This window comes from Gallinula chloropus, assembly GCF_964237585.1.
Source record: "Gallinula chloropus genome assembly, chromosome: 1".
Lineage (NCBI taxonomy): Eukaryota > Metazoa > Chordata > Aves > Gruiformes > Rallidae > Gallinula > Gallinula chloropus.
Genome location: NC_140085.1, coordinates 88,127,135 through 88,192,310, shown reverse-complemented (window position 1 = coordinate 88,192,310; position 65,176 = coordinate 88,127,135). Strand labels below are relative to the sequence as shown.

General features: G+C 49.5%; 1 protein-coding gene across 1 annotated transcript; it reads right to left on the bottom strand.

Moving 5' to 3' along the window:
* Positions 1 to 5,280: 5,280 nt before the first annotated feature.
* Positions 5,281 to 38,816, bottom strand: CASQ2 (calsequestrin 2). The gene is made up of 11 exons (XM_084276184.1): positions 38,414 to 38,816; positions 23,731 to 23,815; positions 22,234 to 22,334; positions 20,021 to 20,132; positions 19,288 to 19,361; positions 18,695 to 18,825; positions 13,367 to 13,412; positions 10,880 to 10,934; positions 10,048 to 10,148; positions 9,602 to 9,676; positions 5,281 to 7,327 (listed from the first exon to the last, which is right to left on the bottom strand). Exons 1-11 carry the CDS (start codon positions 38,645 to 38,647, stop codon positions 7,118 to 7,120), a joined length of 1,224 nt encoding a protein of 407 aa, XP_084132310.1. The 5' UTR covers positions 38,648 to 38,816; the 3' UTR covers positions 5,281 to 7,117.
* Between the last annotated feature and the right edge of the window lie 26,360 nt (positions 38,817 to 65,176).

The following is a 65,176-nucleotide window of genomic DNA, read 5'->3' as shown; positions in this document are numbered from 1 at the left end:
CTCATGCCGTGCTACGGGTGCTGGCTGGCCTCCCAAAGCCTGTGGGTCCTGCCCATGGGAGGAGAAGGGTTGTTTGCTGGTGGGGCCACGGCCAAGATGAAGGGAACAAGGAGTCTTTGGGCTCTGCGTGGGCAGCACTAAATACAATTTAGAAGAGAAAGACAGGAGATAACGTTTACCTTGTGGATGTGTATTGGGGATAGCTCAGTGCATCCACCTCCCTTACATACCACAATATGGAGCAGGTAATGAAACCTCAAGAGAGGTGGTAAGACAAGGAGGGAGTCAGTGTGGAGTCAGCAAAGAGACCTGGGAGAATAGGGTGTGGTTTTCCCCTCCAGCATCCTTAGAAACGTGAAGGTGCAAAGATTTTTAAAAACAGACACCCCAAACTGCTCTAGGCATGAAGCTACTCTGGAAATTGAAACATTTTAAGTCTCTTCGAAAGGCTTCCAAATGCTTCAGACATCTGCAGGTTTGGCTGTTTTTTGGTGGGGGGAGGGGATCAGTTGTTCTTTTCTTTTTTTTTTATTTATTTCCTTGCTACTTGAAAAGGTAGCATGAACAAAAAGTGGGTGGATGCGTGGAGAGAGGAAAGTTCTTAACAAAACACCTTTTATTCAGCCTCTCTGGAAGTTTTAAGATACTCAGCACTTTTTAGCTCTTTGGACCTCTCTTCAGCACGTGTCAGATGCTGTGGGGATGCTTTAAAAGGGGGAATGAGGAGTCACTGATTTTATCTGGGCTGCAGATGTGAAACAGATCTGCAAACCTTTTCGCTTCTATTCTGTAAAAGCTCGTTCTTGAGCACTCATAATATCAGATCCTACAGTTGATTATGATTTAGCTTTGTAAGTCGTCATTGGAAGAAACTTGTTTAGTAATTCAGTAACTAGGCTGTGGGAAGCTGTGCGAATTCCTTCAGCGATTTCATGTCGTGAGGACTAGAATGTTCTTCAAACATTCAGTTACTCCTGTGGTTCAATAGTCTCTCTCTTTGTCACTAGTGGGAGCAGGGCTTTGACACATTGGAATGCACTTTAAAGCAAAAGTCTAACACCAGGCAAGCTTCAGGGCTGCTCTCTGGGTGAAGGTAATTTTTATTGTCATCTGCTTTCCTGAGGGAGGGACCTGGTTCAAGCTGGGCTTCTTCCACATTAAAAAAGCAGAGGACAAGGTTGCCTGTGGCTGTCATTTATCCTCCCCCCCCACCCCTGCAAAACCAAAGGTGGCTTGGTCAGGGCAGGTAGGTGGCTTTTAGGCTTAACCCCTGTGGCAAACCCAGTTCATTTAACCCTGGAGAATTCTCTCTCTTGTGTGAAGTGAGGGCACTTGTCCCGGGCAGGGTAGCAGTGTGACTGCCAGTGGTTACCAACCTCCTCCTGCAGCAGCAGCCAAGATGGCCCAACCTCTCCTTGTGAAGTCGGGGCTTGGTCAAAGGGTGATGGTTCCTCCTCTGGATTTTGGGTAAAAAGTACCCACCCCAGAAAATCCTGGTATTTCTGCGGTGCCTAGGCTGGTGCCCCCTGCAAAAGGAAAGCCTGTCTCAGCCTTGTGTGTTCACAGCCACAGCTCATGGCATGAGGTCCCACCACAGCCCACTCCTGGCAGGGGTGTGAGGGAGGCAGATTTCTCTCGGGGCTTAAGCAGTACGGGCAGGGGAGAGCCTGAAGTGACCCTCAATACCATGTGGTGTGGGAGCAGGCTGAGAAGAAGAGAAAGACTGTCTAGGTAGAAATGGAGAGAGAGAAACCCCAAACAGATAGGGGAGCCAGTGAAGGTGAAAAAGCAATGTGTTCTCTCATTTTCCATGGCATTAAGGACAATACCAGAAGACCTTTGAGTGCTTTGCTGATCTCCTTCATCACAGCAGCTTGACAAAAGGCACAAGGGGGAGAGGGAGGAGTGGAAGCAAAGAGTGAGGCACTGGAAGGACTTGCTTCTATCCCTTAATCTGACTCCAGAAAGGGGTTTCATGGCTGCAAGGAAGCTCTGTAGCTTCCCCCCTCCCCTATGCCACTTTAAGTAGTTTAACACTTCTTAAACCTGGCAGAGGGCTTTCTGGGAGCTGGTCCAAGAGGACTGGCTCTTCCCAGGACCCTGCCCCATAGTCCATATCATCATTGGACATCATCTTCTGCCAAACAGGTGTGAAAGCCATCCCATGACTGGGCCCAAGGGCTATCAACTGCTGACAGGCTGCTTTGCCCATGTGTCTGTGATACAAGGGAGCAGGGAAGAGGCAAGGGATGCTGCAGCATGGTAGGGTGATGTAGAGTCTTGGGTCTCAGATGTGGCACAGTCTCAGTACCAAGGTTAATTATCCCTCCTGATGTGCTCCACTGCTTCCAGTTTCTAACAAATGGTGTTCTGCTGCATGGCATAGATGTACCTGGGGCATAAAAGTAGCCAGGAGGCAGTTTGTTTGCCCTGGATGGCCTTGGTGCTTGGTGCCAGTTCACCTAGTCCCCCTCTTTGCATCCCCCAGTCCAGCCATCGCTGCACAACTGGCTGGGGGTGGGGGCTTCCCCAAAGCCAAAGCTTTGCTGGGGTAGAGATGAATCCAGATGCAATCCCAGCCTGTTTTCACAGGACTGCAAGACAGTAGCAGCTGGGACATGATATATTCCTGTCTAATGAATTACTTCCTTGGGAATAAAAGGCAATGGGTTTTGTTTGGTCTCTGTAATGAATCAATCATTTCTGAGGTAGGATGTGCAGACAGACACCGAGAAGCAGCCGGTGTTCTCAGCTGCTTGTTGGTGTCTGGCTGAGCAGCTTCATTCTGGGACGGGAAGCAACTGACATCTCTGGTTTCACTACAAGGCCATTCCTCTCCCAAGTGTGGCACAGGAGACCCTTGGCACTCCTGGGAAACATCATGAAAACTGCTGACCCTGAAAATAATGGACTAATCTGTGACTTCCAGAGTGCCTCCTCTGTCCTCTCCTTCTGGAGCTGTTGCTCAAATGGTTGACACTAGCTCAGAGCAGTTTTGGGTTCATAGAGCCTCTCCACTAGTGTCATTAGGTCTGCTGCAAAGGCAGAAGCTTTCTCCTTTGTGCTTCTGTGTGATAGCTGCACTCCATGGCTCTTGATGGGATTCCCTCTCCCTTGATTGCTGTCTGTGAGCAGCAGGGGGTGGCCTGGTGTACAGCACACCAAGACAATCCCTCTTCTGTGGTCTCTGGCACCATGTCTGGGGACAGGGAGAAAGTGGTTTATGACTTCATTCTTGCCACACACCACTTGTGAGGTGGGGGGTGGGGGTGGGGGGTGAGGGCCCATGTCCTCACTCTGATAAGATTAGGTTTTTGGGTACTCTGACGTGACTGATCAGCCTCTTGATTGGATGAAGACAAAATACCATTCTTTGCCTTTCTGTGCATTAAGACACAATTAATATGAATGTCTAAGTAATGCTTTGGAGAAAAAGAGCTATTTGTTAAGAGAGGGACAGACTTGCCTGCAGAAACACTAAGAACAACCCACATGCACAACTATGACAGACTTGCCTGCAGAAACACTAAGAACAACCCACATGCACAACTATTATATTTTTTTAAATAAAGAATGGGGGGGTTATTGGGTTTTGGGTGGTTTTTTTTTTTTTTTTTTTCTGTTTCCTCATCCAAACATACTGACCTTTTGCTTTTGAGTGTGTTGTGAGCAGGGTTAGGCTGGCTTTGCTCCTCAGGGTTGCCACTGCCTTTCAAACACCAGTTGTACCTGCTTCTGGCAGAGAAGCCCAGAAGCGCCTACACGTGATACCTCCCCATACCACTATCTTACCTGTCCTTCCAAGCAGGACACTCAAGTTCAAGCTGCCATCCCCTTCAGGGGTATTGCCCCGTTCAGACGTTTGATCACTCTGAAAACAGGGCAGACTGAGGTGTTACAGGTGAATGGGAGAGACTTTGCTGCCTGCTCATCTTCATTGCCACATTCCTTCTTCCCATGCAATGTTTTCTTAAATGTTTTATGTGGTTATCCCCAAACCTGACAATAAAAACTTCCCCTTTGTGGACAACGGACACGATGAAAACTGTAATGGGGGATGAGGTAAGAGATAAAGGATGGCCCCTTCAAGAACTGTGCTGGCATCCTGAAGGAGCGGCAGCCATAGGGATTAGCCCTTTCTCCCATAACACCACGGAAACTTTCCATAAACTACTGCTGACACCAGCCCACCAGCTCCAGATGAGCTCGGCCTCACTGGCCTCTGTATAAGCCTAAGAATTAATTGCTTTTTCTCCCCAGTGCTCTGTTGCTTGATGCATTGGTGTGTACACGCCTGTGAAACACACGTGCACTTGAACATGGTCCATAGTGCTGTTTGCAGGGCCTGCCTGCTCTACCTACATAAGCTCTGCCTCTTGGAGCAGCTAAAGAGGGGCATGTCCACACAGATGGGCATCCACAGCAGGAAGGGAGGTACACAGAAAGTACCCAGGCAATGGGGATGTCCAGAGGTGGTGCCTGCTAAGAAAGGCAGTAGAGCAGCTCTGCGTTTAGCCTTCGTGTTTATAGGAAATTCACGGTGCCTTTCAGTGGCTGAGCTGGAGCGGCGGGGCCTGTGCAGGCCGCTACCTTATGCAGGGTCAAATTATGCTTGTTTTGCTCCTGGGAACAGCCCCCAAGGTAAAGATGAACACAGTGCTTTTCTGGGGTGAGTATTTGTCCCTTAGTCACAGACTAAGAGACTCCTAAATGGGTAGTTTTGCCCGTTCTTGCTCCTTACGGCAGTGTGTCAACACAACCTTCAGTCCACTTGCTCCCTCTCTCTCTGAGACGGGGTCCTCCAGCAAACCTCTTGGAAAAAACAACTGAAAGGGAAGAGCAGCAGGAGGGTGCTGGGCACCCCTCTGGCCAGGAGAGAGGGCTGTGCGAACAGGAGGACCTCCAGGCTGGGAGCACTCTGCATTTTGATCCTTCTGAACGTGTCCACCAGGCCTTCTGGGATGGGGCTGAGTTGTTCATGATCCCAGTGCAACCAGGTGGATGGTCTCCCAAAAAACACTTAGTTCAAGTCTTCCAGGCAGCACTTATGCATTGTAAAGAAACAAGAAAGGGCAAATAGCTGACCTGGGGGTTCTGCTGTCCTGTCAATTCTTCTAATAAGCTGTGTCTGCCAAGCCCGTGTTGAGTGTTTGATGTTCAACGGGGAGCACAGTATTCATTCATATACATAGAGGTACAGAGATTTCCAGCTGCGTGCTGCTCATGCTGGCACTTACCACCAAAGGGGTATGGCACACGTTGGAAGGAATACATCAGAACTTCAGCTTTTTTATACCAGTAGTTTCAATTTTCTATTTCAGCAAATGAGAGAGAGAGAGTCAGAGACTGATCAACAGGCAGGAAAAAAAATCTATAAAATCTTGCTTTGCAGTTTGTCTGATCAAGGAAATATATCATGTGTAAACCTTGTTTCTCACCAGGCTGATTTGCATTCGTAAAGTGAACTCTGATTCTTCTGTCCCTCACAAAGTTTTGCCCCTAACATCACTTATTCCAGACGTAAACCACTATAAGAAAGGTCAGAGCAATATTTTTTTTCTCTGTAGCAAGAGAGGACATCTATACCCTACCTATGCTAACAAGTCTGAATGACCAGAGGACATATGTATAAATGTATTTATAAAGATAAAGCTACCTCCAGACTCTCCATTCATTGCACTATTGTCAAACCTAATAAGCTAAGACAATTGAAATCTGCCGGCATGGGAAAGCAGGGAGACCTAACGCCATTGCAGTGACCTGCACGTGGATGATGCTACACTCACCAGGACTGAGTTGCTGGCCCTTTGCTTTTTTGTGCGCCCCCCCTTGATTGGTGCCCTGAGCTTCTTCTCAGTCTGCAGTCAAAAGATGCTTCTCAGAGGCCACCATGGGACATCCAAGTCTCTAAGCAGGGAGTAACTGTGCAACTGGATACTTTAAGTCAAATAGCTTGAATCCTTTCACTGCTCATTGCCCAATACACATTGTCCAGCATCTAATACAGCTGGATGGATGTGTTCTCACCCAACACCTTGGTCATGGGAAAAGATGATACACAGTTTGGGTTAACATTCAGCTAAAGATGGAAGGTTATGGAGACTAAGAAGGCTTCAGGGTGGGCCTCTGTAAATGTTTCCACTGGCAGAAGTATGCTACCTCATGTGTACCACCTTTAATCCAGCTGAGGTTCACCTGAAAGGGAACGTAGGCCCAGCCCAGACCTGGCTGCAGATGTTTGGAACTGGCCTGGGGTCTGCTCTAGTGTATCTCTGGGGTTAAGACCAACTGTTCGGTTCAGTGCCATGATCTTCAGCCTCAGGAGTTTGGGCTTAGACTGGATCAGCCTTTCCAGCAGTTCAGGAACTTGCAAGCTTTGATGTCTAATATCAGACCACCTGTACTTACCCTATCTTTTGCCTGAGCTTTCAAGATGAAATAGGGTTGGACAGGGCCCACAGTGTTTGGTTTTGCATTGCTCCACCAGACAAGAATATCCTGATGTTACATGGAATCACTGAGAACTGAAAAGTGCATCCCTAAAACCTTCCTCCCCTCCCAATACTTTTTGCTGCCCCTGGCATGTTAATGAGTAGCTACAGACGCCCACAGCAGACCCTGCAGGATTGAGTGATCTCGGCTGAGTAGCTGCAAAGGGCATCGTGTTTAATAAAGGGACTAATCTGCATAGTGGCCTTCCCTATGTCTTGAAGTGATGTTTGGTCTTTGGATGTAAGTGCTGGGCTGATGAGCGTGGAAAATACAAATTAGCTCCCTGTGTCCCTCTGGCAGCAAGCAGGCAGGCACCTTCCTCCTGCCCTGGGTCACCGGGGGCAGATTCCCTGCAGATTCCTATTGTCCTTCCTAAGGAGGCATGATTTACAGCGGTGCTGGGTGCCTGCAGGGGCAGGCTGCAGGGGCAGGCCTGGTGGCTCAGCACCGCTGAGAATCAGGCCAGGGAGTCCCAGCAAGGGCAGGGGCAGGGGCAGCGGGGCAAGGGGGAGAATGAGGAGCAGCGGTGCTTGCTGACGCTCACAGGTCTGCAGATGGAAGGACCTGCCGTGGGGGAGGAGGGTGTCCTCTCAGTCCCCGTAATTCGAACTGCACAGAGTCACAATTAGTCATCGTCGTCATCATCATCGTCATCGTCGTCATCATCATCATCGTCATCATCATCGTCGTCATCATCATCGTCGTCGTCGTCATCATCGTCATCATCATCTTCAGTATTTATCTTCCCAGAAAGCACATCCTCTATCCAGTCCTCCAGCTCCTCAGCTGTTGGCAGGTCATCGTCATCTCTGATCTCCATCCAGATGCTGTCAGCCTGAGGGGACAAGTGATGGGGGATCAACCACCCTCAGAGACACAGGGAAGAGACCAGGATCGCTGCTATAGTCGGGACAAAGTAGGATGGGGGCTGGCATTAGCTCCCACTCTACCACAGCTCGTGGGCAGACTCAAGCTACAGCATCTCTCTGCCCACACGCTGGGATTAGTGCTTCCCTGAAGTGCTGTTGCTTCTGACTGGAGGCAGTGGGACAGGTCAGTGGGTTTACATGAGTGTGGCACAGTTTGCCCTGGGTTAAACATCTGCCTGCTCCTCTCCTGCACCCCTTACACCTGTGAGCAAGAGCATCATCCCCCTGATGCATTGTCCTCACCTTGTCTTGCCAGTTCTGTAGTTTCTAACTCTACATTAAGAGAGCATGAAGAGAGCTATACCGGCTTCCTCCTGTGTTGCCCCGCTTCACAGGACATCAGAGCATCTCCCTACTTCCTTACAGAGACCTTCTAGGACCTCTTCCTTTCAGCCTTTACACCCTGCTGTCAGCATCCCTTCTCTCCAGCCTTTTCTCCCATCACCTCTGCTCTGGACTCTCCATATGCAACAGCAGTTCCTCAGATTGTCTCAACCATGCTCCAGCTAAAGAATGGTGAAAAACACTGATGTCCTGGTCTACAGGTGCCCTCCTGCACATTTTCTTAGAGATGTCTGCATTACATCCATAAACTGGAGGGGATGGGGGGGATTTAGTGAGCAAATGCTGTCTGTAGTGCAGTGAGAAGATGCTGCCTAAATTGTGGCTGTTACCCAGGGACAGCCTGGGTGGCTGTTACCCTGAGACACCCGACACCTAACTCTGCTGTATGGCTTGCTGAAAGGGCAGACCCATTCCTGTCTAGGGAAGGTGTTTCTCCCTCACAGTATTTTCCTCCTAAGACACCAAAACCGTAAGAAGAAAGAGCCACGGGGGGAGCAGGCAGCTCTTGCTTCGTGGTCCCTGTTGTCAGGCCAATGTTGAGGCAGCAAGAAGTGACACCTTCAAATGAGGGGAACGGGAGTGGGCCAGCTGCACCTGGAGAAGGTGCTGTGCAAATAGAGCTGCGATAGTTTGCAGTGCGCTGAGGCCCTAGTCCTGAGCTGCTATGATGTGATGGGCCAGTGGGGGCTGCTGGGAGCTCGGTTGTTTGTACTGGCAAGTTTTTAGAGAAGCGATGGGGTCACAGGGGTTATGTCCACCAAAGCCAACAGCAGTGTTTATTTTTACTCCATTGTGTAAACCCCACTTTGTACCTGTGTAACTTGGCTGAATGCGGTGATGTAACACTAAAATAATGAAATGAGCTCAGTGTTTGTTTTAGATATCACCTGCCAACCTAGAACTTTCTTAAATCTCTCCCTTGAGGAATAGAAAACAGACTTAAGAGGAATGAAATAAAACCTGCAAATACTATAATCAACGACCTGAAACATTTACAATATCAAAGCCAGGTAATGTATGAGTTTTTACAGGTCTCTGAGTGACTGCTGGGTAATAAGGCATATGCTCCTGCCTAACACTGCTTTCTATATGATTCTCCTGCCACCAGCAATCCTACTTCCATGAATTTCCATGGGTAGCTGTTTAATGTAGCTTTGACACGACTTAAACACGGCCAACTGCTGTAAATACAGTGAAGGGAGATACTGTGGACTAGTAATAAGGGCAAAAGACTGGAAGACTCAGGCTCTATTTCTGGCTTGTCTGTTCAATTCTCTCATGATCTGAGGTGACAGATGCTATCTTGGCCCTCTTCCCTTTTGTCTCGCTCCTAACAATTCTGCTAATAAGCCTTAACCCACTGGGTCCCCACTCTCTAGGTGTCTGTCCTCCAGTCTGGCAGATGCTGCTCTAATACAGGAAAAGCCCCACTCACATCCAGCCAGTGCCACATCTACCCCATAACTCCCAAGCCAGCCCATGCACTTCCATCTCACCCCCCTCAGTGGGACGGGCAAGACCCAGAGTCTCCACTTATTTCGTAACACCATCACTTTGCCTCCCCTATTGCATCTCCCATCTTATGGTCTTGCAGCATTTGTTGTAATAGGAGAGACAGTTACCTCCCTTTTTGTCCCTTTTTTTCTAGGGAGGTACAGGAGAAAGAGGTTGTGGGACCTGAGGAGCAAGGTCAGGACCAGTGTCCAGCTCCATCCAGTTGTCCCAACTGTATTTAATAGCAGAAATCCCACTGATTCCAGTGGACCCCAGGTCCCCTCCTTTCTAGCACCCTAATCTTGGGATCAATGGATTTTTTCTGGGCACATGCTACTCACATCTGTGACGTTCACCACCCCAATCTGTGGTCTGAACAGGTCAATCTTGAAGGTCTTCTCCCAGTAAGTGATCAGCTGCAGGAGAGAGAAACAAAGCTCAGGCAAGGATGTTGGCTGTACCCCCCTGCATTAATTCAGCCAGATGGACTGTGGTGTGAAGAGTGTGCATCAATGAGCGTAAGGGAGGGAAATGAAGCTGAACATGAGCTTGGACCACCACACACCTGATAAAGGAAAGTGCCAGCTCTGGGGATGTTCCCGAGACACTGCTTTCATGGAAGGCAAACCCCAATGAACAGCTCTCAGGGATCACCCATGGTCCAGTTTCACATTTTTCCCTGTCCAAATTCACACCCTCCCCACCCCCCACCCCCCCATACATACCCCCACACATCCACACACCCCTGAATTAAACCAAAGAAAGGCAAGGAGCTCCTGCCACTCACCAGAGGAAAATCATCGGGGTCAATCCAGACAATGCTCAGGTCAGGATTTTCGGTGTTGTCCCTGGCAACCTGCTTCAGGATTTCCAGGAACTCAAAACCGTCTGAAATGATATAAGAACCACTGCAGCCCTCTTCTGCAAGCACGCAGGCAGTCTTTGCTTGCAGGGTTTTCAACCTCCCCCACCCCCCTGTGCACACAGGAGTTGTTTATAGTTCTCATTAAAATGCTGTCTCCCAGCTCTTTCTTCTGATAATAAGGCTTTTAATTTCGAGCATCCTCCCCGGGTATTGAAATTAGTTACACATGAATTAAGTCTCATAATCCTTCCGTGGAGTGGAACAATGTCACTATTTTCTTGTGGCGAGGGAGGAACTGAGCCCCTGAGAGGCTGGAGCTTTTTGGCACGCTGATGGCACTGAGATGCATTGAAGCCATAGCTTTTCAGGAGCTGATGCCCACGGGTTTCCCACATGCACATCGCACGCCCAGCCCTTAGGCCCCTGCCAAAGCCACATAGCAAGCAGCTGCAAAGTTAGGGAGCAAATCCTGGTGCTGGGGTGGAAGAGATGACTTTTTATCATCCATCCATCCATCCATCCATCCATCCATCCATCCATCCATCCGTCTATTCGTATCCAGAGCCCATGAATTTGACTCCTGGCTGGGGCACCTGCTAGCATTAACACCCAGAAGTATCCCAGGTCCCCATCCTGGCAGGCTGGGGCTTCCTGCCCTGGCTGGGGTGCGGGGCTCCGCAATATAAACAAAGCACATGAAACTACCCCATCTTGAGTGATGGAGAGTCATGCAAGGAGAAAAACGGCCTCCTACCTGGGTCATCTTCTTCAGCAAAGGCTACGATGTGGATTCCCTCCATGTCGTCTTCCTGGAAACAACAAAACTATTACTGGTGCCCAGGGTGGGAGGACAGGCAGCTGCTGGAGACAGGGAGCGGTGGGATGCCTTCAGGCGAAGAAGATTGCAAAGGGAGGCTTGACTGGAACTCCACTGAGACACCAGAAATGGGAGCTGAGGCTGAGTTGTGGAGGTATTAGGCACTGAAGCAGGTAATTTGGGTAGTGTTGCCAAAACCCTTCAGCTAAAAATGAGGTAGACACCATGACAGCAAAGGCAAAGGAGCTTCTGATGGTATGGGGCAAAACCTCACCTGCAGGGAAGGGCAGGGTCTCTCTTGTGTGGGAATATGGGCTCACCCTCCACGCTCGAGGTCACCTACCCTTATAAACGGGCAGCTGCCAGGGGATGGTTGGCAGGCAAACGAATATCTGCCACCATGCTCAGAGCCCAAACCTGCTGCCTCATGGCCAGCAAAGGAGGTTCCCCTCACAATATGAGAGTTCAAGGTGGCTCAGTTGGACACCTTTTGAGAAGTGAAGGGTCTCTGCTCTAGGTGAGGGTCTCCATAAGTAGCAAAGGGAATAGAGCAAGAGGCTCATTTTGGGGCTTCAGTGACTGAAGAACAGGAATGACGGCCTGGTGGACTGCTTTTCTCCATGAGACGGGTAACGATAGTGGCAAAGGCCAGTGTATCTGCTGGACAGTTCATCATCTGCCCGCTATGAATGTCATCTCTGAATTATCCCGCGGATCAGCTTTGCCTTCCTCACCCCTCACCCGCTGCCCGTCGCCGTTTCCATTTGAATTGGTTTTAATGCGAGAAAAAAATTCCCATCTAAATGCTAATTTCTTTTCCCTTCTGAGCCCGGAGGTGACAAAGCCATCAAAAACTGAAAGGAAAAGAAGCCCTGAAAGATTAAGTGGAAAACATTATCTTTAAAAACAATAGCGGATGCTGGGCCTTTGCTGGTCTCTTCAGGGAATACCTTTTCACTGGGGCATTCTAGGCAGATTTACTTGGGATTCAGACCACTTACAGCTGGCAAAATCTACACTTTTGCTTTTCCTCTGTATTTGCCAGCAGCACTGTCAGACAGCAAAATAAAATAAAATATATATGTCTATGAGATATGTAATTATACCTGTAGCTATATAATATAGCTCCATTCTGACCAAACAAAGTTGGAGTAATGCCAGTGAAGGCACTGGGGATGTTCTGAACTTGCAGAGAGATCTGGATCCAGCCTGTTGTTGCCTGTAGGTATGAGTCCCCTGCTCATAGCAGAGACAAGGCCTGTATCCCCAGGCTCCTGGTGAAGTGGACATCCCACCACTGACAAGTCATGCTTTCCCAGATGTTGTTTTATAAAATGTCCAGTCTAGAAGCTAAACCACTGCATGTGAAATTTGGGTCCCACTGAAGACCCCATGAAAAAAACTTCAGGGGGCTTCGGTGGAACCGGGAAGCTGCCTTCCACACAGGATCTGTACTTCAAAACAAAATTAAAAGCTGCCATGCCTCAGTGACTCATAACTCCTGGTTCAGCTTTATTACCTCTCTCTTTGTTGTAGTAAAGGCTCCCAAGGTTTTTGGTCCTTTGGAGTCCTGCAGCGTTTCATGTTACACAGCCAAGCAAGGAGGCAACCAAATGCTGTTACTAACGTGTGGAGCCTTTTGGAGGAATGACTCTATCCTCCTTAGCATCTGTAAGGCACCTGTTCAGCTTTGTTTTTCAGCAGTCAGCTGGCACTTGAAGGTCCCTGACTAGCTATTAACACCGTACTCATTCACAGTGAAGGGATAATTTGTTATACACAATTTTTCTTTCATTTTCACCCTTTCCCTGTTCCCCTCTCACTTGCAGACCAGGAGAGTCCTCTGCGTGTGCCAAACCCCTGATTAGCCCTACACAATCACCGACTTGCAGCTTGCTCACGCTGTGAGAAGTGCAATCAACGCGCTATTCGCTCCGTAATCTCCATTATTTAAGTGAGCTGCCTGCCCCAGCTCGCCTTCCGAATTGTGCGATCACCCCAGTACGATTTCCGTGAGTCATCCATTCCGTAGGACTCCACAGCTTTCCCAGTGGGCAGGTCACTGAAGTCACCCTGCCACCAGCACGGATGCCCATTAGATAAGGGGCTCTAAGGGCACTCTCCATAGCTATCTCATGGCTGCTGCAAAGGTTCAGCACCTGCCAGGCACACTTGCTTAGCTCTCCTCCCTGTTCTCTTTGTGGAGCAAATGGGACCCAACTCAGCAGTCTGCTGCTGTTGAGCAAAGCCTATGAGCACAACATTTGAGGCACTGGGCAGCGTTCCCTTCTTCTCAGAGGAGGGAAAGTGGCTTGGCAAGGAAGGAAATACAACGTTTTGCCCAGCAGAGGACAGAACTCTTGAGCAGTGGTTTCTTGTTGGGAGCCAGGAGGGAACGTGAGGCTTCCCATCACGTGTGCTTACCCATGTCTCAAACATGTCCTCTGGGCGCAGCTTCCTCAAGGTGGCCCTGAAAAGAAGACAGAAATGCTCTTTGAGAAGATGATCAACACCGTCACACACGACGCTACCAGCATCATGGAAAAGGTCACTGTGGTGCGTTTGGTTGGTGGCTGGAGTCAGCAGTGTCGGCCACCACCTTTTGAACGCAAGCACAAGGGCACAGTAGGTCAACTTATGCCTTTATTTATGGTGATAAAGCCCTGCCCTTGCCCTCACTGGAGTCACTGAAGCTGCTATTTGTGCTTGGGAAGATGAGACGCCCCACTGTGTTGGGATACACTGGTGAATTAGTCCCACACATGGCAGATTGTTCTGTCCATGCTGAGAACACAAGGTGACTCATTCACTTCTGTCTTGCTGTCCCTGGGACTTTCCTACTGGGCTTTGTTCCCCTTTTCTCCTGGTTTTACCCCAGCATAATTCCACCACAAATATTCTTCCAAGCTCTGCTGAAGCAAAGAAGACAGAATAACCTCTGGGAAGAAAATTTAAATCATGAAAATTTAAATCATATGACTGGCCAAAGCAATCATTAATTTTTTTTTTTTTTTTTAGAGTAGTAGTTCAAAAAGGAAAATAGAAAACAAGAATAGTAAATGTTTTCAGGCGCATCCATAGCAGGAAGCGTGTCAGAGAGCCTGGAAGGCTGAGAGGGGACTGAGGTGTTAAAGTGTCACTCAAGGAACACAAGGCCACAGCAGACAAGCACAAGTAATCCTTTGCACCTCTGCTCGGGTGTTCAGGAAGGCCTCCCCAGCAGAGCAGGTCTCTCTGGCAGACCAACCCCAAGAGCTGTTGCAAAGAGACATGTCAATCGATGAAGTCCTAGAACAAACTGGCAAAGGGAGCAGCTCCACATTGACAGGACCAGGAGGCATCAATGCTGCTTCGGTTTGCCTTGCTACCAGGACAGTGGAAAGAAGGAATGTTTTTTAGAAGTTCCTAAAGGACCTGAGGAGCCACAGGCCTGGAAGGGTGACTTCTTATGGGCAAGATGCTACCAGCAAAAGTAGAGTTAACAGATATTTGAAGGAAGATGATGTGATAGCACAAGGGACGTGGATTTTGAGAGGAAAGTCACAGCCATGGGTATGCTGGAGTTCCTCTAGCAAGTCAACGAATGGGCGAAGGTATGCTGGTCAATGTGGCAAGCTGCCTGCAGAGGACAATTGGACAAGGTCCCTTACTAAAGGTTCTCAGAGAAACTGAGCTACTGTTAGATGAAAAGATAGGTCCTATTGTGATTTAATGACATTAGAGGATGAAGGGTGGCCGTGAATGGTCACTTTTCACAACAGAGAGAACTGGCCAATTGTGCTGATTTTGTCTGGAGTAAACCTGATTTTCTTCACAGTAGCCAGTATGGGACTATGGTTTGGATTTGTGCTGAAAACAGAGTTGATAATATAGAGGTGCTTCTGTTATTGCTGAGCAGTGCTCACACAGAGCCAAGGCCTACTCTGCTCCTCACACCACCCACCAGTGAGTTGCTAGCATGTGTGGCTTTTGCTTTACCTATTAAACTGCCTTTATCTCAACGAGTTTCCTCACTTTCACTCTTCCAATCCTCTCCCCCATCCCACCATGGGGTGGGCGTGTGTGTGGCTATGTGGTGCTTAGCTCCTGACAGGGGTTAAACCATGATGCCAATTAAGATTCACAGCACATGCTTTGGCATGATCACAGGCATACCTTTCTCACATAAACTGAAAAAGGTGGGAAATGAGAGTATGGTAGTGTTTGCTCAGCATATCCAACTCTTCAATGACCAACATAGGCCTGACTATGAGGAGATACAGAGGGATATCTTGAGACTTGAGTGTCTGCATGACAGACGTACAAAGTGACACATTTGCCAAAAAAGAACCCTGGTTATACAGGTGCAACAATGGGTTCTAAATTAGTTATAATTAGTTATTGCCTCTCAGAAAGAAGTCCAGGTGTCACAAATGGCAGAGAATGAGCTTCAAAAGCAAAAGGCAAAAAGAAGGTTACCAACAGTTGGGAAATGACTAAGGAGTTGTCCTGCTTCTGGCCAGGCCAGAGCCAACCTCCCCAAGCAGCTAGCCCAGGTGAGCTGAGTCAGCGCAGGCTGTTTCCACACCAGCTGACATCAGTCCCCTATAAAAGGGGCTGGTTGAGGAGGGCTGCTCCTGGTGCCTCTGGGTTAGTCTGAGTGTGGCTGGGGTATTGGGCTGGTTGGCCCTTGTTTTGGGCAGCACTCTGTAATTGTGTGGTCAGTAAGTTATCACTGGATGTGAGTGTAATTGGCTGTTGTTGTTCCCCTTTCTGGTCATCCCATCACAGAAATGGTATGGAATGACTGAAAAAGGAAGATGGGAACATGGCTGTGGTGAATGAAGGTATGGAAACAGAAGGTATCTGTTTGGTGGTGATTAAATAGGTAAGATCTCTTTATCTTGTAAAAGAGGTAACTGAAGAGGGACTTGGCAGGGGATCTAAAAAGTTTGGAACAGTAAAAAAGAAAAACAGTGGACTAGGGAATGGCTAGTTCTTGTTCCTCTTAACACAGAGGCCAGTAGGTGCACTGGGAAATTATTAGGTAGCAGGTATAAACTGATCAAATAGGAATGATCTTTTGGTGCAATGCATACTTCAATCGCCAAACTCATTACAGCTGGATACTTTCAGCATTGAAATAGAAATGAGGTAAAAAATTACTCTAGAAATGGAAGAAATAGCCACTAAGCACAAGATCAGGAATACAATTTTTGACCCAGCAAGCCTCCTTATTGCTGGTTGTCAGAAACTGGAAATTATATCAGGTGAATGTGTATTATGTGCACATGCATACTTGTACCTGGCTTTCAAGACGCTTTCCCTAACTGTTTGCTGGGCGCAGCTCTTGGAGAAAGGAAAGTTGGGGGAAGGATTGTGATTAACACACCTACCTGTACTGATTGCTGTGGAGTTACTCAAGATTTACTCTGTTATTGTTGTCTGCTGGAGGGAGTGGAGTAAGTGGGGTTTGGGTGGGTAGGATGGAGCAGAATTCAGCCCCTATATCCCTACACCACAATGACAAAGAAGGGGGTGGAGCAGTGAGGCATGCAACCCCAGCACTTTGTATTGTGAAACAGGTATAAATCCAGAGGCCACTTGCTGTCAGCAAAGAAACTACCATGTCATTTGTAATGGTGCAACTGAGAGCAAAAGCTGGGCTGAGACTTTGGATTTGTGGTGCCTGGACACCATCCCCAGCTGGACACCCACCTGCTGTGCAACCTTGGATGAGTGACCCCACCACACTGACTCCCTGACCTGCTCTGGGGAAGATGAAGTTTCCCAGCACTGCCTGCAGCTGCTCAGGGAAGCCATCAGCAGAAGTGATGTGTACAGGCTTCTCCTGGACATCTGCTTCAGCTCCTGTCTTCAGGCTGCAGCGAAAGCTCAGCCAGTCCCAATTTCTGTCCAGGGCTGGAGGAAGAAGTGGTGAAGCCTGCCTGGGCACAGCAGAGGGGAAGGGCAGTTTAAAGCATGCCAAAGAGTACTGGGTACTGCTGAGCATGGGGAGCTTTCCTCAGTGGTGTGACAGGAGTCCTTCTGGGGAATGGAGAGGTGGCAGCAGGGCTTTGCTCCTCAGCAGAGGGACAGCCCATGACTGCTGCCTGGGATAAAGTGAGAAAGACTGTTGTGTGAGGTGGAGGAGCAGCCAAGTGTTCCTCCACACCTTCCTGCAGAGGAGATGATCCTGCTGAGTTGTCTACAGGGAACCAGCACGTGGCAGCTGCTGAGGTCGCTTTGTGTTTCTCTATGGGCCTGATCATCTCCATGTCTGGCTAATTCCACTTACAGCCTTTGGTTTTGGGTCCTTTACTGGTGGCAAGGCAGTAGGAAGCACTTCTCAAAGACACTCAGCATTAACTGCTGGGAACATACCACTGTCAGCCCTGGGGTTTTCCCCCACCATGGCAGCACCTTGTCAGGTTTGGGATTTCAGGCATCTGACTTAGTGAGACTCCTTTTAATTCCCTTCTGAACCTTGGCACTCACAAAATACGTGACCCACCCCCTCACTCCTACCAAGCACCACATAGCATCTTGAAATATGTAAGACTTGGGGGGTTTCCACTGCAATTTTGTGCTGGTGGAGAGCTTGCCTTATTAGGCTAGTGTTTAGCTGTTTTTAACCAGGCTCCTGATGCTGTTGCCTGACAGAAAGAGCTTGTGAAGAAAGATGGGAAGGACTGAGGTCAGGAGGTCAGCAAAGTGACCTGTGAGGACATGGGAGATAGAGGACCCCTTCTTTTTTCAGAAAAAGCAAAGATCTGTTTCCAAGTCTGGTGACTTGCAGACTCTGGAAATGATCTCTTGTCTCTGAGCCGTCTGTGTGTGAACACCAACCTCCACATCAGCCCAAATTGGGCTTTCCTAACAGTATCAATGGTTCTGCTTTTCTTGAACTCTTTTCTGGTCCCTTAAAGTGCTGGGAAGTGCAATTGCAGGAGCAGCAGATAACCTGCATGACTATCCCATGCTGAATTTTTAAGGGTGTAAAAAAATACATCATCTCATGGGTACTTGTGCCCTTATACTTAACCCTCTGCTTTTACACAGGATTGACCTTTCCAAACACTTCCACACTCTTGGTGGCCAAGACCCTCAGCAATTCTGCAATAAACCTGATCACAAAAAGCATTAAGTGTCCAGAGATCCTGCTGACTTGATTGGACAGTGTAGGGTGCTCAGCACCTTTGCAGATGAAGACTAAGACAGCCATAACAGCAGTGGCTTCCTCAATGCTCCTGAAGTCAGAAGGAGCCTCTTAGTCCATCCCAGTTCCTCTGAACTTGGACTGAGCTCAGGACCTGCCTGCAGACATATCTGACATCAGGAGAGGGATATGCCCACTAGGGAAACTGTTCTGGGGAAGGATGGGGCTGGACAGAATTTGGTTTGGGCTTGTGAGGCCTTGGAGACGATAATCTTTTGTACAAACCTAAATTAAAAATGTGGGCATGTAGGCCAAGGTTTCTGCTCTCCAGTGGCTGCAAGCCTCTGTGCTCTAAGAGGGACAACTAAGCAGGGAGGAGGAGGAGGGAAGCTGTGTTGCCACAGCCCCATGGTGGTGGTCTCTGATTGCAGCACAGATACTCGCACCTCTGGGTGTAGGAAAAGAGCAGCCAAAATCTCAAACCTGGGTCACCAAATCACCCAAAGGTTGCTGTTATCCCAATTTTTACTGAGAGAGGGGCCCTAGAGGAGCAAGCCTGTGATGACAGGTACCTTCTGCTTCCCATGGCCAGGAGTGTTCTGTACACTACATACCTTTTGTGCTCCTTCACAAATTCAACCAGCTCCTCTTCTGTGTAAGGCTTATCAGGGATGTGAACAGGCTCATCCATAAACGGTTCATAGAAGTCCACCTCGTTCATCTTCAGACCTAGTTTCTTGGCAACCTGTTGCAGTGCAGGTGTCAGAGGTGAGTGAGCTTGATGTGCCTCTTTGTCCACCTCAAGTCTCTCTCAGTGGCAGAGGTGAGGCCAAGGGCTTACTCTCTTCCAGAGCATACGCTCTTAGGGGTGACCAACAAAATGTGGATGGATCTTCCCTTGGTTAAAAAAGTGCTGATGTTCTCTACACTACTGGTCTCAAGCACTGGTGGCAGAGCAAGGCCAGAATCAAGGTCTAGCAAACCTAATGGGGCTGGTTTCTGAACCCAGACCAGGACCTGCCTCCACACTGCAGAAATGGCCTGTCTTAAGACAGGGCCAAATCCAGATGTGGACCCCAGTACCATAAACTACAAGAACGCTGAAAATGAGAAGCTGGAGCTAAATACAAGATCTGGGAGCATTGTGAGCTTCTGGGAAACAGGTGGTGGTGTCTGTGAGCTCCCACAGAGGTCTGTGCGTGCTTACCCCTTTGTCGAAGGTGGCAAAGAACTTGATGTATGGCTGGAAGTGTTCAGCAGCTTCTTCAAATGCCTTGTAATCTGGAAGGAGAAAAGAATGAAGAAAAGATTTCACAGACATCTGGCCACTCTCTAATCAGCACAGAAGGTGCCAGGGAAGAACAAATATAAATTATTGCAAAATGCAGTAGATGATGGCACTATGTTTCTTCTGGGGTTTACAAACAAGGGCTATTTCACATGGAGGGCACATGTTGTGCAGCCCCACAACACTCAGGAAAACTACAAATCCCAGCATGCCAGGCTTAACTGGGGCTGAAGCCAGCTTCACCTGTGAGCCAGGCCTAGGGGTTACAATGCCAGCCTGTCCATAAGGGTGATTGCAGCTGCCCTCTTGCACAAGCAGTGGTTCATCTTGGGAAACACATGGAGTAGCTCCAGTATTAATGATCACTGCCATTCACCAAGCATGATTAGATATGCTCCTCCTGCTGCAGGATTATCGCCCCCCTCTCCTGCCAGCGGACACCTTGCAGAAAGGTCACTACTGTTGGCGTAGGAATGGGTTCATGCATAGCAAGAGCAGAAACTTGCCTGCAACCTCACCTCATCCTCCAGCGACTTTGGCACTGTCACCACCTGCCATATACCACTAACATTCTTAATGTTCATGCAGAAGAACCAATGCCTGACCTCAGTGCCCCAGCCAGGCTCCAAGCCCAAGGACATAGTAATCTTACGTTCAGAGTCTTCTCCTTTGAAGTAGCCGATGAGTTTGATTTCATCATCAATTTGGTCAAAGGCCTGAAGCTCCAGCTTGCTGTTTATGATCTCCACGGGGTCTTCTAGCAGCTGTCATGACAAATGCATTTGATAACACAATGAGTTGCAGCACCAACCTATGCCTGGCATGGTGTGTCACTAGCAGCCTAAGTGGGGAGAAAGAGGTCACCCAATTTCTCTGCTACAGGAAACCCTACCTAGTATCTTCTGCCTTAACGTGGTGAACTGAGAGATGCAGGTCACCTTCAGAGAGAGCTATTAGTAGGCTTGCTGCATAGGCCAAAGCTTTGAGACGGAAGCTGAGAGAGGTCTGAGTTACCCAAATGGATGCTGAGGGACCTGGTGGGATGTGAGATAAGGGATAGCGATTGCAGCTGGCTTTAGAGATGCTGAGAAGAAGGGAGAGCAGTTGAAAGGGGCTGGTATGGGGACTGAACTTCTACGAGTGATGCATATATTTGTTTTCAAGTGTCATTTGCTGGAAGACATCATTGCAAAGAACTTGCTTTTGGAAAACATTAAATCCAGCATGCTAGAGGGTGGCCAAACAATGTTTTGGAGCAATAAAAAGTCTGGATGTAAATTCTCCTGGCCAATCCTCCAATGCATAATGGACTAAACCCATGCTTTGGCGCCATCACATCGCAATGCTGATGAGAAAGTTGGAAGACCTATCTACCACTTCAGCCTGTCATTGATCCAAACGTTGTTTCTGTTTTCTTTACCAACCACTGCAGGCAAAAAGATTTGGTCTGATTATTTTGCCCAGCAATACCGGTGTGAATCAGGTGCGGTTTCGCCAGAAAAAACAATGCACGCAGGCCCCTGCAGAGCCTACAGAGGAGCAGAGGACCTTTGGGTTTGTTTTCCTTTGAGATCAGGCTGCTGAGACGCCACACATTTGTTTGCTTTTATATCCCTGAGCAGCAAACACACAAAGAGAAGGCCTTGCTCTCTTCCTTTGTTCAGTGAACACGGTGTTTTCAGCCTCACGCCATGAGGCCCAGCAAGCAAAACCTCACAAAGGGCCTTTCGCCGCACCCCTTGTGAGCAGCGCTCTGGCACGCAGCGGTGTCCCTGCTGCTTCCAGAGCAGTGCAGGCCGCTCCTTGCTGCCATAGGGGCCTGAGCCACAGGAACCATGGATCCCACCACTGCCAGGGGCACAGCAAAGCTCTGCCCTATCTGTAGTCCTCCTGTGGGGGGGGGGCAGATGCGTGCTCCTGTCCCTGAAGCCAACTGCATGCATTTTGGCTGAGGTCCTAAGGACCTGTTTCTGTCCCCCAGCAGTGCCTTTCTCCACTGGCATTCCTACACCACAGGAGACTGTTTAGGCAACCTGCCACCCTGTGATGCTAACCCCGCTGGCCCCGCTGCTCGCCTCGACTCCCTTACCTGCACCATTGCACGGCTGCTCGTAAGGGGATCCTCGCTTCGGAGGAAAGCAGGGTCACTGCAAAATGTTTTCACTACAAAAGAGTGACCACGTTTTGGGCCTCGTGGAATAAAATGTAAAAAGAAGTGCCACACACATTTAGGTGCTCGCGCACAAAACAGCCCAGGAGCATGTAGTCCTCGGCTCTTCCCTAACTCACAGCAGTGCGTTCAGCAGCCTCACTGGAGGGGCAGTAGGAAGCCTCAGCACTTGTGTCTAGAAATGGGCAAACAGTTTGCAGCACGTACCTTTTTCAGTGAATCGAGCTCTTCTAAGTTGCTCTATGAGAATCCTACTTCTTGGATTTTATTTTTTAATACCTTTTTAAAAAAATAATAGTAACTGTTCTTTTAAAAACAAACAAAAAAAAAGAATGAAAGATATTGCAAATGGCAGTGTGTTTGCACACCAGCTTCCTAACCAAGGTGGGTGACTAGCAGCTAGGTATCCCATAGAAATTTAATTGTGGCTTGCTTCCAATCAAAGGCTCCATAAACAGGAAAGAGTGAAATGTCTTTAAGATATAAGTGGTCAGCAGCATATAAAGGTACCAGATTTCCTGGGAACTCATGGTCAGACAAGTATTTGGGAAGTTGGCAAACAACATCATCTCTTCCCAGTGTGCAGCAAACAGGAGTGGAATTTCAAATAAAGATAACCCTGTGTTTTTTAACAAAGTGAGTGTTAGCAAGGTCTCTCAGAGGCTTTATCTAGCTGTGAGATTATCTGTGCTTACATCCAAGAGGAATTCCACCAAGACATCCGTGGCCAGTTCTCCATCAAATTCAATCAACCGCTCCTCCTTAAAGACATAAAGACTTCCCTCTTCAACCAAGCCTGCAAAAAGGAGACAATAAACACAATGTAGTCAACATGGCCACTAAATGCATTTTTACTGCAGAGTATCTTGCTGGTTATTCTAGCAATGCCTCCTTGGAAAATGCAACTGCCAATTCACTGGCTTGTTCCAGTTAGAAACAACCTGAGTAATCTCCTGACTGAAGCTTCATGGCATGAGGGACAGACCCCGGACAGAACTCGTGCTAGCTTCTTCCCAAATGTTGAACCTCTGCGTTCAGGTTATAGTTTGGTCTCAGTTGGAAAAATTCCATACCGGGGGCTTGTTTTATCTTGGCTACCTATGTTGCATTAAATAGTACCTGTCTCTCACTGACATCCCAAATTTCAACAACCTGACACTAGATGAAAAATGGATTTTGATGTGTGTTGTGCTCTCTGCCCAGAGATGGCTAGGCTATGTGAACATAAACAGTGAGCTTGAAGCCAAAGGGAGCTTCAGTCTTGGTGCAGCTGAGTGAGCCTTGCAAAAGGGTTAGGAGCCTGGGGTAGGCTGGCAGATTGGAAGGGTATATCACTGGACTGAGGAATCGTTGCCACAGCATCTCGGTGGAGGCTCCAAAATCATCAGTACTAAGCTCCTGCAATGCATGGTGGCAGGGTAACATGCGTCAAGGTGGTTGGTAGTTCATTCCATTCTTGAAGGGGCAGAAGCTCTCAGTTGCAGTTTAGCTTCCACCAGCACACTTAACCTCTAATCCAGGAAAGAAAATTACAGTGCAGTATGATGAAACAGTCTCTGACCTTAAGTCTAGTGGTATATTTATGTGCCATCATATTTCCGTATTGCTTTATGGACTAAAACTATGGAGGGACTGCCAGACCCTGGAAGGGGGCAATTCACCTTTACAGGAGGTTTCCTCTTCCACTCTGCAGACCAAGTCAGCAGGGCTGGCACCTGGCTGCCAAACCATCTGGTGGGTCCATCTGCCATGGGGCTGGTGACATTTGGGGGCCTATGCAATGCCCCTGTATGTTTTGGTTCTGCATTGCTGTGTCAGACATGTCTCTGTGCAGGAAGAGCATGAAGTTACTCCATGACACCTACCTACAGTTTCTGCTCAGCAGTATCTTCCACCCTGTCATCACTATGGCATGACTTGGCTCTTTTTCACTTGGTTTGGTTTTGTTTTGGCACCCTCAGCCAGGAAGCTTTTTGCTAGAAGTGTGTTGGCTCACCCCTCTCATCTTCACTCCCCCCTCCCCTGACTTGACCCTGCCCATGTTGGGGTGGGCAGGTGGTCAGTGTGTACTTGCCAACATCACCTTCCCCATCCCAGTGACAAAGATTTGGCTGTCTTTATGGGACTGGCTGTTGGACATCACTCCAACACCCTCTTCAAGCTATTCCAGAGATATCAGACATGGGACGCACCTAGCTTTTTAGCAAGTTTGGCATCCTTCTTGGAGTCCACCATCCCGAAGCCAATGCTCCTGGGCTCCAGGACCTGAGCCGCCAGCTGTGGGAGGAACCAGAGAGCCCAACGTTAGTGGCATTAACACCACGGCACAGCTAAAGGGCATCATGCCCTGCTAGCATGGCACGACAGACACAAGTGACCCATATTCTGCTTTCAAGCAGCACCAATGGGTGGGATGCGTCACATGCTCTGCCTCCCTGCTGAGATAACGCTGCCCAGAGGTCACAAGGGTTGGATTTCTTCCCACTGTGTCGCAGCACCGAGATATTGCTGGTGGTACCACATGCTGCTAACTGTTGTTTGACACCGGGGCACCGGGAGAGGGCTCCTGGCTGGACTGGGGACACCAAAAAAGCAGTGTCTGGAAGAAAGACCTCTCCCATGGACATCAAGCAAAAGCTGTTCCTCCTTCATGCCTTGGTGGTCTCCTGCCAGGGAGCATGAGATGTGGACACAGCAGATATTTTAACTCTGGAAGCGTTTGGTGCCAGGCAGTGATGGCTCCTAACTAGAGGGGATGCCAGGCACTGCAGCATCCTGTTTCCTTCATACATGGGATGGGATGGCCAAATCAGCAGAGGGACTCCTGGCTTTGTGAAAGCTGTCCCTTCACCTGGGAAATGCTTTAAGTCATGTCTCCTGTTCAGGCTTGAGTACACCCTCAGTTCCTGCTCCCCTCTTCTTCCTTCAGAAATTAATCTCAGACATACTTGTCCCCTCACAGCTTCATAAACCACTGCACCCTGTTCCCACCATTTCTGATGAAGGGGCCTCTTGAAGATATCAAGTTCCTGCCCGTTTTGTGAAAATAGATATGTGAGGAAAGGAGAGACGCTCTGCAAGTGCCACATGGTGCAGAGACTGCAAGTGCTGTGTGGTGGGAACGGCCCTGGGTGAGACCCTGAGAATTCCAGGCAAGCTCCATAGAGATGGGGTGATGCTGGGAAACAAACCCCTCTGGTGGGGGGGGGGGCAACTTAGATGACAAACTTAGCCCCACCACAAGCATGCTGGAGACCCTACATGGCAATAACGATGCTCTGAGACCACTGTAAGAGCTCTCTTCTCCTCCCTCTCCCTTCCCTGCTCCACGTATGCCTCTGATGCTGATGGCTGTCTTGCTGTCCCCCCTCCCAACCCTACCGGATGGGGGGGGGATGATGATGACAAGGGGTCAGGGGCCTCTGGGATAGGAATGTCCCTATTAGGGCACAGCTGCCTGTGCTTGGCAGCAGGAGGCTGGAGCAGGGCAGAAGAAAGCTATGGCCAGAGGGATGACAGGGTGATATATGAGGAACACCCTCCCCCAGGACCCATTTTAGCACCCTCCCCCAGCCTCAAAGCCAGTTTGAATGTCACCCAGCGGCACTGCCCCCACGACAGCATGGCCCCTTGGCTCCCTGCTATAAATAGCCTCTGCCTGCGCCCGGCTACTGCAAGAGCGAGTGGCAATTAAAGGTATCAAGGAGCAAAAGTAGTAGGACAGGGCCATCACCTGCACCCCAGGGTCTCATGGGGCTGGCCAGCTCCCCATACTGGTGGCACTCAGCCTTGCTCTGAAATCCTGGGGAATGATGGTGGACACCCTAAAAATCAGGGCTCAGGGACCTTGCTTGGACAAAAGGCAGTGATGGAGAACATGGTTGCCTTCTCCCTTACACCAAATACGTGTCCCTAGGCCTGTCCTGAAGCCCTCCAGAAGGATGTGTTCTCCACAGCACCACTGCAATCCTGCTGTGGCAACTGGCCTGGTGTCTCTGGGTGGAAACGCTGGTGTGTGAGGCAGAAGGGGTACTCGTGTTATGTGGGAAACAGGCTGTCTCATTGCTCCTTCCTCACTCTCTGCCAGTGCTTTGAAATAAAGGGAAGGCTGCGCATTCTGGACTCATGCTTACAGGAGATACTGCCTGAATGGGGCAGAGCACTGGTCTGTATTTGCAGAGCCACTGATAAGGCATCTGAGAACCTGTCTGACTCATCTGGCATCTCATCTCCTGGGTCAGGCAACAGCCGTCCGTGTTAGAGCACCTGGTATGCAACAGTGCTCTGGCATCTAGATATCTCCAGAGGTCCCTTCCAACCCCTGTTATTCTGTGATTCTGTAATGCAGGGAGAGTCGGACAGCTCTGTGAGCTCCCTAGACATCTGCAAGCAGGTGGTAGTGAGAGACAGAGTTTTCTGCTCCCCATTATGGGGATTTGCCTTTACTGGATGAAGGGATGGAGACTGTGGGATCGTTATGTTTACGGATGGACCATTGTCAGCATGTCCCCAGCTGTGTAGACCTGCAAGAGGTTCCTCAGGGTCAATGCTCGAGGCTCTGGCTGCAGTGTGACCAGAGGCAAAATGCAGAAAGCCTGAGGGAAGAAGACTGTCCAGTCATGTCCGGTCCAGTCCACACTTAATCTGGCCACTTATCTACACCTCTGTTACCATGTGCCAGGCAAAGTCAAAACAATTTAAGCCCAACAGTTCTTGCCACCTGCACACAGGAGAAGGTTAGGGTTTCTTGGGGGTGTTTGAAGAAGCTCCAAAATGTGCAGAAAAGCTGCAACACCTGCTATGGACAAATACTTGGGCGTGAGCGGGGATGCTTGCAAGGGAAGGGGCACTGATCAGGAATAATATATGTCAGCTTGCAGTGTGCAGAAGGTAGCTCTTCACAGCAGTGTGGGTGCAGCCGTGTAGCTGTGAGCATGGGAGCTTGCTGAGAAGGAGTAAACATGTCCCGAAAACGTGGGTGAGGGGATGAAAGCCTCTTTGTGTGAGCCTGTGGGAGTGTACACTTTGCTAGGGCTCAGAAGGCAAAAAAGGTCACAGAAAAGCTGGAGGTGTGCCTGTTGGTGTGTCAGGGCTTGTGTGACTGTGTCTAGCAAGACTGTCTCGAGGAGGGGTATGTACCATAGGGACCAGTGTTTGACAATGTTCCCCTGAAGAGGCTCGCCCTAAGAGAAGATGTGCCACAGCGTGTGTCTGTAGGAGAGTGCCTACACACAGCGTGTGTGCCTGCAGGGATGGAGCGGAGAGCTCTGTGGGCAGCTTGCCTCCTCGCCAGGCCTTTCACAGTAATGAGATAATGAGGTGAGCGGTACAGCCTGTGCCCATCCACGGGGCTCTGGAGCCCTACACCAGGGAGATCTTTCTGCAACATGAGCCTCGCAGGAGCTCTTTCCACTGTGGCAGCGCCCAGAGGCAGGAGACCTTTGTCAGTACCTCTGGTGGCTTTTTCAGCTGCCAGCTATGCAGGGGCTTGGCAGTGCTCCTGCTTGTGCCTCCCCTGCTTTCCACCGCAGCAGATGAGGCTGACCAGTGCATAGGTGAAGATATATTCCCTCCCACACCTACACTTGAACCCCATAATTGCAAAATACAAAGTATGCCAGAAGCACAGCAGCTTGGCTAGTTGCCCCCTGCTCATTACAGTATCAAGCATTTATATATCCCCTTACAGTATTTTCTGATTCCATAATGCTGGTGGGATTTGAATGCAGATAATGTTTCTAATCTTGACAATCCTCTTGGCTCAGGACCTTGGAACTGAGGCATCTGTAACGTAAGAACATGGTCCCTCCTCCTCCTCCCTTAAAACTCGTATTGCTTGAAGTCTTGGCCAGCCAGAGCCCTTGCCTTTGTGTCAGCTTCAATAGTAAGTAATTTAGCTTCAACAGCTGCCTGGAGAGAACCTGCCCTGGAAGAACTGGACCTAGCTGGTCTTGCAATCCCTGAGGTCTTGCAGGAGCTTTGGGCAGAATGAGTTGACTGAGAGCATGAAAGATGATCCCAGTAGCTTGTACGCTCAATCCCAGGCACATTTTGCAGCCTTCCTCTCACGTTCAGGAAGACTTTGCAATGCAGATTTTCTAGGCACAGGATCACAAACCATGTCCTGTGCAGCTTTGGGAAAAGGAGGTGTGAGTTTGGGAGCACTCCTCCTTTCCCCCACTTCCCTTAGGTAATAACCACACTTGAATTTGGGTGAACATGGCCCTCTGGGATATGTGAGAAGTGCCAGCTCAAAGTGAAGTTTGAGTACCACCAAGCAAGATAGCACCACCTCAACTTGGATGGTGTCAACAGTTACTGCAGTCTGAATAAAGGGGATGAAAAGAAACAACTCCCTGCCAGAACATCTCAGTTTCACATCTAACATACCTATCTGAACCTAGATGTGATTTTGGGAAGTTTGGGGAGATTTAAGACCCACGATGTCATTCTGTAATCCCAGGTCATAGAGCAGCAGAAGTGTCATGGGTTGCCTTACCACTGTCTTATTCTGGCTGCAGACAACACTAATTATGACAAACTTTGCAATTGGGGTCAGTTTTGCTGCTAAATTGCAGACAAAATTCAGTTTTTCATCGTGGAATGACATCATGGCTTCGTGGCCAGGATTTTCTTCCCACTTCTCTAACATTTGCCTGGAGCTCCCACAAGCAGTAAGGTTCATCTTCCCCAGCCTGTCAGGCTGGGAAACAGGGCACTGAGGACATCTGGGTCTCTGTCAGAGTAAAGTTCTCTTAAGTATGGAGACCTTTCTGTTTCCAGCAGCAGAAGAACAAAACTCAAGCAATGTAACCAGACTGACAGGAGATGTGGAGGGAGCATCCCTCAAGCAATCTACACTTCTCTACTGTTTCCTTCTCTCTTTCAATCTTCAGTTTATGATGCTGTTCAAAACCTGGTTGACGTAGTAATGACAATTTTATATCCCAAAATGCTAGGTTTTTATTTTCATAAACAGCAGGAGGAGGTGGCAAAACTCTAGAGTATTTCCTCAAAAGCTTTGAATCTTTATGCAGGACTCATGCCATCACACAATGTTTGGCTTCTCTGTAGTTTAAACTGGTGAGCAGTTTGTTGGAGAGCAGAGGGGGATATCTCTCCTTCCTAATGCTGAATGCCTGTCCTCTAGCATCTCCTTACATGCACAACCAGGAACATTTTGTGTCCTTGAATAATTCAGGCTGGTGAATTACAGGTCCTGAAGCATCGTGGTGGTCAAAGGGAAGGGGCAGAAGCCTGCTGATCAGCTGCCACTAGAGGAGCCACTCTTTGGCAGTGGGACACAGGGAGAGCTTGTTGGTCCTACCTTCCTGCCCTTTTCCATCACCTGAGCTGCCCAGAGAAGTTGTTTATTGCTGAACCTGCCCTCCCAGGGGTTGCTGCTCGGTGGACTAAATGGCAAGTCCCCAAATATGGAACACCCAAAGGTCACTCCCGCAGAGGTGGTTTTCACAGGTAATGCTCCCAGAGCACTGCCCCGGGGGCTTTAATTGCTGAGCAGCCGCTCAGCCTGGTCAGACATGCGATGTGCTCGTTGGCTGCCTCTGTAAAGGTTCTGCATAGCTAGTATTTTTATCCACACCAGGCATCCCTAATTTTAGCAAGCTGTAAGCTAAAGCACAACCCCCCCCCCCCCACCCCCAGCTATGAGATAAGCAGGGCTGATGCCCATGCCACTGAGCACCCATGGGTGCTGGGGCCACCTGCTGCTGCTCCTGGACAGTCCTTGCTGGCACTGGATCACAGATGTTTTGCCGACTCAGCTGGGCATGGCAAGGACAGCCCGGGGCATGCGTGCGTGCGTGCGTGCATGTGCTGACCCAGGTTTTGGGGTCTGGGATGGTGCCCAGGGGCCACTCTGCTAAGCTCCCCTTTCACAAAGCAGAGACCAGAGGCACAGTCTGGGGACTGTCCTTGACAAAAGTGAGGCCATTGCCGCCTTTTTGTCTTTCTGGCCTCAGAGAGGCTGCTTTGAAACTGAAGACTGGACGCCAGAGTGCACCCTGAGCAGGGCACAAGCTGGATCCTTTTAGTAGGTACTGGAGGAGGGGAACGTAGAACTAGAGAGTCACAGACTGATTTGGGTTAGAAGGGACATCAAAGCCCATCTAGCTCCAACCCCTGCCATGGGCAGGGACACCCTCCACTAGCCCAGGTTGCCCAAAGGCCCATCCAGCCTGGCCTTGAGCACTGCCAGGGAGGGGGCAGCCACAGCTTCTTCGGGCAACCTGTGCCAGGGCCTCACCACCCTCACAGGGAAGGATTTCTCCCTAATATTTAATCTAAATCTACTCTCTTTTAGTTTAACCACATTACCCTTTGGCCTACCACTCCATGCCCTTGCAACCAGCCCCTCCCCCAGCTTTCCTGTAGGCCACTATAGGCACTGGCAGGCTGCAATAAGGTCTTCCTGGCGCCTTCTCTTCTCCAGGCTCTCTCAGCCTGTTTTCATAACAGAGGTGCTCCAGCCCCCTGATCATCTTGCTATGCTCAATATCATGCTTGATATTCACTCTCTGCACCTCCGCAGAACCCACGTCATTCCTATGCCTCCAGATCCCTGGAACAAGCCAGATTTCTCAAGTTTCTGGGCAAGTGGGTGTCAGCCAGCGCCTCTGAAAGCTCAGAGAGCCTGGGATGCTGCAGGGGCGAGCCAGGAGCTCCCACCATGTATCCACGGGAAAGATCAGCGAGAGGGGTTCCTGGAGGAATGGAGGGATCCTTGAGAAAAGAAAAGCCTTTGACCCAAGGAGCAAGCAGAGAGAAACAAGAACTGAGGAAAGGTTTAAAAACACGTAGCGCCCTTTGCGCAGGGTTTGAGGTGTCAGAGCTCTGCTAGCTGTCAGCAGTCCTTCTCCTGCTAGTGCCAGGCAGGGTTCCCAGAAAAAGGACGTCTCATGTACGGCAGCTGGCTTTCACCAGAGCTGTGCCAGGGAGCACACAGGAATGAGCACCATCAGCAATGCTTAGGAGGGGGCACTGGCCATCCAGGAGCACCGGGGAGGGGAGGAGCAACCGCCTACCCGGCGTCCCCCTCCAGAATTGAGTTTGTTCTATTTCCTCGGGCAAGGTTTTGTCTCATGTATGTAGGTAAATCCCAGTGTGGAAAGGAGAAAAAAAAAGGAGAGCTTGGACCTTGCTAAGCCATGGATTCTTTGCCTGGGTGCCTGTTATTTAGGGACAGAGGCTGCAAAAGGACATCAAACCTGGGATGGTGTCATTCAATCTCTGTCACAACCTGGTCAATGTCCATTTAAAACTTGTTGGGCTGTTCTCCCCTTGATGTCTTCCTCCTCTGGTGATTAGGGACTTCCCAGTTTCCAGACTTGGTTTATTCATAGCCCATTTGTCCTTAGGCTTAGTGCTTAAATAGCTCTTCTCCCTCTTGGGTGTTTAAAGAGAATTACTGTATCCCCTTCCCACTCTCCCCACAAATGAAGCTCAGGCACGAAGGAAGGGCTTTGATTAGTTAGGTTTTAGATGAAGGGCACTGGCAGACCAAGCTCTGGAGTAAGGTCACAGTGGGCGAGGATGGCATGGTCCACCATACCCAGTCTGCCCAGCAGAGGAACAGCTGCTCCAGCCTGCAGGAAGGCTTCTGAGAAATGTCAAGATCCGGGGTGGAGAACATGAAGTGATAACTATGAGCACCACACATGGCGACTGAGTAGGCGAGTGTGAGCTCAAGCTAGTCTTTTTTGAGGCCCCAGGATGGAGCAAAGGCACCACATTATACAAGAACCAGTCCAGCAGGAAAGCATGGGAAACCCTCACTGGCACTTTTTGGGGAAGCTGGCTAGTGTGGCAGGTAGGCCGACATAAGAGGATGGGCTTTTCTGTGTTTTTCCTCAGTTGCGTTTCTGAAGGGAGAAGCAACACAGGCAGATTTTCCATACAGTTTAAGGTCCTGCATGACACCTGCAGGGGTTATCTGCTCTCCAATGGGACAGTGAGAAGACCCGGGGCTGAGAAAGCTTACAAAGCCCAAGCAGCCTTGGCCTTGCACTGTATCAGCATGAGAACCCAAACTCACAAGGGTCTGCGACGTCTACGGGTGATGTTCACATTAAAAGCTGGGTCTCTGGATGAAGCCAGCTTGATTTTCTTTAGATCCTGGGATTTCAGCTGGCCTCTAGTCTGAGAACTGCTGTCAGTATACCTCTCTCTGATCACATTTTAGCAGCTGAGAAAGGTGCCCCTCAAAGCATGGTATGGCATGGAAAGCAGGGTCTTATGCTAGATGCTGCTCATGCAGCCAGTCCAAACTCATTCCTGGGAACTGATGGAGGGATTTCAACGAAAGAAATTGCACAATAACAGCTAAAGCAGCCTTGGAAGTTGCTTCTGCCACTATTACACAGACAGACCAAATCACATACTTGTCCCACTGTACCCATCTGTGAAACGGGGAGCTCTCTGTAACTTGTTTTAGTGACCAGCATGTCACTGAATGAAATCCTCCTTAGGTGCTACTGCTAAAAATTGGTGCTTTTTCTCTGCTGGCTGCTCATAAATTGAGACCTACTTGCATGGTCTCGAAGGGCAAACTAATCAGTGCACATTTTTTCCTGTCCTCTCCTTTCCTTCCTTATTTTTGCAGTAACTTACTTGTGGGGGAAGGCATTGTTTTAGTTGCCATGGAAACCAACCCCTCTCTTTTATTACAGGTACGCACAAGGCACATGCACCATAGAGTTCTGCACATACCTGTCCAGCCAAGTGTGCCTCATGTCTCACCCTGAGGACTTGCTCTGTAGGGACCCACAGACCTGACAGTGTCTGTGGCACTCAATGAACATGTCTACCCAGCCCAGAAAAGTGTGTTGAGGCACTGTTGTGACAATTTTCAAAGAAAAAGGCTGAAATCTGTGTCTGTGAAACAGAAAGAGATGGGTGCTTTAAAAAAAAAAAGAGCTTGGGTTTATAATTATTTTTATACTCTACCTAGACATGGGGATATACTAGAAACTTGTTCTCCCGGTTCCTATGAATTTCTGGGATAAACTGCACAGACTTAAACTTGTAAAGCTTTTTTCTGTGTTGCATCAGAAGCAGAGAAGCCCTTTTTGCTATATATTACATGGCTCTGAACTCTCATGGGAACCATCTGCTCTCAAAAGATTTCAAGACCATGTGGGTGGAACTACCCCAAAACCAGCTGATCTTGCACCAGTTTTTCCATCCTGAGCTGGAAACTACAGTAGTTTCAACACTTGAAAATAAATCTTCACCCTCAAATGAACTGGGATGAGCTAGACCTTAGGCTCAGTTTAACCCTGGCATTTTACTGCATTCAAAAATCTCTTTCCCCTCTCACACCACAAGTAACTCCCGACTGTGGTTGGGCACTGGAAGGGAGATCTCCTACAGTGTGATCTCATGGAGTCATGCCCCCAGGTTTGTAGAAATTTTCCCTTGTGTTACAGAATTGGCCAAATATGACAGGGTGTTCTGCTGTTGTGGTTAGAGGCCAGGCTGATCCCAGACCTGGTCTGGAAAGGTGGGAACCACGATGCTCTTCTCTTACCTCTAATCAAACTGGTTTTTGCTAGGGCAGTTTCCCTAGCAAACTAGGAATTTTCAGCCCAAGGACTGTGTCACATTGAAGGGCTTAAAATATCTTTTTTCTGTAAAGGATATTGCACGTGTACAAAGATGACAAGGGAAGAATGACAGGGGAGTTGGGACTGGGCAAGCTTTAGTAAAGAAGAGGATCTGCCAACGTAGGCAGCCTTCTATAGTGGTGAGACAGCTGCTGGAGAGATCTTCTTAAGTGCAAAAGGAAAGACTATAACCACACTGCACATTAGTCTTGTTACATAATTCCCAGAGACAGGGACTGTCTGACTGGAAGGCAAAACCCTCTAAATATTTAGGAGATTCAGAGGTGAGAGGGAGTGAAGAATACCTGAGAAGAGGTGGTATGATATGGTAGGGGAGCTGTAGAAGAGAAGGAAAGCAGAACAGATATTTATTGGTTTCACTACTTAGTCTTTTCCTCTTAGGGAAAACAGCTCTTTTTCTTAATTGTCTGTTAATCATTGTGAAGCCTCATGCCTGGCTGTTGCATCTGCTTATTCACTGTGCTCACCTCACGGGACATGCAGGACTCCTGTAAACATCACCACTGTCCTGGTTCTGGCCAGGCCAGAGCCAACCTCCCCAAGCAGCCAGCCCAGGTGAGCTGAGTCAGCCCAGGTGAGCTGAGTCAGCCCAGGCTGTTTCCACGCCAGCTGACATCACTCCCCCATAAAAGGGGGTGGTCAGGGAGAGGTGCTTCTGGTGCCTCCAGAGCAGTCCAAGTGGGGCTGGGGTGTTGGGTTGGCCCTTGCAGCACTCTGTGTTGTCACTAGGTGTGAGTGTAATTGGCTGTTATTGTTCCCTTTTCATGGTGCTTTTGGCAGTCAGCTGTCCTTATCCCAACCCATGGAGGCTCTGTCTGCTTCTCCTCTGGGAGGGAGCTGTGTGTGGTGCTCAGACACTGGTTGGGGCTGAACCACCACAACCACAGAGTAAGATTAGCTGCTTTTGGCTCTAGGGCTGCCTGGTTCAGCCTCTGGCATTGCCGTGTACTGAGGCTTCTCCCTACTCAAGCTGTGAGTGCTTTTTAGTAGTTGGTGGTGCAGAGTGGAGTCATAGGAGAAAAGCAAGCAGAGGGGAAGAGCCCTTCAACCTGAGCTGTGCTGATACTGTCTTTGCCTTATTACAATCCTTTCCCTACACTTTTCCATCCTTGCCAGAAAGCAGTAGGCAGCTGCATCTCCAAATGCTGCTTTGACTATTTTCCTGATGAACTAACCCAACAGCCCCCAGCTTTCCCACTCCAGCACTGCCATCCTTGGAGCTGTTGCCATGCACAGAGGGTATAGAAAAATAGCAAAGAAGCTGCTGTTGCTCTCAGAGGGACTTGGTTGTCCCCAGACCCCATCCTCAGCAGGCAGTACCCAGCAGCATAGGTAGCAGGAGCTGTCAGGATGGCTTCATGATGGTCTTCGCGTTCATTCCCTTTCTAAGCTGGAAAGGGATGCTGGACTGTGTAGCAGTCTGGTGACAGCTCCTAGTATGTCTGGTTGCAGGAAGCCAAGGACCCCATGTGCAGTCCCATTGTAATGTCAGCTTAATGATGGCATCCCTTTCCTGGTGATAGCTGCTGTGCACCCTGAGCCTCTGACAGCCAGTCAGCCCTGCATGCTGGGCTCTTACCCTTGGAAGGAATTTTTTCCTGTCATACTGCTTTCTTCTCTGTCTGCAGTTCACAGTTATGGTTTGGTAAAGTCCTTATATATGTATTTAACTGTAATCATGTGTTGTCAGGCTTTCAGCTTGATTTCATAAGGATAAGAGACCCTTGTGATTCTCTTCTCTCTCATCCCAGGTCTACCTGTCAGCTGCCTACCTAAATCATTTTTCTTGCTATTGGCCCTTTCCAGCCAATTTTTCCAAGGGTAAAATCTCCAGCAAAATAAAGCTATAGCAGGTTTCATGAAGAGCAGGGACATGGAAGGGAAGAGACTGAAGTGCCCTGAAAAAAGGAAATGTTGCCACATGAGCTTAACCTACATTAGACACCAAATGACTGAATTGAGAGCCACATATGCTCCTCACTCATGGGAGAAGCCCTGCTCAGAGCTTGTAACTCTCCACAACCTATATAATTCAAGGAAGTCATGCTGGACCTCTCCTGTTCATGGTGTCCAAGTGTCCTGGTTCTGGCCAGGCCAGAGCCAACCTCCCCAAGCAATCAGGCCAGGTGAGCTGAGTCAGCCTGGGCTGTTTCCTCACCACCTGACATCACTCTCCCATAAAAGGGGCTGGTCAGGGAGAGGTGCTCTTGGATGCCTCCAGGGCATTCTGAGGGCAGCTGGGGCATTGGGTCTGTTCTCCTGTTGGTGCAGCACTCTGTGTCATCGTCAGGTCAATAAGGTACTCTGTGTTATCACTGGGTGTAAGTGAAATTTGCCACGGGCTGTTACTGTTCTCTTTTCACAGTGATTTTGTCAGTAAACTGTCCTTATTACAACCCATGGAGGCTCTGTCTGTTTTCTCCTCTGGGAGTGGTATGTGGTGCTCAGCCACTGGTTGGGCCTGAACCACCACACCAAGATATTTCTTCAGGTCTTTGGTCTTATGTGTTTCTTATAAGGTACATGTTTGAGAAAGAAAGGGCACGTTCTTTGGGGGTTTTCTGGATCTTACATCCATTAAGCCCATTCCTTCCTGTGTGCACACACACTTGTGCTCATCAGGTCATAGGGCTTTACAACTCTTAAGCATCCAGCTCAGATCTTTGTTTAGCTCCATACCTGCTCGTGTTTTGGATAAAGGCTCCCTATTATTCCCAATGATGGAGACCAGCATTGCTATATGGAAGGGGGGCTAAGGTCATGATGTTTTCCAGGCTGTGGAAGCAGCACATCTCATTGTGAATCAGATGGTAAATTGTCAGTAGAGTAAGATTGGGGAAAAAAATAGCTGCTCCAGATGGTCCTACAGGCAGCACCCTGCACCAGGAAACTCCTAAACTGGCCAGAAAGGAATAGCAAGTACTGGAGACTTTTGCCTCTTAGATATGTCATTTCAGGCGTAAAGGACCTTCAGCACTCTGAGCTCTGAACCCTCTGCTGAAATTAGATACATAAAGCCTTCCTGAGTGAACTTTTCCCAGGTTTGGCTGGAAGGAGAGGCCCTGTCACTGCTCCTGTGTCTATCCAGCAGCTCACTACTCTGAGCACTTGCTCAAATTACAGGAGAGCTAGGGTCAGCTGCTGACTGCCTCCAGGGACACTGATCCCAGCCGGTTCATCTCCCAGGTGAATGGCTCCACACTTCAGCCATGGAGCCACTGCAGCCATTTCTTTCCCTCTCCCTGTTCTGGCGAGTATGTGGTGAAGTCCCACAGCTGGATGAGCTCTGGCAGGGAAGATTGAGAGTGAGTGACCCCAATGCATTATGGTTTGAGGTGAGGGAGGGGAATGCTGTCACAAGAGGGAGCAGACTACAACCTGGCTTGCCAGCTCCTTTCATGAGTGCTCCTATGGTTGAGTTAGTGCAGAAATATGGAGCACCAACACCTTGCTGGTCTGTGCCCTACACAGGATGGGACACATCCTGTCTTTTCTGCTGCCTTCTGAGACCCTCTCCCTGTCTGATTCCCTGGAGGGGCAGAGTCAAAGGCGTGCTCAGTCTGCAGGCTGCTTTTGTGCTTGGGCTGGCAGGGTGCTGCTGCCGCAGCTCCCTATCCAGTGGGGAGACTGTGAAACGGAGACATGCACTGAATCAGCCCTGCATTGCAAGCCCCTGGTAACCTTGGAGGTGAAAGCCCCGAGTGCGGGTGTTGCCGTGTGGCAGGGGTGGCTGGTAGCTGAGCATTAGTGGGCAGGAGCACTGCGATTACACAGTCTGCTGAGGATCTAATCCTCAATCACTTGCCCAAGGTCACATAAGAAGTCCATGGCAGAGAGGCAACTGGAAACCAAATTGCCAGGGTCCTAAGCTAATGTAGTTGCTTCTGCATCAGATCCTGCAGAATAAAAGCTTCAAGCCAGGCTGTGTTGTAGCTGTCAGGCTCTTGATTGTTAACTCGGGTGTAGGTGTCATGTGGACTAAAACTGGTAGTACACAACAGATACCTGCTTCTGTCAGGTTTCTATAAATACTTATCTAGTAACAGCTTGCCATCTATCACGCATGAAATAGCTATCCTATTAAATAATGCAATTACTTTGCCACCCATAAACATTTCAGCTTGGAGTTCCAGTGCTATTTTTTTCTTTGCCAAATCTTATTTGATTGCTCACCTGCAGCAAGTAATTGTTTCCTGACAGGGGAGTAAAATCTGGTTATATTTTGACTATTTCTCTTTGTTAGGCTTGCTGAGGAGGTCAGTAGACTTTGAACTTGACATTGGACTCTTTCAGGTCTCAGCCCCTGCCCCCCCACCCCCAGCAAGGGTATTTTCTAATTCATGTTTGCTGTAGTCCTAAGGGTGCAATGCATTTTCTCTCTGGATCTGATAAATAAAGCTTACGTGTTTCTTCTGCAATTCTCACTTTCTTTCCAAATGTCTTTTAGTTAAGAGGGAATATTTGTAAGCCCTTGGTAGGAAACGAGCTCCTAACAATCCAGGCTTTCCTCTGTATGATTCCCTACGTTACAGCTACACTGCAAGAAAGAATGCTGTGAGTCTACTTTTTAATTTTTACTGTGATTTAGTTTACTGTGGATTAATTAATCATTCTTTCACCAAAGAATTAACACCACCCTTTTTCCAGCACAGAAGTGAATGGTTGCATTAACACGTGGCTACAGACTGATTTCAAGCAGGCAACCAAGTGTCAGGAAAACAAAAAAGGGATTTAATGCTGCACCAATGGGGAGCTTTTGAGTTGGGGAGCTAGGATGCCTACTTGCAGTAGTTTGTTAAGGGTTCTTGGCTGATCTCTCCTAGCGGGACAGAAAATGGGTCTGAATCCAGAATACAAGCAGAATGAGGATGTAGCTACAAATTTCAAGCTGTGGACTCAGGTCTGTGCTGAGATTTGGGAAAGCTCAGCTGAGCTGAATTCATGTTGATGCAGTTTGCAAGGTTATTTGCTATTGCCTGGGTTTCTGATGCACAATACAGAACACTTGCTATTTCCCTACAAACAACTCAGATGAGCACACAAGAGGCTTTTTCCTGAGCTTTGCAGAACTCGGGGCTAAGTCAAGTCCAAGTAAACAAGCCCAAACGTTCTGATGCTCAACTACCCCCCGTGCACAAGACCCTTTGGCTGTCCCATCCCATGGCACCTCTCCACGGCTCCAAGCAATGTTGTGGTATTGAACCCGTCTGGGACATGCAGCGGTGCTTACCTCCAAGACCATCTCTGTCATCTGGAACTGCTTCTGGGAGACCTTGTCAGAGCTCACAGGCTCATGGAAAAGCAGGCAGAGCATGTCATACTTCTTCAGGGCCTGCTTGTAGTTCTTCTCATTCAGGTCGATCACTCGGTCTTTCCCATCGTAAGTGGGGAAGTTCAGTCCCTCTTCTGCCTTGCAGCAGAAAAGCAGGTAAAAACCTGCCAGGATCCAGCAAATCACCTTCATAGGTGAGCCCTTGGAGTGCAGTGGAGGGTGGGTGAATGTCCCCTTCCTCCTTAATTTGTGAAGACGGGGAGACAAAAGGCTCCGGGTGACGTTCAAACTGAGTGTCTCTTTCTGCTGCCTTCCTAGTGATCAGCCCAGATGCTGCAAGGCTGGTGGGGAGCGGTAAACTTCACTGTCCTGGGCTCATAACAAAGAGACAGACAGGAGAAGCTGTCAGGCCAAGCCCTGGATACCTTACATAGCTGTGTCCAGCTCCTGTGTCATTAGGAACTCCATTTTTAGGAAGCAGTTGTTTCAGGCTAAAAATAAACCCTGCAATGAATAAAAAGGACAGATATGACACCATTGAGGGACTTGCTGGCACTCTGCATCATCTGAGAGAGAGGGAACGAGCAAGAGGGAGGGAGGGGAAGATGTCGGTGCTGGGAATATGCAGGCAGGGTTTGTGAAGGGACAGGCTTTACTCACACAGGGAACTGAGGCATAGCCTGCCCTACTAGGGCTTAACAAAAATAGAAGGTATTTACCACAATTTATAATAAGGGTACCTCTCTTTGTATCCCCTTGGGCATTCCAGTGATTAGGCTTTGGACAACAGGTCTCAGGTTAAACAGTTTCAGAGCCTCATCTGCACTGCTAGAGGAAAAGTCCCTGTTTCCTCCACCGCAAAGGAGGTGAGTACTCGTGGGACTCCCTCCTCCTCCTCCTGCCTGGGGCATCAGCCGGAGCTGCTGGCTGACATTCAAGCTCTTTTCTGAAGCACCTTCTCTGCTTACAGGGTACCAGGAGAACTGCTGGCTCTAAGACCTGTAATCCCAAAGCAGAGGGCAGCATGCATGACAACCTCCCAAGCTCAGAGTGGTTACCAAGCCCCACACATCACTGGCGAGTGGTTAGAACTTTATGGTACTAAGGGGGAATCAAGGCCAGGCAGCACAAGCCCAGGCCAGTGTCTTGGGGTGAGAGGCAGGGTTCTGATCAAGATGATGGACAGATGCCACCCAGCCGATGGGACCTGCCTGCTGGCCCTGTGAGGGGATGTTTTTATCACATAACCCTGTTGCATTTTCCAGCAAGCAGTCCTGCAAATTCCTTCCTCTTCATCTCCTGGGAAGGGTGACTGGTTCCCCATTCCCCATGAGCTCAGCACTGGCTGCTGCTCTACGGCACCGCCTGCACCACACTGCTGGGGGAGGAACATTCAGTGGCACAGGCTTTCACCTCTTCCCCTCCTCTGACCGGGGTGTCACCGCTGCCCCATGACTGGCAGCGACAGGCAGGTGGAGGCAGGCCAGCTGGATGCAGGCCAGCCCCGGATCTGACCGGGATCTGCTGGAGTAGGCATGCTGAGGGGCTGGCAGAGAAGAGCTTGACCAGGGGCAGGGGTCTTCCTCCCACCCCCTAATAGAGTGATGTGCAGGCACGTGGCCTTATCAGGCCTCCTCCTGGCATGTTGCTCCATCGCAGCCTTGCTCCATCCACTCTGAGGAAATGATGTCTCCTCTTGGTGCACACAACCCTTGCTCCAACCAGCTGTTCCCATCATATGGGTGGGATAGTTCAATGTTTGGGGCAAAAGGAGAGGTTTTTAGCAATCATATTCATCTCCCAGGTGACTTAAAAGCACACGCTCCCCTCAGCTTTCACTTCCAACCTGAACAGCCCACAACATGCTGACTGAAACTCTGCAGGCAATGATTTCCAGGTCTATCATTTCCAAAGCCTCCCCTTAGCTTCCGCTTGTGCCTCTCCAGTAGTTCAACACTTGCCTGCAACTTGATGTCCTAATGATAAAGCCTGAGGAATGTGGGTGAAGCCAGAGGAAGCCAGCCTCAGAAACACACCCCCTGTGGAGGAACCCTTCAGGCGCGGTCATTTCTAGAGGGACATGTAACTAAGTTGGGTATGTCTGAGTCTAGTGAGAGATGCAAGACTCAGGTCACAGTGGGTGACAATGGCTGGCTAGGCTTTTCACAGAATTACAAGGTTGGAAAAGATCTTTAAGATCATCGAATCCAACCATTCCCATCCTATGCTAAACCAGATCCCGAAGTACCTCATCTACTCTTTTTTTAAACGCATCCAGGGATGGTGACTCAACCCTTTCCCTAGGCAGCCTGTTCCAGGCCCCGACGACCCTTTCAGTAAAAATTTTTCCCTAACATCTAATCTGAACCTGCCCTGGCACAGCTTTGTGCCCTTTCCCCTTGTCCTTGTCCTTTTGCAGAAGGTTAGGGCTCTAAAGGGTACAACTGAACCTGTGGGATGACCAGCCATACATCAGGCTGATTGCTTGCCTTTGAAGGGCCCCTTTGAAGGATTTGGGGTGCAGGAGCAGGCTTTTGCTGGCATCAGAGTGTATTTTAATGCAGGCACACATCAGACAGGTCTGCAAAAATGAAATGTTCGCAGCTACTTCAGAACTGGTTTCCCAGGCTCCTGCCCTCCTTTTATTCTTGTAGGTCTTCAGCAATTGCTCCACTTTCATATTGCTCAAGCTATTTTTGAGATGCTTTCTCTCTAGTCTGAATAACTTTTTAATCCACCTATAAATAGCCACAATCCAATTTTCATTTTCTCCTCCTTCTGCTGTCAAAAAAAAAAAAAAAAAGTAATGAAAAGGCTTTTTATTCACAAAAACTGTTACCTCATTAGCCCCAGACATATCTATTTTATCTGCATGGGAAGTTGGGATGCCCTCTCCCTGGCAGTGTTCACAGCCAGGTTGGATGGGGCTTTGGGCAACCTGGCCTAGTGGAGGGTGTCCATGGCAGGGGGTTGGAACTAGATGGGCTTTAAGGTCCCTCCCAATGCAAACCTTTGTTTGATTCTTTGATTCTATGAGTGGCAAAGATCTGTGACTATTGGGCTTTATCTCTGCTCCAAAGGGAATTCCTCCAGCAGATGGACACTGGATGTCACAATCACTGGAGAGTCCATCTCTTTTTCTCACGACTCAAAACCTCATTGGGACTGTTAGTGCTAAATCCAGTGGACATTTTTGGGCTCACGATAAATACTTTTTGATATCTTTCTGCATAGTCCAAGGTCTTTCATTTAGCTGCCCGTGGTTGCAATACACATGTTTCAGTGGCCAGCACCATGTGAGGGGATGCTATGGTCAGTGCTGTGTCCTGGGACATTTGCCCTTCAGCTCATTCCCTGGCAAAGCTGGTACCTGATATAAGCTGGTCTCTGATATAAGTTGACTGCAAGGCTCAACCTCACAGCTCTGACTCCTTAGCCATCTGTCAGCCTTGCCTCTAGAATTCAATACGATGCTCTTCCCTGGTGAAACACCCCACCATCCACCTGAAAGCTCACTGAGAAATGAGCTGATCAGGCCCAATGCCCAATCTGGGCTGGTGCCCATGTCATTCAAACAGCCTTCAGAATTGCCCCCAAAATGGCAGGTGAAGAAATAGAGAATTAAAGGAAAAGCTTGCTGTTGGTTTATCCACTATTGTAGTCTCTTTGGGGCATATTTATTGAGTAAAATCCTTGCTCTAGGGACTGAGGTTACAAAGCGACTCCTGACATGCATTAAGGTAGGATTTTACTTTGTTTCTTTGAATTTTGTGAGGAGAGGTAGCCAGTGACAGAAATACAGTGTGAGTGCTCAAAACAGTGCTGAGACAAATGGAGGATCTCAGCCCTTTGCTTCAGGCCTGCAGAAATAAAAACCTCCTTCTCATTGAATTTCTACACACCCCCCCCCCCCGACCTTGTGTTAGAAATTAGGGATATCCACCTGCTGCTCCTCCCTCCTGGGCACCACAGCCACACTCCACGCTGCCATTCTCACCTTCGTTGTCCTTTCCAGCTCAGGCAGTAAAAGAGGTCCCCAGCCACTGCTGATCCAAATGCTTCAGTGAGCCTTTTTTTCCCCCAGGGCTTCAGGATTTAAGGTTCTGCTTTAGCTAATCTCTTTTCAAGCTTCTAAGACCTTGCACGTTTTGCCTTTTGCCACCAGCTAGCCAAGCAAGGTCACAGCTCATAATAACCTGGGAGTAATGCGCTGAACCTTTCTAAGGCGGCTGAGGGGATCGCTGCTGTCTCAAGGAAAGCTCTGCTGTGTGGGAAAACCTAGTTGTCTCTCCTTTCCCTTCAGCCCTGAAAGGTGACGAGTCCATCATGGTACTTTACGTTCCCTGTACTCTGGTGCAGTCGTGCCAGTGATGGCAAGCACAAGGCAGAAAAGTTGTATCATTTGCTCTCCCTCACTTTTTTTCCTGTTTTAAACTGCCAGAGATCTTTGTACATGTTGCCTGAGGTGTCCCAAGACCTGCCATGTGATAGGAAGGTGCTATAAACCCTCCTGTTTTCTGACACGCAGACACTGGTTTTGATGGGGAAAATAAAACAACAGAGACAAAAGGACTTATATATATGACACTGTAGAGAAGTTGTAAAGGGAAGGTCAACAAGATGTCTCAGACCCCCTGACTCAGTCTGAGCCATGTAGGGTCTCTGCCCATCGTCATTTAAAAGAAGCCTTGTCTTTTTAGGCATCATGTCCCCCAAGAGCAAAGTTGCTCTGTGCCACTTTATGGGAATCATTGCACCTCTCTGTCTTTGGGAACTGGTCGGGCACCTGTGCCTTATACAGGTCAGAATGTAGTTTAGGTCAAAAGTGCGATGGTACCAGAAGGATTGGAACAGATACCTCCTAATGGGTTTATAATCCCTACACAGCAAGAAGGGATTTAAGTCAGATATTATACAGGGCCAAATGGAAATGGGCCTATTGGCATGGATGGAAATGGCTGAGGAGAGCAATAAAGTGAAAATGAAAAGCATAAGGAGAAATGCTGGAAGCAGACAAGACTTCTTCTCCATGCAGAGGTCTGACAAGGGACATTTGAAAGCAACCTGCTGCATCAGTGGCCAAAGGGCCCATGAGGTAGCCTAGAAAAGGCTACAAATAGCCTGCAGCAGGACACAGAGGCAGCAACCTCTCTATACCCCCGTCTGGGCTGGAAGGTCTGCCAGCCCTGGGGACCTACCCACATATAACCAACGTGGAAAGGGTGGGGGGGCTCCCTAGGGGGACTTCCTGCAGGTAGCACTGGGATGGGAGGATTTTCTGCTCATACAGGAAGCAGAAAACAGATGCTACCTCTAATACACCCAGACAGTTTCAAAGAAAGAAGTGATTAAACTTGGCATTATACGAATCCTAGCTGGGGTGACAGCTTTGCACCTGGCCATACCTGTACCTGCATTGCCTCAGGTATGTTAGAAGCAGCCTGAATCCTACTAACGAGCGGGCAGAGAGATGGTAAATAAAATCACCGAGGTGAAAATGTTCCAAGAAAGAATGTTTCATAAGCTGCAGGCCCCAATCACGCATGGTAAGCACATACACTGAGGTGCCCCATTGCTCTCTGTGCTTGTCCCCAAAACCTCCCTTCTCCTAGGATGGAGTAACCGGCACCCTGTCTCAAGAAGCCAAACACGGATTTATTCACAGAGGCTCGCGTGGGAGCTCATGCCCACGGTTTGTAGGGTGTTGCCGCTGTAGAACAGGCGCAGAGGAGCTCTCTTTGTGGCTCTTTTCAGGTCTGGTAGGCAACTCCTTTCCAGACCTGGAGGAAAGCAGCCTTGTTTGAGCAAATTGCTAGCATTTTGAAGAGACTTTTCTGCTCGGATCTGGGGAGATGTGACAGCCATAGCCTAGTTAGTAAAACCTTTGCCTTGCCAGTGGTGACAGTGTGCTGGGGTCCTACAGACATGCCCCGGCGCTCTGCTGATCACACTGCACAAAACAGCCCGAGAAGAGACCCGGCCACACTGCTGCCTGCTGCTGGCTCCAGCCCACTTTCTCTTCTGCAGGGCCTGGGAGCACGGAGGGTTCTGACATGCATTTGTTGTTAGGGCTTTCAACCTTTTTATTGATGTGCAGACCCCTAAACTGATTCTGGTGTCAGTGCAGATCCCTGCATAACCATTTTAAGCTGACTGAAGAAAGGTCTTTTTTTTCTGCAGATACCTCTAACACACCTGACTTTAGAAAAACTCCAGTGCCATGTGCTGAAAAACTCTCCCCCAGGACAAATCCCATGGTATGTCACTGCCACCCTGCCCAGTTCTATGTTAGTTTCCTGTGCTGTAATGTCACAACTGATGAGTTAAAGCATAAGGGGACATAATCTGCCCCCAGGAGAAAAAGGTGTAGATGGGTGCTTCCGGAGGGTCAGGAGGTGGCTGAGGGTAGGAGATGGACATACAACTTTTCCATTTCCACAGGGTTCTCATAGGGCCTTAGAAAAATCTCTCCACATCTCAGTTTTCCATCTGAGCCATGCCAGTGGGGTATAGGGAATACATAACATTTCAAGATGCTTAGACACTAGACTTGATGGGGCTTTAGGCAGGCAGGGAGCCTGGGCCATGTCTGTGTTCAGGAATATTGTGGCATGCTGGAGTACTGGAAAAGGGGACATAACTGCTGCTGGTTGAATTTTCAGGAGAGCTGGCCCAGAGACCTGGCCAGAAACATTCTCCTGAAAGATGCTGAGAGCTGAGCTCTGGGAGATATCCGTGAAAACCTGGTGACCCAAAGGCAAGATCTGAGCTGGTGAGAAAGCATGGCCCAGTCATGGTCCCGTGAGAGCTGGGGTGTGAAGGGATGCCGGCTGAGCTCTGGATTGCTCCCCCCCTCCCCCCCACCCCCCCAGCAATTCCTAATAATACAGTAATAATAAAATTACTACTTATGAAGCAGAAGCAACAAGCCACGTGGTCTGAAACAGTGCATTCCCTTCTGGAAACCCTTAGAGCACAGGTAGTCCAGCCATTTTCATTGGTCTCCTGCTTTTTACTTGGAGGAGGTGGGATCGCTGGACTCCTGCCGTGTTCGGTAAGTCCCAGCATATGTCCATGCCTTTGCCTGTGCATGCCCAATACACACACATTAACCACCAGCACTGCCTCCACACACCCCCTGCTCAGGGCTGGGGCTTAAACAAGAATCCTGACCCACTCGAGGTTGGGGTGGCCAGGTCTGGGGTTGCCACTTGCACCTCGGGTTTCTTCTAACCATGAGCGCACCGGCGTATTTAATAACATCGTGATGATTGGAGGGGTGTTTAATTTAGCGGCGTGGCGCCGGCTGCTGCTGACCGAGCTGTGCCCAGCAGATTTACACCTGTTGCACTGGAGTGAGAGCTCAGTTCTCCTTGGCTCCCGTGCTGCCCCTCAAAACCTTCCTCCTCCCCTGCCCAGGCCGTGATGCCTGCCAGGGTGCAGCTGGCAGGGCTGGGAAGCGCTGGCGTGAGCTCACTGTGCCACCGGGAACCTCATTCCTTTGGGATGATGGGCCAGATAAGATTAGCATACTCCTTGGTTCTGTAAGGGGACAGAAAGGATTTGCTGCTCTTGAATTTCAGCTCCTTTTTGAGCTCCCTCTTCTCTAACAGGACTTTGTACAGTCTGGGACGGCTCTCAATCTCTGCAAAAAGTCTCTTGGCACCCGTCAGGCACGCACACATTCCTGGGGTGAATAGCTTTCCAGGCAGTCCCGATGCCTGACAGGCAGCCCTTTATGCATGCCCTGGGCATGCTGCTTTTGTTTTTCCCAACGTCAGGCAACTTTTTAAATTCAAATTCTTCTACGTGAAAAAGCCGCCTGGCAGCAAACCCACCACAGATATTGCAGCTGGGGTACGGTTACACAGCGTTCCCATGCATTCAGAAGTAGTGGCTCAGGTATCCCCTTCCCTCAGATCGCTAAAGTCGGCCCAGAAACCAAGAGATCTGAGAAGTATCTTGCTTGTGATATTTGCCCCTGGCATGGCAGCTCTCTGGTGCCTGTGCTCAAGGCATTACCTGCAGTCACAAAAGAGGGGAAAGCGTCCCTACTAAAGCTTTTCAGATTAAAAATGGAAGCTGAGACCCATGACTAATAGCATGAAACCTAAGCCACGGAAGGGCCTGAAAATCACAAGCTATATGACGATGTGGTGGCAGTTAGTGGAAAGACGGAGACCTCGCCTCGCTCTTTAGGGATGGCTGAAAACGGCTGTTGAGGCTGACAGCGGGAAGAAGCATGACTCTGCCTTGCTGAAAATGAGCTCCCACCACAGTCACAGGTGGCTAGCAGCTTGTTGGCCGGAGGAAAGATTTGACAGCTCCTTCTGGATCTTTTTTGCACCTCTCCTTAGAAATTGCCACCCATGCTTGAAGGGACACCGGACTGTGTTGCTGAAGAGTCTTCTCTCCTGGCACAGAGAACTTTCTCAATCTCATGGTGAGACAAATGGAGGATGAAGCTCCACCTGATGAGCTCAAGAGGCTCTGGCTGGGAGGAAGAGCCCCCAGCCGCAGTCTCCTGTACTAGCCCTGTCCTGGGACACACGAAAAATACCTGACACACCTAAAAACACAGAGCCAGTGCTTTCCTGGAGAAGAGGCAGTAACTGTGTGTTTCTCCAAGCCCAGGGCCAGCAGGGTGTTGTCCCAGAGCATGGCTTTGCTTTGCTTTCCTTTCCAACATGAGTTTCCTAGCTAAAGCACCACCTGGCAGCCTGGGCCATGGCCTCCATAAAGGGCTGCTGGATCCGCTCGTATTTATAACGCTTGCCTCTGCTATGGCATGCCAGCTTGCAGAGGTCAGCTCTCCCCTGGGAGTGGGGAGTCATTCCACAGGGTGTGCTCCTCTTTCCATCTCCGTGTGCCAAGAAGCCTCCCACCTCCCTGCAGATGAGACCTGGGGGTGGCTGGGTGGAGGGCGCAGTAGAATGGTCTGGGGGAAAGGGGGGTGAGGCAAAGAGACATGGTGGCAGGAGACAGGGTGCCTGGTTTCTAGTATGAACTCTGAGATGTATGTGGCTTTCTCTGGTGGTACAGGAAAAGTGTGGGCTCCTACATTCCCATGGGAGATGGGTTGTCTCCAGGCCGGTGAAGAATTTTCTTCTTCAGGTACACTTTAGTTCACACTGCTGGTAAGGAGCATCTCAAAAACCAGAGCATGGCTCCTGCACTGGATATGGCTTGGACCCTTCACCTCTGAGTTCATCAAAGGTGACTTTGGACTTAATTGTTCAGCTGCCAGCTTTACAACACAGCAGACTCCAAGCGGAGTTGTACCAAAGAGAAGATTAGACCATCAGATGCCAGCCTTGGCCGACTTTCAGATATGCCTCATGATTTGACAGGGAGAGAAAACTATGTTGTTGATCTCAACAGGTCCTTTACCAAGTGCTGTGACCCTAATGAAGGCCAGAGACCCTTGAATGGGGGATGTTCTGGTGGAGAAGAGATACAAGTCAGCTCATCAGATGTGACAGGTTTTAGGTAAGAAGTGAGGTTGTACACTGATGGTTTTCTTCGTCCTCTTCTGCCTCACAGCACGTGCGTGGTGTCAGGAGCCAGCACTGCAAATTCGGCTCTTCCTCCACTAAAGAGCTGCACGTCAGGGCCATGTGCAGCCTCCACGCGCTGAAGGCTGCAACTAAGCTCCTACAAAGCTCCCCAGATTAGCAGGTGTGGATATATGGGGCAGGGTAACTTGAGCTGGAGTTACTGTTAGTTGTGCAGTCAGGCAAATGTCATATGTGAAAAGAGGATCTAAAATCATCCAGCACAGCAGTTTGTGCTTAATTCTTACCAGCTAGTAGCAGCAAACAAAAACAAAGGTAGCTTTAAATTAGTAAATGCAGCCATTCTTCCTTGGTCAAGACCTTTTTCTTGCTGCTTCCACCTCCCCCCTCTTTTTTTTCCTCCCGTGTGTGGGGTTTTTTTGTTTGTTTTGGTTTTTTTCTCTTTCCTTTCCATTTCAATCCACTAGAGAGGGAAAGATTCCTAGGAGGATATAGAGCTTTCCTTATCTGGGATGGTTTTGCAAAGACACAAATGCCTGCCTTGCCATAAAGCGATGATTTCTGCACTACTTCTATTACTATTTTGTCTGAGCTAAAGCCTGCAGGTTTAGGACCACAATGCCTTTTTAAAGACCAATTCCAGGCTGCAGCAATTTCTGGGTCACTATTTCATTTGCAAGATTTGCAGCTTTTCAGGGTTTAAACAGCCAATTAGATACTTAAGGCTAGTCTTGAGAGGATGAGAAATTGTTCTTATTTTGTGGTGGCTCCCGCAGTTCACTCTGATTACTGTTTGTCCAGATTAGAGATTTCACCCACAAAGCAGAGATTTAGGCAGCTAAATGACTCAGGACAGGGACAGCTTCAATGATTCATTTAACATTTTTCAAATCTCCTGAAGACCCCAAGTACTTAAGTAGGTCCTCTTGGCTTCTACGTGTTGTGAAGACTGACAGAAGTATGTGGCTGAGCAGGACCATTTGCACGGACAGCATGAACCCAAATAACTGCACATGCCAAAAAGGGGAAGACTACCTAAAAATCATCTCAGGTAGACCCTCAGTGACATTAACTGAAGTGCTAATTGAAAATTATCCTGCTAAAACTCACCAGGGACAGAACGCACAGATACTGTGTCACAGTTTTGCGGAGCTGGGTCCTGGTAGAACCCCCTTCTCTACAGCCCCTTGGCTGCAGGGTGGCTTCTGCAAGAAGCAGCCAGAAGCTCTCTGCAGGCCCCACAGAGCAAACACCAGCTGGCTCAAGGCCGGAGTTGTTGCTGACCAAGGCCGAACCCATCAGCAATGGTCACAGCGCCTCTGGGAATCACATTTAAGAGAAAAACCACAAGCAGCTGCATTTTGCCACCAGAGAAGGGAGTGAGAAGATGTAAGAAGCCACACAGACACCAAGGCCAGGGAAGAAGGAGGGGGGCTTGGAAGAATGAGGCACTCTGGGTGCTGGAGAGAGAGAGATTCCCCTGCAGCCCATGCAGAAGACCATGGTGAAGCAGACTGTCCCCCTGCAGCCCATGGATAATGACAGGGAGCAGAGACTATCTACAGCCTGTGAAGAGATCGACCCATTCTGCAGCAGGTTTGCTGGGGGACTTGTGACTCTGTGTGGGGGGCAGGCTGGAGCAGCAGCCCATGGAAGGGAGCCGTGCTGAGGCAATTGGTGAGGAGATGACACCCTGATAGAAAGGACTCATGTTGGAGAAGTTCGTGGATGACTGTCTCCCATGGGTGGGTCCCCATGGTGCAGCAGGGGAAGGGCGAGAGGAATGCCAACCCCCCCAAGCTAAGAAGGAAACAACTCATGAGGAACTGACTGAAAACCCTCACTCCCCATTCCCTGCCCCCTTCCTGTGCTGTGATGGCGGGGGGAAGAAGGGAGCAAAATGATGACTAAAGTCTGCAAAAAAGGGAGGAGTGGGGGGAAGTAGAGGTGGTTTAAGATCTGGAGAAGGAAAGCAGCTTGTGAGGAACTGACTGAAACCCCATTCCCTGCCCCTCCCCATGCCATGATGGGGGAGAAGAAGGGAGTGAAATCATGACTAAAGTGCAGTCTGCTAAGAAGCAGATGCTTTAAGCTCTGACCACACTTCTCATTACCCGACTCTGGTGTCACTGGGTGTGCAGGGCAGTATCATCAATTAGAGTGTTTTCTGTCCTTTATGCTGTGTTGAGTCTGTTTTGCCCATGACAATAATCGCAGAGTGGTCCCTCTCTGTCTTTATTTCGACTCCCGAGCCTCTCAATATCTATTTTCTCCCCTTTCCAGCTGAAAAGGGGAGTGATAGAGCAGCTTTGGTGGGCATTTGGCCTCTAGCCAGGGTCAAACCACCACATACTGTAACATAAAGGACTTTACAGTTACGTTTTAATTTGACAGAACTGTTTGGATCAAACAGTTAAAATACTTATTTTGACATTTTTTATTGCAATATTTTAATTCTTATTCAAAATTTCTTTTTGGTACTTAATCCATGTCTCAGATGAGAGCTGGGAGACTACTGCTTGAGCATCAGGCCCTAAACTGCCCCCATCCACCGGGAACATCATGAAGGAAACCTGGTGAGGCTGGTACCCAGGGAGAGAGTGCCAGAGCATGCAAACCTGCCCATGATCCTCAGGCCTGGAGAGACTAAACTTACTGAACTCTAGTGAACCAAACACGACGACCAGCTGCTATCTATAGCTACCCAGTGACAGTAGGTTGGCTTTTTTCTTGCCTGTAAATTACTGGACACAGGTGGGGAATTTATTAGCATAAGTAAAATTAGGAAGCAGCACTCCATCTGTCTCCTCGCTGATGCTGACATGCTGTGAGATGTTGACCTTCCGTAAAGTGTTAGCCTGCATAGCCCCAAACCCAATGAAAACACCCTGGCCTGTGCTTAATTTTGCATGCCATTAGGTCTGCCCTTCCGCTAGAAGTTAAGCATGTGGGTCACTGTTTTCCTGGATCAGAGCCCAACTCCTGAAGATCCTTCAAGGTTTAGTTAGACAAAGCTTGTCAAACAATACAAGGCAATAAATACAACAGGATTCTGCTCTCTTTTCTATCAGTGGCTGATTTGTGATGGCTGGGCTGGCCTGGTCAGAAGTACACATCCAGTCATCAATGGTTTTTTGCAAACTATCAGCTACGTACACACCAGCGATTTCTAACTAAGGAAGTCTCTTCTAGGGTGCCTTTTGGTAGCTGATCAAAGCCAGTCACCTTCTGTACCTTCTTGCAGGCCCAGTGCCTGCTCACAGAGGTCTAAATTAGGACCCAAACTCAACAGTGCTTCAGTTGTTGGAAGACTTGAGAGCAGTTGCTGCAGGGTGAGTGTGTCATCCGACCGAGCTAGTCCCCGGTGTGGTGGGATGTAGCCATCTCGCCACTTGCACGTGGTGTGCCCGCCACTGCAGGAGACTGGGACTGATCCCTTCACCTCCTCTGACGCTAGTGAAGTAGGCGATGGAATGACCACGTCCTCCAAGTGAGGTTGTTGTAGGCTTCCCTGCTTGGCCTGTTCCTAAAGGCATGTGTAGGGCTGGTTTTCTTCCTCAGACCAGGCAAACAGCACAGCAGCACCCCTCACTCGCGCTCCCAGCGCACCGGGTCGGGGAGCAGCAACTCCGCCGCGCTCAGCTGCCTGCTGCACCGGCCAGAGACACTCACTGCCCGCAGCTGCCACCGTAAATGGTGGGAGACAGAGATGAGGGTGCGGAAGCGGTGCTCAGCCTGCGCAGGGGCGCAGATTTCGCGCGGGGCAGTGGCGCCGAACCGCCGCTTCGTGGGGACGCCCGCCTGATGTCCCGTCTCTGAGCGGGCGGGGCGAGGGCTGGGCCCGCAGCCCGGCGCGGCCACACGGCCGGCCCCACAGCTTTCCCCTCTGCGAGGCCGCCCCGGCCTCACGCCGCCTGCGGGGCGCTGTCCCGCGCGTCTGGGTCCCGCCTTAGTTCCGCCGGTTCTAGACAACCCTCCAACCGGTCCGAAAGCCCCCGGGACGTGCCCGCAGGGCAGCCGGTACCCGGCAGCTCGCCGGAGCCGCCACCGGTTTGTTCCCTCCCTCCTTTCCGGCGGCGTGAGGGCCTCCCGCACCCCGCTGTACCCCCGCCAACCTTCCCGCCTGCGGAGCATCCCTCCCTCACCCCCCCGCCCGCAGCCGCCGGGCACCCCTCCGCGCCCCCCGTCCCGCGAGGCACCGCCGCCGGCGTGGCCGCCCGGGGGAAGCCCAGCGCCGCCACCGCCGTCCGCCAGGTGGCGCCGCCGCCCCGCGCGTGGCGCTGCCGGCTGCCCCCGCGCTGCCCGCTCCGCCCCATCAGCCCGCCCGGCCCGGCCCCACCCCCCCGGGACAGCCCAGCCCGGCCCGGCCCGGCCCCCCCGGCACCGCCCGCTGTTTAGGTGCGACGGGGGCCAACAGTTAAACCCGGGGCTGGGAGAAGCGGCGGTGCCGTCGCTGTGTGTGCCGTGACGTTTTTCTCTCTCGCCCGCCGTGCCCTCCCCAAGCTGCCTGGCCCGTTGGTGCCATTTGCCTGGCAGCTGTTGGCTTGGCGGCCGCTCACGGGGCGAAACCGCCGCCTGGGTGAGAGGGCTGGCCCGGTTCAGGAGGCACCTTCTCGTTGTTCTGTTGGGTGACAACGTCGCCAGGACTTTTTCAGAAGCCTGGCCTCCAGCGTGGTCCCCACAGCCGGTGTGCCCCAGCCTTTAAAACCGTGCTACTCTGCTGGCTGAGCAGAGCGGGATGGTTTTAAAGGCTGGGGAAGGAGGGCGTAAGGCAGCTCGCCCCTTCCCAGCCGAAGCCGCACACACAGATCCATTTACTTACCTTTTTAAATGTGAACCTCGTGATTTAAAGATCATCCTGTAACTTTGAGGGCCTCAATATTTGACCAGGTGGGGACAGGTCTGCATCTCGTGATTTCAAGATCATCCTGTAACTTTGAGGGCCTCGATTTTTGACCAGGTGGGGACAGGTCTGCTGGGGTTTAACGGTGTGACAAGCCCTTCTTCCCAAGGTTGAATGCAGCAGGCCCTGACCTTTCCCACGGTGGGATGCTGCGCACTCTTCCAGCACGGATGAAGCCAAGGTTACTCGGCCAGTTGGACACACAGGTTTAGCCTAGTCTGCTGGGCTCCGCGTTTCATGCCTGGCATCACTCCTTTTTGTAGACCGGACAAAACCGGGGCGAACCGCAGGAGCCAGCGAGCTGCGGGGTCTTCAGGCTGCTCTCAGTGAGCGCTGGAAGGCGCAGATGGCTTATTTCCCCCCTGAGGGCTGCAGGGTGCCCGCAGCTATGCTGGTGTGCGGCTCGGGATTTGCATGTGCCCTTTGCACGCCAGGCGCTGGCTATTTGAATGACAATGGGGCAAGGGGCAGGTTAGGTGGAAAGATGTTTCTCTTGTCTGCATCGGCTGCTGCTGGCAGCTGCAGTCCAGCAGCCGTTCTCGCCTCCCCTATCAATATCCTTTCCCCTGAGCTGGAAGGACTAAGGGATAATTTAGTCTTTATGCTGGTTTGGACTTTGCCTGATTACCAGCTGAGCCTGATTACACAGGCCTTGTCGTCCCTTCTGGGAAATAGTCCAGACAGCACCGACGGGCTGCTGCTCCTCCTGCCACTGCTGAGCCCTCTTACTTCATTTTGGATTGCAAGATGGGCTGCTTGTTCTTTCTGCTGTCCTCCCTGTGCACCCAACCGTCTGAGACCAAAACCCCAGCTTTTTCTCCAGGACCCTGAGTTGCTTCCACACACAAGGCTTGAGTGCAAATGCATAGAGGCAGCTGCTGGGGATCTGCACTCTTGTGATTACTGAGGACATGGAGCAGTTTCCTGGAGCAAGGAGTAAGGTGGATCTTATCTTCAGGTGGACCTCCTTACCCACTTTCCCCTTTCGCAGCTTGGCACATAAGCCCCAGTCTGTGCCAGTCCATGCCATAGCTGCGCTGAGTGCCTTGATTTTCTGTGTAACTGGGAGCAAGAGTGAGTGAGTTGTCAGGCAAAAACTGGTTCAAGCAACAAAGCTGAAGGTCCATTCAAGTTGAACATCCCAGCTATTTCAGTGCAATTGAGCAAGTGGCAGGCTGGGCACAGCTGAAGCACTGGGAGCTGGCAGCAGCTAGCAGTTGCAGTCCAGCAGCCAGCCCATCCTCCCCCATCAACAGGGTATTGCCGCTTAGGAGCGCTTGGATCAGCCAGACACAAGATTCAGATCTCCATCCATATCAGCAGTTCTGCAGAGTTCAGAGGAGGGGAAGTTTTGGCTTTGGACTTGTGCAGTTTTCAAAGCTAATTAACATATGGTGGTTTACTTGCTGTCTCCAGCCCCTTTGTGATCCAAGCTGTGATCCAAGTTTAAACATTGTCAATGGATTAGGATGGTCACGGTGGCACGTTCGTTTGGAGGGTAATTATGCAGGGAAATGGGGAGAAATAATGCACAACTGGAGCCAGGACTGAGTTGAAAGCATCCCTGCACAGCTGAGATATTTCTGGAGCAGCCTCTGTTTCACAGAGTAGTTTTCTCAACTTCTGAAGCTCAATGAAAACACTTGACCCTTGTCTTGAACTCAGACCTCTGGCTATTGATCCCAGGAAAACTTAGGAGGGAGGGCAGTCACATTCTGCCTGCAGCAGCTCCGCATCCTGAATGGCTCCGCCTGTTTTTAGGAGCTTGTCGCATTGAACTCTCCCTCCAGCCTCTCCACATCACCTCCTCAGCCTGTGAGTGACTAGGGCTGTGTGATGGTTTGGCTCCGTTGTCTTTGGAGCTCACTTTGAGATAAGTCTAGGCTGCTATTACTGTGCCCAGTTGTCTTTCCTCACCAGAGGAGAAGCCCATCTCCTATAACTTTTTCCCATGGGTTATGTGCTCCAAGCCCCTCACCATCTCGGTTGATACTTCCGAGCTTTTTGACTTCTCTCAGGAACATGGGGGCTCCAGACATATGTCTATCTCTCTAGATAAACATCTAGGCAAAGCCTCACTGGTGCTGATCGGATTGGGATACTAACTTGATCTGCTGGCCGCCTTCTTATCCCAGTGTAGCCCAGTACGGGGACGGCATTATTAGCAGCGAAGGCACTCTGCTCGGCCTCCCCTTGTAATGCCTCCGTCCTTTCCAGCTGGGTGTGAACAGGTCTATCCACACTGACAGATCATACAGGCCCAAGGAGGCCTCCTGGTGGCACTGGTGCCCCCCCACTGCTGGCTTGCATTTGGTACCCCTTCTCAGTGGTCTGTGGAGACAGGACAAGGGGCAATGGCTGCAAGTTGGAGCACAGGAAGTTCTGCACCAACATGTGGAAGAACTTTTTCACAGTGAGGGTGACAGAGCCCTGGGACAGGCTGCCCAGGGAGGTGGTGGATTCTCCTTCTCTGGAGATATTCAAGACCCGTCTGGATGCCTATCTGAGTGATATGAGCTGGGGAGCTGCTCTGGCAGGGGGGTTGGACCCAATGATCTCTCGAGGTCCCTTCCAACCCCTATGATTCTGTGATTCTGTGATTTGCCCCCCTGAGCCCCATCGGTTGTACCCTAGGTGTTTGTCCATGTTCTGTTCCAGGTGTCTGAAGCAATGTGAGAGCTGGGTACAGCCAGACACATCCAGCTGCTGGCAGCTGCCAGCCCAAGAAAATATCACAGGATGGAGCTCAAGCAGCAGTTGTCTGGCCGCACCAGGACACAGCCTGGCACAAGCTGATCTCTCCCGTAGCACTGCACGCTCTGGTAGCACAGCTCTATCCTGTGCTTTGGGGCACAGATGGTCTGAAAAGGAGACTCTCTTGTACACGACAGAGCAAAACATCACGTGCAATTTTGTGACAACTTTATTGGACCAAAGAGCTGTCCTTCAGCATCCTGCTTCCACGCTTGGCTAGTAGCAGCTGCATAGGGAAAAGGTATTGTTACCACAAATAGGCTCACACTCCTCAGGCTTAGCTTTATAGCTTTGGGACATCTTGGAAATGCACACGGAGAGGAGTGTGAACAGTCTTCCTATGACAGAGCATAACTGAATCAGGACAACATGCAGCCCAAGCCAATTGCTGTCTGTGCAGCAGCACTGCGAGCTCCTTTTGATTGTACACAGGCACTTCCCAATTTAAAGGTGGAACATCTCCAAGTTATTGAAGTGGTCTGTTGCAACATTTCATTTTCAAGTAGCCTGTCACTTAGGCTTTTTTATTTTTAAGTGAAGCATAATATTTTCATTGATCCAAAACCGTGTTTCTTTGCAGAAGGTTTTTTGTTAGACATCAGACTTTAAATTCCAGGCTGCTTTTCTGATATGGAGTGAAAGCAAAGGTTGAACAGGTGGAATTGTGTCTGCCAAAAAAACAGAGGAGAACTAAGGAACCTTGAATCTCATCGGTTCAGCTGACCTTGGTCACCTTCTGAGTGTTAAGTTTTGATTTTCTGGATTGTACAGGTTTTGACATTTTCCTTCCAAGTAAACAGGTTTTAATGATCAGGCTGAAAGTATCACCATCCCTCTCTGCAAAGAGTGAAAGCTGCTGAGCCATGCCATGTTTGCTGAGCACAAGCTTCAAGTGTTTTTCTTTGAGAAGTTTGGAGGGGCCTGTGTTCCTTGGCTAGCTGACTGGGTTTTTAAGAGCAGGCTCTATTTTGTCTTGCTGCTGCCATGCAGATGAGCTAATGGGCAAACCATCAGCTTAGAGATAACGATGTTGTTCTTACAGGCTGTTGAAAATGGTGGTTGGTGGTTTGCTCTCTTTTGCTAACCATTGACTGTCTGAAGTGCCCTGAGATTAAAGCTGATGTTTGTTGCCTTTGAGGTGTGAGCAGACCTTGGAGGGAATGTTGCTACCTGCAGGTGGTAGTGAGGCACACAGACATCTGTGGCATGGGGTACCCCCAGGAATGGGACGGTCTCGCAGTATGTCCTCTGTGCAGGGACCCTGTAAGGACCTGCACGGAGCTGAAGGCTGAACCAGCTCTACCTCTTGGCTTGCTGGTTGAACCTGGCTCTGGTGGTGCTCCCATATGCTTCTGCACTGTGCTTTGGGCTGCCACAGGGCATCTTGATGGCTCTGAGTATGGTCACCACTCACCCCTCAGTTCTGGTATGCTGTAGCCCAGCCCTGGGCTAGCAGCACTGGGAGGTATGCTGCAGAGGCAGACGGGGATTTCTCCTGGACAACATTTTGTACCAAGCCATGTGTCCTGGCCCTGGCTCCTTCCACTTGCCATGGACCTAGTGTGGGGGCCTCCATGGTAATGGTATTGCTCGAGTGCAACCTGGACCCACTGCCCACAAACCCACTTACGTGCCATTAGCTTACTCTGTGCCACTCCATGGCTGGATATCACGGGGCTGCATTTGGGCTCTCCTCCTGCTGCTTTTATCTGTGGAAACTGGCCAACTGGGCATGGAAAAGAGTTGGCACAGGGTGCCTTACCAGGCACTTATCTGCTGGTAATAACCTGAAGTTCACGTGTCAGTGTGATGATGTTCAAAGGAGGTGTGTGGCTATGGAAACCTGCCTATGCATGCCCAGAGAGCACATGAGAGCCTGCGAACAGAGGCACTAATGCTTCTCCACCTTGGCCCCCCTGTGATCTTTCTGCAAACAGCCCTGCGGGGAGAACCACTTCATTTTCTGGTCTGCGTTCCCTAAGCTCGCAATACCTGGGGAAAAAATGACAGCTCTCTTTTCTTGAGACTACATGTCAAATGCCCGGGGCTATAATGAAATATAGATCTGCCTGATGCTGGACATAATACATGGATGTTTTCCTATAGACTTGAGGAAAGAGCCTGCCATGTCTCCAGCTCCCAGCAGTCTACTGTGGCTGGAGGAGAACCACTCACAAGCTTCAGTCACCCTCTTACCTGACAGCTAAATAAAGACATGATATTCGTTAGGGTATAGTGAGGCTCCTGGAGAAGTATGATGAAATACAGTGATCAGTCAGGGTCTTTAACCAAGGAGCCTATTTGGGGAATTGGTTCCTCATTTTCACTAGCCCTTGTTTCAGAGCTGCCAAGTGACAGTTGTGCTTCTGATCTGGGGGCTCCTTATTAGGCAGCTGCAGAGGTCTGGCACATCTCCCTTTCAGGCCTGGCCCTGTTAGAGCTGAGGATGGTGGGTGAGCACAAATGGAGCCAGAGATGACCTGGAGAGGAAGGAGGAGATGGCAAGACCCAAGTTGACTGAAAATCCTTTCCATGCTGTGCTGAAGGTCATCACTTGGGAGTGCAAGCATGAGAAGCTCTGTATCTGGAGGAGCTTGCTGTGCTCGGTTAGAGACTCACTCTGCCATGGCCTATAGCTCAAAGTCTGGTCTGAGCCCCATGTGTGACTGTGGGATGGTGGCTTAATGAGTTGGCATGTACCAGCCATGCCGTAGTAGCCATCTGTGTGTCACCTGCACCTGTAATGGATGTGTGGTGTATGGTGAGATGCTGAGGAACCCGCCTGACCTCCCCATCTTCACAAGCCAAGCTAGTTCAAGTGGCTTTGGATTTGTCATGGGCTGCAGGCGGTCACCTCCGCTCAGCTGCCATGGGATGATGAGCCACCAGGTTGTCCGCCTTGAAGCTGCTTGTCCTTCTCCAAAGTGAAGAGTGAAGTTCTTCTAGAGTATGTTTCCCCACAAGCTGCCCATGCATGCGTTCACTGCCACAGGAGATCGCTGAGGCCAGCAACCATGAACAATTTAAAATAAGAATCGAATATTTGCTGAAATGATACTCCCAAGAGCTCTATCAGTAAATGTGGAAGAATATGCAAGAGCATGATGGAAACAGAAGAACTCAGTTTTGAAGGATCACAGCCTACCACACCCATAGAGTTTGTGAGGAGATGCTATCAAAGGTCAGGTAGTCCATCATGGCTGACAACAGGTTTTTGAGCACCTTTTCCAGAAGAATCAGCCTTGGCCCTTGCCAGGAGGATGAGTGAGATAAACCTTGTCCCCCATCTGGCAGCTTCAGCCTGAAACCTCTTCACATGGCTCATGTCTGATCAAGACACAAGAAACGCTCCCAGCTCAGGTTTTAGGTTGATTTGATGACAATCTTTCTTTTAAAACAGCTTCAACACCACAGCAGTTGAAGGTTGTAGGGTTTTGTTTTGGGCTTTTTTTTTTTAATTGTGCAGCTGAATAAAAAGGAGATGACCTATGAGGGCTTTTGGGAAAAAAATGTGGGTTTTTTTTCTTTTTTAATTAGTTGGTGAGGAGTCATCCTTGGTAAATGTCTAGTAGCTGGCTCGACGTAGGTCTTCTGTCTGCCTTTGTGTGCGGGTACATATGGTCTCAGTGGATGTGTATGGAGTGGAAGCAGTCCTGTTCCGTAGGTCCCCTGTGCTCAGGTTTGTGTTTGTGTACTGGGAGAGTTAATGAGAACAGACTGCCTTTCTTTCCCTTCGTTCCCCAATCCCATCTGTTCAAACAAAAGGCTGAAAGGGAGAGAGAGCCGAGACCCTGCTGGTCAAGAGGGGATGGATAATAACACATATCCTTGGGCTACATTTCAGCACATGCAACCCTTTCAAGCTGTGCTAAAGCTTTTATTCAGGCAAGAGAAAGAACAACCAATATAAAATAAGTTTTTTTCTTCGTCTTTTTAAAAAAGCTGCATCAGGCCTGAAGGATGCTACATTCCTTTCTATCCCTCTAACATTTTATAAAGCTAGTTTTTCAAAAAAGAGCCTAAGCCAGCACTGATTATATATTTCTGTGTGTACAGACAGAGCACGGTATGGGGCTAGAGCGAGCGACATATGCAGAGGGGCCAGGGATGGCTTAGGAAGTCAATTTTCACCGTGTTTGCCCATGGTAACAGTTCCAGATTCATGGAATTAACTATACATCAAAAGAGTGTGAAGGAAGAAATATTCCTCTCCACCTCGGGGATTTGATGGGTACTTTGCAATTCATGGTTAAACCCCCATTCACGCATTTGTCATTATGGTCGTGCCAAACAACTCGTCTGAAGAACAAAACAGCTTTCTCGGGGACAGTTACAGCAAGAGCAGCACGAGAGATAGCACCTCAAATCCCAGAGTGGGGGCTGAGCGGCAGAGAGGGATGCGGCCCTGCCTGGCGGTGCTGGTGCTCAGCCCTCTGCCAGCCGTTCGAGAGACGTCGTAATGGTTTACGGGAGAAAAATGGTCTCAAATGCCATTAGTTTAATGCTTCATAATGTCGTCGTGTCTGTTTTAAATGCAATCATGGAGCTCAGGGGACACCCAGGACTGAAATAAAAAGGAGGAAGAGAGCTCCCAGAAATGTAACGGTGGAAGGGAAGGCGGGGGGTGGCGGGGGGGGAGGGCTGTGTCTTTGGTGAGTGGAAAAAAAAGAGATCCACCGATTCTCTTCCATTGAGCAGGCAGCACACGAGTCATTGTCGCTGGACCCCTAAAGGGGTATTCACGGTAAGGACGACTTGCACCCAGGTTGCCATAAACACAGTAAAGTCATAAAGTCCGTCGTTGCGGGGGAGAGGAGAGGTTTGCAGACCAGAAGAACTGGTCTTGGCCAAAATTTTCAGAAACAGTCATTGCAAGTGATACTTATAGTGCTGTGTTAGCAGCTCTGCCTCGCTTTCCAAAGCAGCACACAAGGGATCCCACCGAGTGTGCCCATCATTCCCTACCAGTCCAGCAAGTTTATCGACACGTGTGCAGGTGACTAACTCCGGGGCGCCTGACTCCCACTGACTCAAAGAGAGGGAGACAGAGAAAATGAAACAGATCAAAAAGAGTGAACAAGATGAAGCTGACCTGTAAACGCCAATAGAAATGCAAATAAATACTCTCAAAAAGCCACGCGTACAAGTGGTGTTTGTGCTTGTGTCAGCTTTAGAAATCTTTCTGTCTTGCATCTCGTTTCACTCGCACAGGTGGAGCTGTTTCCTTATGGATGCAATCCCCCTTTGGTGAGCATCTCCCACTCCAAGCAGGGCAGGTGCATTCAGGCAGGAGTTGTTGATGGCTGTTCCAGCAGCCATCAGTTATTCTTTTCCAGGGTGGTATTAAATAAGGTGTGGGGATCTTAGAGCCGGCCAGCACTGCTCCTTTGTGACCCTTTCCTTTTGAATCCTAGCAATTGGTCTAGAGAAGAGAAGGCTGCAGGGGGACCTTATTGCAACCTTCCAATACCTGAAGGGAGCATATAAACAGGAGGGGAATCAACATTTTTGAAAGGGTAGGCAATGGCAGGCCAAGGGGAATGGACTAAAGCTAAAGGAGGGAAGGTTTAGATTAGATATTAGGGGGAAGTTTTTTACAGAGAGAGTGGTGAGGTGCTGGAATGGGCTGCCCAGAGAGGTGGTGGATGCCCCATCCCTGGAGGTGTTCAAGGGTTGGATGGGGCCCTGGGCAACCTTGTGTAAATCCAGACCTGGAGGCTGGTGTCCCTGCCTGTGGCAGGGGGGTTGGAGCTCTATGATCCTTGGGGTCCCTTCCAACCCAGACCATTCTGTGATTCTATAATTCTATGATTTGGGAGCAACTTGCTTCTGTGTATTGAAGCCAGGACTAATCTACGGTAAAAAATTTGCATGAGCAGCACATCCCCTCTCATCGCTACACTATTGCAATCCCCTCTCATTGCTACACCTCTTCTCACAGGGGATCCATCTCCCACATAGAGTGCATGCTATGGCCACTCTCTTGTCTGTCGTTCAAAAGCAGCCGCCTTGAGCCCAGCCTAGCAGCGCGCTATTGATATATTAGCAAGATGTGCCTCTGCTGAATTCGTCAATCAAGCAACCACAAGAGGTGATTTCTAGAAATTAATGCTCTGGTGGGTGTGTGCAGAGGGTGTAAGGAGAAGGGACTGTGGCTGTTGCTGGTTTGCTGAAAAGACAGAAGAATGAATGTGGCAGAAAGAGGGGCCTTAACATTACAGGTAGATCAGTAGGTGGTTGCTTTCGGCTCCCCTGTTTGCTTTCTGCAAACAGCTAGTTGTAGAAAACAAGAAAACTGAGTTTTTGACAACGCTTTCTACAAGGCTGGTTCCATTATTGGAGTCTGTTCCCAGCCGCTTACAACCCAGCCAAATGTGACCCTGGAGGCTGAGCGCTGTCGTGGTGGATGTCTCTGGTGGTTTGGGCTGGGGCAGCTGAGATTAGTCTGAAGCGATTCGAAAGCAGTTTCTTGGAACGAGACTAGAGAAAAAGAAACACGTAGCTGTGGCTTAAAACTGACTCACAGCGCCTTTCTTTGAGAAGATCTGGCACTTCTGCGGAGCAGTGACTAGAAATGTGGCTTGAAAAGGCCTCTGCTGTGGGGGATACAACTTCTGCAGTATCCTGAAAAACCACATTGGTTTGGCCAGATTGCGAGCCTCCAAAGCAAACCAGAGGAAATCTCATTTGCACTTACCCAGCCGAGTTCTGCCAGAGCTTAACAGCCAGGTTGTCTGTCCATCCTTGGCGTGCATGACCACTGTGCGTGACCCATCCCTACAGAGCAAAGGTGTGTGCTTTCCTGGGCTGCACTTCCCTTGCAGTGTCCTTGACCACGTGCAGTAAAGCATACCTGCTTCATAACCAGCCTGGTTGGCGAGTCTTGATTTTAACTTTTCAGGGCTTCACTGCTCTGGTGCTGGGCACCAGAATGGAGCGTGTGGAGCATGGATGGTGGGAATATGGCAAAGAGGCACATGCAGGAAAGTTTCTTTTGCCTTTCAGCGATGGCCAGAAGTGTAGTTGGACAGACTTGCAGTTTCAGGAGTCACTGAGCAAGGTGAAAGTTAATCAAGTAAATATATTCACTGTCACACGTAAAATACATAAAATTCTTCCTTTAGTTGCTGATCTGAAACAAACTAAAGGGAATATTTTTCACTGCAGGCCATCAGAGACATTTTTTGTGACATGTCCTACCCCCCCCCACACTTCATTACCTGAACTTGATGTATCAGCAGGCTTCCAGCACGAGGCTTTAGCAACAAAGTGCACGTTGGCGTGTTTTCAGCCTGCTTTCTGAGAAACATCCCTTTCATTGACTGTCATTCAGGTGGTGTTTCACATCTTATACCCCTCCCAGGAAAACAGTAGCAAAGCTGGGGGTATAAAGATACTTAGGTCTGCAGCGGTCATATTTTTGATATGGGGAAAAAAAGATGACCGATGTCTTGGAGCAACTTTGGAAAAAGATGGAGTTTCCAGCTGAACAAGAAAAACCATTTCTTATGATGGAATTCATGTGCTTGAAAGAGAAGTTAATGCAGCCAGGTAGGCAAGAAAAATATGTTCAAAGGGATACATCAAAGGTATTTGGGAACTGAAAAAAATCAAAGGGAAGAGCCAGAGGTGTTTCATGCTGTCATCCAAAGGCCAGTGGCATCAAGGCAGCTGTTGAAGGTTGTCAAATATCTAGAGATAAGTAACAGAAATAGTAGGGTTACCATGAGTGAAATTGTAAGATTACCTCAAGTGAAATATGAACACAAGTATGGCTCTGCGTGAAACCACAAGGAGATCACAATGCAGCAAGGGTCGAGCACCAAACGTATGACTTAGAGTAATCAAATTTGTAGACATTGAGGAAGGTGCTGCTTATGTCAGGCCTGGACTTCAACTGGGCCCCAGCACAGGTATTTCCACAGCTCTGATAAAGGGAGGATGGCAACGAGGTTACAGCACATTGAATGTGCAACCGGAAGGTGGGCAAATATAACCATGAGATGCCCAAAATGAGTAATCAGAGGTGTTGGGCACCAACTGTGCCTAAGGATTATGGAGGCTGAAGCGAGAAAGTCTCTGGAACAAAAACTCACCCTGTAAAGGCTGCAGGCTCTGACAAGGTATAAAGGACCCTTTCAAAAAACATCTGTCGTCAATCAGGAGGATTCCATGTGCATGAAGGCAATTTTTCTTGGATGTGACATGATACCGGACACCAAAATGTCTGTATGCTCCGATCTATTGGATTGGCTAGTAAAGTATTTACAGGAGAAGGATGGAGAGCCAGTTTCGGATGGATGCTCAGCCCTGTTACAGTGCAAGGAGGTATCACAACAGCAGGGATTGTCACGTGCTCAATAAGATACTAAAAACCAAGAAAATTGCTGATAAAAACGCCAGGAATCAGAGTCCAGGAACTGTAATATACACAAAGCCAAGATGTAACAAGTAATATGTGGTTCAGGTACATGGGAGTTGCTATTATGAGAGCAGGCAACGTTGCAAACAGTAGGATTAGCCCCACCACTATGCAGGACTTGTCAAATAGGCTTGTCAGATAAATGCATACAGTGAAGAAATAAGGAGTGACTTTTCACAGTGCCAGTAAAAACAGAGCTGGAGTGATGCAGCTATCTTTTTTGGAAGGGCCTCAGGCAGGGAGAGCAGAATCATGATGAGACAGTTGATGTAACATGACCACAACAAGCGGACTTACTGCTGCTCATCAGAAGTCCTGTGGCTCCCTCAAAAGAGACCTTGAGACACAATAGGCTCAGCATTATTGGACCAGCTAATCCAGAGACTAAATGGATATTTCTGCTTTTTGTATGTATTCATTCAAAGTTCTGTGCCACAGGGATTGTCAGTTGGGGATGCTGTTACATGATGAATCGTATCACTACCTGGCTTTTAGGACAAGAAGGTAAGAACAGCATGTATGGAGACTTGCATCATACTGTACCATCCACTCCAAGAGTGGATGACAGTGAGCTCCTTGCTTCTGAGTACTTGCTGAAGGCTGTAGCCTTATACTCTCACTCAGTGAGAGTTTCTGCTCTCACAACCTAGTGGCCAGCAATAAAGTAGAGGCTAACCCACAGTTCTGGATCAGAACAGCCTGGGATGTTGAAATGCTTGAAAACTGGCTCCTAGTTTGGTGGATGGATCTCATAATAGCTTAACAAGTTGGTGGACTACAGATGGGCAGAGCCCTGCGCAGCACCCTCTTTCTGCTTCAGATGTCACTGCTAGAAGCAGTGATTAGGCCCCCATGCAGCTACTCTCAAAAATTGAGACAGTTTTTGTTTCTCCAGTGGCATACCAGAGTAGTGGTCATAGGACTGAGCTAGCATTCACCTTAGCCAAGAGTCTATATACCTCTCATGGTGGGATGGAGCTAGGCAGGACTGCTCAGCTTCAGAGACAGGGTGGGACTGGGCAGGTTCTGAATCCTCTTGCTGGGTAGGTCAGGTCCTTATACTGCTGACAAGAGTTTTTGCAATCTAAACACGTAAAGGGTGGAAAAGGGAAGCATATGTTGTCTCC

What these genes read in the sequence shown, in the direction of transcription:
- CASQ2 (XM_084276184.1), bottom strand. Translation starts at nt 38,647, where the DNA reads ATGAAGGTGATTTGCTGGATCCTGGCAGGTTTTTACCTGCTTTTCTGC. An exon ending in CAAACTTGCTAAAAAGCTAG is followed by an intron (nt 22,335 to 23,730) that starts GTGCGTCCCATG and finishes TCCTTTTTGCAG; the next exon opens with GCTTGGTTGAAGAGGGAAGT. An exon ending in TGGTGGAATTCCTCTTGGAT is followed by an intron (nt 20,133 to 22,233) that starts GTAAGCACAGAT and finishes TTGTCATGACAG; the next exon opens with CTGCTAGAAGACCCCGTGGA.